Source organism: Haemaphysalis longicornis, unplaced genomic scaffold (genome assembly GCF_048455015.1).
Source record: "Haemaphysalis longicornis isolate Haplotype H1 unplaced genomic scaffold, Haemaphysalis longicornis Haplotype H1 scaffold_10, whole genome shotgun sequence".
NCBI lineage: Eukaryota > Metazoa > Arthropoda > Arachnida > Ixodida > Ixodidae > Haemaphysalis > Haemaphysalis longicornis.
The window spans coordinates 67,734,346-67,805,689 of NW_027526204.1; the positions used below are offsets into that span (position 1 = coordinate 67,734,346).

At 46.5% G+C, this 71,344-nt stretch overlaps 2 protein-coding genes across 2 annotated transcripts; one reads left to right on the plus strand and one right to left on the minus strand.

Moving 5' to 3' along the window:
- Positions 1-456: 456 nt before the first annotated feature.
- On the minus strand, positions 457-24,875 carry LOC144158668 (uncharacterized). The gene is made up of 5 exons (XM_077689701.1): positions 24,600-24,875; positions 19,272-19,410; positions 14,913-15,046; positions 8,737-8,848; positions 457-1,508 (listed from the first exon to the last, which is right to left on the minus strand). The coding sequence occupies exons 1-5, from the start codon at positions 24,679-24,681 to the stop codon at positions 1,004-1,006; spliced, it is 972 nt and encodes a 323-aa protein (XP_077545827.1). The 5' UTR covers positions 24,682-24,875; the 3' UTR covers positions 457-1,003.
- Positions 24,876-29,639: 4,764 nt separating this feature from the next.
- On the plus strand, positions 29,640-31,367 carry LOC144159883 (uncharacterized). Its single transcript, XM_077691540.1, has 3 exons — positions 29,640-29,726; positions 30,208-30,316; positions 30,910-31,367. Exons 1-3 carry the CDS (start codon positions 29,640-29,642, stop codon positions 31,365-31,367), a joined length of 654 nt encoding a protein of 217 aa, XP_077547666.1.
- Positions 31,368-71,344: the final 39,977 nt, after the last annotated feature.

Sequence of the window (71,344 nt, forward strand, 5' to 3'; positions counted from 1 at the left end):
CATACGCTAAACAATGTCAGAACGTCCACACCAGGTACATATCACGGCGACAGAGGTAGTCGCGAAGGACGATTCTGTGAGGTCTTTATAGTTACGTTTTATTAGAGAAGGCCTTTAAAATAAAATGCCGTGCACAGAAACGCTGCAATCCTGGCTGCGCCCTGCAGCATAAACAGGCGGAATCAATAAACTGCGATTAGTAGATGGACCTTTATTAGGTCTATTTTGTTTTAACCTGTTAATAATGGCCATCGTTAATATTCACGAATTTTGTTCCTTTGGTTTTTTACATTACCGTAGGGATTTTCTAGACTATAGGATAAATGTAACTTGTCTAACAAACGAAAGCCCAAGGTTTACTCCTTTCGGGCTGCAGAAACTCTACGTGCCAGCAACAAAAGAATTACACGCTCTGAGCTAAATTTGTGATGCCAAATTTTCCCGTTCGATGCAACATTGGAGGTAAGAATTCCTTTATTCTAAAACACAAAAGTCATTCCTTATTGTTTTAAAGCTTTACACAAAGGTAAAAATTATCGCGGGGAAGTGTCGAGGCCTTCACATGGTAATCTCTAGAACATAATTCGAGAGGTTTGGTTCCCTGTAAAAAACCATTCCAACACATGTTTGGGTTCGGAAGGTAAGAATTAGAAGTAGAAAAAGTGCGTTGCAGCGCAATAAAAACAATATCCAGTGCTTCCCAGGGAATATTTAAACCGAAGTAATGTCCTCAGAGAAACATGCCCTTGGTGAATCGTTTTTATGTTTTACTCAATTAGGTCGGCCGCACGTCCTTACTGGAGCAACAAACCAGCCATTAATACCTTACCGACAAGCAACATTTACACCAGCTCCACCGGGGTTGGTGGGAGATCAGAGAGAGAGATGGAGAGAGTAAACTTCATTTGAAAATAGGGAGACATTGTTCATTCCGTTGTAAAGACGACGAAAGGACGGAAAAACCTGTGTATACCGCCAAATTCCGTAAATCTGACTCATTGAACTATCCTGAAGTACTCATCCACCGAATCAAAGCTAAAGTTGGGATATACAAGACAACCCCCACGGGTGCCACGGAAGGAGGCGCCAAGGAAGGAGGTGCCTCAGAAGGGTGTCCTGTAGAAGACGACCCCTCAGAAGAAGGTGCCCCAGAAGCGGGTAGTGCAGAAGGAGGTACCGCAGAAGGTTGCCCCGCAAAGGGGGGCCTCTGAGTCGAAAGTGCCTCAGAAGCGGGTACCGCAGAAGGGGGTACCGCAGAAGGTTGTCCCGCAGATGCAGACCCCTCAGTCGAAGGTGCCTCTGAAGTAGCTGCCGAAGAAGCACTGGCCACAGGAGACGTTACAGAATGAGGCACATTTGAAGAAATCACTGACGGGTCATAGTCGCACCCCGTGAGCAACGCCACCGCTTCCGTAACTTTTGAGTAGGCTTCTTTCGCCCTTTTATAAGGGGCATAACAATCCGGCTGAAGTGACCCTTCACGGCACACCCATCCCTGTATGGTATACCTGCAAAAAAGCAATAACGGGGAACATATTTCACGCGCTCAATAATATTTCAAAATAAAAAATTGAATTCGCACGAGTCATGGCCAAGTTTCCTCCGTGCCAGGGAAAAACAATTGATTGATTGATTGATTGATTGATTGATTGATTGATTGATTGATTGATTGATTGATCGATTGATTGATTGATTGATTGATTGATTGATTGATTGATTGATTATAGGGTTCAACACGCCAACGCAATGCAGGTGATGAGGCGCGCCGTAGTGGAGGGCTCCAGATTAATTTTGACCACCTGGGGAGGATCGTTACGTGTGTCGAAATCTGGTACACATCGGCGCTTTTTGCTTTTCGCCTGGCCAAATAAATGCGTTTCTTTCTATATGTATACTGCCCAAATATTTAAACCGTACACTGATGAAAAGGTGGAGTTGCAACGGCTTGTGCATAAACATATTTCTAGGAAAATATAAGGATATAACCAAGTTAAAACTTTTGCAGCAGGACAGAACACTTGTATACGCAGAGTAATTTACCAGATAGGCAGATTACTGCCCCATATGATGTTACCAATCTTCAGGACGACCTAACCAAGCTCATTGAGTGGTGCGACGTCGGGCAAAGGCAGGTAAACACCGAAAAGACCAAACATGTGACGTTTTCTATGATTTGCCGAACACCTAAAAACACTTATGTGCTAACCGGTACTGCTATTGTAAATGTAACAACATTGAAATATTGGGTGTATTTTTGCCTTGCGATGTGTAATGGAGAAATCGCATAGAGTACATCGCTAACAATGCTTTTATAAAGTTATGTTTTCTGAAACACCGTTTATTTCTGGCACACAAAGACACCAGATTTTCTGCTTACACTACTTTAAGAAGATCCTCGCTAGAATATGCGTCAACTATCTGGAACTCCCCCCGCCCTCCACTTCCTAGCGAATTGGACTAATTTACTCCAGGCAGTCCATAACAAGGCTGCAAGGTTTATTTGGCATTCATACTGCCGAACACAAACTGTGCCCCTTTCTCCAAAATTCGCTTAATCTACATAATCTGGAACTCCTGCACAAATTGTTTCGTGTTGTTTATTTTTATTCACTATATTATAACCACTCGCAGTTTTCTTCGAAACACATTCTTCTGGGGTATCGCATGTCCTTATGGATGGACCATGCGCACAATAATCCGAAAAATTCAAATCATCCCCCCTTGCCCTGTCAATGAATGACTGGAACTAGTTATCAGGCAGTATTGTATCTGTAAGAGATACATATTTATTTGAGGCCGCTTTACTCAGGTACCTTGAAGCAGAACGTGTTGCATAGTTTTGTCATTTTTAGATGCTTCTTCCCAGAAATATTTGGTCGTGCTGTGTTGTTCGCCTTCTTCACTACTTTTTAGGTGCGGACCACCTTAGCACCGCACAATGTTCGTCCGCGTCCGTGAGCATAGCATTTACAATAGCGAAAAATCCCACAGGTACCGGCAGGGATTCGGCAGGGATTCGAGCCAGGGATTCGAGTTAGTGCCAGTCGTGTTGCCCATTGGGCTACGACCGTTAGTTAGTACCCCAGAGTCAAACGGCTTACTCTCTCGCCTGTAACGGCGCGGGGTACCTCCCGATGTCCGTCCGCGTACATCTGTGCGATATATCCACCTAGCGAAAATCAACCGAAATTCGATTTGAGCCGTGAGTTGCAGTTTTATTTAGGGAATAATCAAGGTGCAACTCACGGCTCAAATCGAATGACGGTCGGGGCGCAAATCGGATGTCACTGGGGGCGCAACTGAGATGCCATTTCGAGTCCCCGTACTCCGCACCCTCGCCATCATCCACGCAGTGGAGATGCTGCGATTTTTTTTACTCTGACTTGCACACATTTATATGTACAAATTTGTATGTACATATTTGTTCCCTTTTTTATGCAATGCAATAGGATTGCATAACCACATACCCCATATGTAGTGCCATGATGGGCCTTTAGGCTACTGAAATAAATAAATACATAAATAAATAAATAATAATTTCTATACGCATGCGGTCATCTTAGTCACACTTGCCGCTGTGTTAATAGGTTTATTCGTGGACAAACAACAAGAAAGAGAATTCACGAGATGAAGAGACGAGCAGTATTAGAGCCTGTCGAGTGGTGCTCTCTGTTTGGGTGGCTCTTTTTTTCCGTTTTTTGGTAATTTTTGTACTTAGATAACATCGTCGGACATTTTCACAGATTTAACTTGGGAGCTGTTTAAGCGTGAGCTTGGTCCGGTGGCGTTAGCTAAAAAATGCAAAAAAAACGTTTCCGCGCGAACCGCCCGGAACGAAAGCCACGTCGACCCTCGCATAATTTTGTGCAGGTGCAAAGGCGGAGCCGGGCCTTGCCTAGCTATGATGTCACTGCACCCACGCGGGGACGTCACGTCACCTTGCCACCTAAACACAGCTCATAGTTACTCCGCGCTAAGCACATAGTTTTGACTCCAGCAAAACGTGGGTCCACCGAAGGAGTATTTAACTCCTGAGGAAGGAGTTCTTCGCTCTTCATTTTTTCTGTCCTGGTTTGTAGCGCTGGTTTTCCTTAAGGAGAACCCCAGCGCGAACGCCGTTGTGCCGCTGCTCTAGAAGTTATGTGACAGCTATCATCCAACCCCAAGTATCGCGCCCAAGCCGCAGAGACTAAACGGCAGCGAACAGCAGAGAGAGAGTGCGCGACCGAGAAAAAGAGCGAGGACCGAGAATGATAGAGAGAAAGTCGTTATTTAGGCCTTTGGTATCAGGTATTGGGTGCGACGGAGGCACAGAGGGCCACCTCGACCAGCGTGTATACTTAAATTTATCTATAAATGTTGGCAGCGACCACCACGGCCCGGGAGGTGGTATGGTATTTGACATGACGCCTTCTGGTTGCGCAACAACTGCTCCCAGAGGTGAGGGGAGACTAGGGAGGTATATGCCTGCGGTGCATTCGCAAAGTTAATGGTAGTGAGTGTCAAGTGCCCCGCAGACTGAACAGGTAGGGGTAGTATGGGTAGTAAAGAGGTATGAATAAGTGTGTATAAATTGTGTTCGGTGTGGGAAAGTTGGTGTTTGTATGAAGCGCGGCATGTGGCCTGCCTCGAGATACTGAGTACCGTGCGTGTTGTGGATTGCATGCGCAATCACCGGAAAAACGGCCCCGCACTTCGAGTAATGGGGAACTTCCAACGTCAAGACCAGAAATCTATGGGTGTCGTGAAGGCGAACTTAGTGAAACCCAGCCAAACCTGCCGCAGCATAGCAAAACTGAAAGAAGCTAGGTCAACTCCTGCTCCGGTGCTTCTTCACTAGTTCAACTACTCCAATGTTTTTTTTTTTTTGTGCGGGGAAGAAAGTTTAAATTCCTTGATGTGTACGCGCATGCATGACAAATTACACTAAAAAAAGCACCAGCTCATATTTCTCTTCACGATTGAGCTTTTCCGATTCTCGGCTCTGTAGCTAATATTACCAGCCAATCTACGCCCACTGCCGGGGAAAGGCATCTCCCATTAATCTCCAATTACCCCGGTACTTTGCTAACTGCGACCAATTTATCCCCGCAAACTTGTCGATCTGATCTGCCCATCTAACTTTCTTCCTCCCTCTGCCACGCTTGCCTTCTGTAGGGATCCACTCTGTTACCCTTAATGATCAACGCTTATCTTGCCTTCACATTACATGCCCTGCCCACGTCCATTTGTTCTTAATTTCGACTAATATGTTCTTAACACGCGTTTTTTTTTACCCACCCCACTTTCTTGTCGCTTAATGTTACACCTATCATTTTCCGTTCCATTGCGATCTGAGACGTCCACAATTTAAGTAATAAGGCTCTAATAAGGCTCTAATACTAAGGCTCTGTAATAACTACGTCTACATTTTTTAGAGTGGTGAGCTGGGAATACTTTCCGTTCACTCGTCGTGTTAGGCAGTGTCGGTTGACACTGACAGTGAATGCCGAGCTCCGAAAAGACATGGACAAGGTCGAGAAGGTGCCGGTCTTGTCCCTTTTGTCTTGTCCCGTCTCGTTACCGTTCATGTATTCTCTGTGCTAATCAGTTACCTTCGGTGTATGGGGTCACTACCTCACGACGTTTTTCAACTTTGGCGTTACCAAGCTTGCTTGTTGTAAAACAAACATCTCTTAGTTCCTCTAAAAGCTTAATATTACCTAGAAGCGTCTCTTCTCATCCGCATCCCGAACGGCGTCTGTCTGCGTGCGTTTAGACTACGCATCCAAATGAAATCATCGTCGGTCGATCTAAAGATGCGAAACTACAGTTTCTGTTTAAAAAAACAATATCCCGGTGAAATGATAATAGTGCAAACCGAGAAACAGCCCCGGCGACGTTCTTGAGCAAACAGAATGAGGGAACGAACGGCTGAAACAGGGAGGGTGGTTGGAACATTTTTGGGGTGTTCTCAAAGCGAAAAATTCCCCCTCTCCTTTAGGTCTGCACCGCTGCTAACATGGCGCCCTCGTTTAACTGAAGGTCACTTGCATCGTTCCGTTCATAGCCACTGGATGCCATATTTAATGATTAGAGCCGAATTGCTTCCACCGTACTAGATTTCACGCGAATACTGCCTTCTAGCCATCCAACCTGCTTTTTGTAAGGGAAGTTCCCGTGAGTCCTCTTACCCACAGCGCTACAGAATAACAAATTGAAGCGAAAAAGTGAGCAAATTTGGCGAATGACTAGGCCAAACATGATTAACCTAAAAAAGTGATTATGCGGAGGTGCGACCTGTAAGGCGTGAATGGTGTTATACATTTACAATGTCACTGCACAGATGTTTTTAACTCAAACTGAATGTTCAGCCAGATCATTTGCCAATTTTTCAGACTATGGCAATTCGGTTGGTCGTTTGGGAGCATTTTGTTGAAGACACCCTATGAGGACTTCTTGAAGTGTCGGTCGCACATAGTTTAGAAATGTGTAAATGGGAATCACAGCTCCTAGAATGCACTCGGAAATTTCTTTCTTGCTATTGTTAGGAAGTAGGTAATTCTTACAATGGCGATTCTCGACGAAGTAAATGACGTGAGATGGAAGAAAGCATTTGCAAAAGCGTGGCAGTTATAGTAACCTTACATTCGTACATTTAGTACCAACCCTTCACAGCTTATTCGTGCAGAATTTTCACTCACTGCGTCTTTTACAGCAGCTCAACACATCTCCTCAACCTTACAAGCTATAACAACGCATTACCCAAAGCATTACAGGTTGCCTTGACGGTTCCTTGGTTTATTGTTTTAAGCTGATGTACATTGCTGGACAAGAACTACCAGTTACTCTGTTAAATTTTTTGAGGCTTTAAAATACATAAAGGTTTTTAAAAATATACATACTAAAGGCAAAGGCCCCAGTACACACATAAGGATGGTGGACCGTATCAGGAAAAACGTACGCCACTGATTCAGTGGTTCCTCAATGACACTGCCAGTGATGTCTCGTCTTCGCATTCAAGCTAATCTGGCGTGACCTCGTGCTAGTTCCGAAAAGTTAGTAAAATCGAATTCAAATTGGTTATAGTGCGCGCATAGAGCAGGCCACCGACTAAGTATCCATTAAAGAGATGTTCACTGCTAAAGGAACTCTGCAACACTTCTGATAAATGGTTTTATTTTTTCCTTCGTGTTTGGAACCACTGCTAAAGCTTTAGTGATCGCTAGCACAGAGCGGCACTGCGTGATTTGCTCGTCGCAGCAGAACTTTCCGGATTGCGTTTCTTCTTTTATTTTGTGCATTCATTTTTCAAGTGGCTCTCGAATGCGTTCATTGCTGCAACTGATCAAAAGTCAGCCAATAGCCGCTACACCGCTGTAATGACATATTTACAGCGGCAAAAGAACGTCAAGACTGGGAACGAGAGACAAATGTTTTGAGCAAGTTTCAAAGTTGTCTGATGGGCACTGAGCAGTAATTTCTGGCTCAGTTACTTTGCGACCCATTAGTCTAAGTACTGGGTGGATTGGGTGACTACGTTCTACAGGAATTCAAGATTCCCAGAAAGGGAGATAAAATGGTGTAAAGCACAGTATATTACTTGAAATGTGGCGAACTATTTCACACACAGGCGCATTTGATTTGCTTTGTTAATTACGAAAACAGCCACGGAAGCCTAACATCAGTGCTGTGACCAGAGCACATGGTTTGAAAAGTAACTGTGTGGGTTACCGGGCGCATACAAAGCGATTGTTCATGGAAAACGCGCAGAAAACATCGCTGTCAGTTCTCGCCCCGCAATGAGCTCCAAATAAAGCATGCAATGTATTGATTAATTGAAACTTGGCTCCACGATTCCTGATATTAATATTGTTTAGCTGGGGCGAGTATATCACGTGCCATTTCAAGATCAGCGAATTGCGACGTTTGGGGTGTTTTAGTGAGTTTTATAAATACAAAACTTTTTCTCATAAAAAAGACTGTCAAAGCGGTCGTAGCTGTTTATATAGAAAGGCGTTTCTAAGCAAGCAGTGTAACCAGAAAAACTGATACTTAAATTACTGTCCCTCCCACAAGAAAACTGATTGAAGCGCGAAAGCTAAAAGTCCATCCTCCGCTGGAAATGAGTCCAGCCGATCGAAGAACCTTTGAAGACCCAACCGCAAACGGAGGAAAACCCATGCGACGATTTTTTGCGCACTAAGCAAACGCATCTATAAATGATCTAAATGTATACCGATACGTAGTTTGTGAGATGATGGTATACTATTGTACTCTTTCTTTGGGGTAGGTGCACGTAGTATCATATCTGGTAACGGATTTTCTTTCTCGCGATTTTTAAGTAACCATTTAGACACAATAGCAGACCTGTTTTACGCACGTGCCGTATCACCAGTGATCTTATCGGAGCTTTTATGTGGAAGAACCGGTCTATGGGGCAAGGCTATAAACGCCATTGGTCCCACTACCAAAGCTTTCGCTCTACAAGGCCAAAAAGAAATATTACGGTCACCCATCTTTCCAGTTTCGTATTGTCATTTTGGTCTTTCTATTGCCGTTGGTTTCTTTTGTTCATACCTAGCAAAAACACCATTCAGGTAGTATTTTAGGTTGCGTCTCATCAAGACGTTACAACATGTCCTATTCACAAGGGATCTGTTAACGGCTTCACATTTTTTACTAAAAAATTTCCGTTTATGTATCCACCATCTTGAACTCACAAGACATAATACTCTTAGCTTTGAAAGCACTCACCTGCAATGCCGACCGTTAGGATTGACAGGAGCCTGCTCAGGCGTTTTCGGAGGTGACGGCTCGCATTCTCTCATCTTTTCATGGTCTTCACAACGCAAGGCTCTTCGAAAATCTGCGAAAAAAACACTTATTGCTCCCGCCTGGCGAGGGAACCACTCAAGTTTGGGATAAACTCGCCTTTGCTGGCGGCACCTCGCGAGACAGCCTAGCGAAAGAGCGAAGCGAGATAGCGAAGTGGTGGTGAGAGAGCTGGCGGCTAGACAGCTGTCGAGAGAGCCAAGGCCTCGCCTTGGCTCTTTCTATAAAGCTACGCTGGTGCAGTAGTCAAAGCTGGTCATGTGGGTAACTCGCTACTTGTATGTGGGTTGGAGATTACGGCTAAGAAAAGGGGTTAGTTGACACTCCCGCACTAGATAGTATAGGGGCAGGATGGTGCCAGTAGGCACAATATGATAGGTGTAGGGGTGGGGCCCCTGACATGGGGTATGGTATTGGAGGAAGAGGGAGGGTGACAAGAGTTTTTACTCATGCAGAGGTAGCAGTTTGCGTTCTAGATAGGAGTAGGTGTGGCGCAGCACATTATTGGCACCTGACCCGGAAGTGGCTGAGCACGCAGGCGCATTTTCGGACATGGGTGGGTTGAGGGCGTTTTGAGCTTGGAAGTCTACTCCCTCTGGGAGGAAAGATTCGGTGATTATAGATGTTGGCAGTGGTGCTTGACGAGATAGAGAGAGAGAGAACTTTTATTGTTGCCCTGTAAGGGGTTGGGAGTAGAAGTGGTGGGAGTCCGCGCCCCTTCCCCCTCAGCCATCAGCCAGGAGTCCCTGGTCTCTGGTGGCGGCTTTAGTCATCCGGACTATTTGGAGCTGGATGTCAGCTTCCGAGCTGAGCAAGGCTGTCTCCCACTGCTCGGCAGTGTTTATTATGAGTGTTCTCTGATACCATTTATGTATTTTAGTGCAGGACCAGATATTGTGTTCTAAATCCGCTCTCTGCTTGCAGTGTTTGCACTTGTAGCCTTGTATGGCTGGGTAGTAATAGCTATGTAAGACTGGGTTTGCGTACGTCCCAATTTGAATCCGTCTCCAAGCTGTGGTCTGCTGCTTGTTGAGGGTTTTGTGCGCTTCCGGGTAGTAAAGTATGCCTTTTCTGTAATGATAAAGTAATTCTTTATAGGTTACAATGCGATCCCTGTCTGCTTTGCGGAGAGTAAGTGGCTCGGTGGTTTTTTTAGGGCTGGCCTGGTCTGCGAGTCCTCGGGCTAGCTCGTGAGTGTTTTCATTTCCGGTTAGACGAGAGTATGCTGGGGCCCAAACTAGTTGAATGTTTTTGATGTTGGTAGTGCCGCTGCTATTGAGTATATTAATCCGGTGTTAGAAATGCGCCCTTTGGCGAAATTCCATATCGCCGTTTTGGAGTCGCTAGCTGTGAACTTTGCCTGTGTCGAGGCGATGACCTGTGTTATGACTTCTTATTCTCCGATTTCTGGTGGGGTGGTAACTACGGTTCCTGAGGTCAGGAGGTGTTCCTATTGATTTACAACGACTACTGTCATGGCTGCCCGATTAGCGTAATCTGCGGCGTCTACATAGATGACCTCGTGAAGATATTAGGAGTGTTTATAGATGGCTTTGGCTCTTTTCCTTCTTCTTTCTTGATTGTTAGTTGGGTGCATGTTACACAATACCGGAGGTACCTAAATTTGTTTCCGGATTTCAGGCTGGGTTTTTTTCTTTGCTACGTGTTGGGCGTCCTATCTCATGTTGAGTTTTCTTAGTGTTCGGACAGGTTGGTTCTAAATCCTATAATATAAATCCCATCATAGTATGGGGCTACAAGTATTTGTCCTCCACATATCTATTCAACCTCTTCATGATAACATGTTCCAACAGTTTGCCCAGGCAGGAGGTGAGTGATATTGGTCTCATACTCTCTAGTTGTAGCTTTTTCCTGGCTTGGGTATTAAGATGATATTGACACTTCTCTATGATTTGGGTGTGCACCCTGTCTCCGACACTTGATTGATTTACTGGGTTTATTGTTCAACACAGTTGCTATCGAGGTTTCTTATGATTTTGTTAATTACGCAGTCATGTCCAGGTGCAGGTCTTGTCTTGAGATAATGTATCGTATCCCCAACTTCTGCTCTTGTGATCTGTTGATCTAACGCTGGGTTATGCAGCCCCTTGTATGGTTTTTGTCTCTCTTTTGTGTCCCTACCGATGTACCTGTGCTTAACTTCATTGATTAGGTTGTCGTCTGTCTTTGGGAATTCTTGGATGCCCTTATTAAGATTTTGTCTCTGGGCAGTCTCCCATTGCTGGGAATCAATGAGATGACAGAAGATGTTCCAGGTTGGCTTTAATCACATTTGCAGACCCATTCTGTTGCATGTGTTGTACCAGTTTTGTCTTCTGCGTTGTTTGGCGTAGTCTTCTATCTTTTTGTTGAGGAGTGCTATTCGTCTCTGTAGACTTCAGTCAAACTTCTACTTGCTCAGCATCTTCTGTAGACTTTGTTTAGCCTCCCACATATTTAGAAATTTGGCATCTACTTCCTGGAGGTCGCCTCTTGAGGAATTGTCCTAGTTGCTTCGCTGTCGTCTTTCTGCAGCTGCTTCACCCACTCCTCTATGATTACTGTCTTTTTACTTCGCCTGTCAACATTTTTTTCGGCGATCCTGACTTCTCTGAATATATCCAATTCTATAATCTTAATCTCTTTCCCTCGTTTGTGTTGGGCGGGCCCTATGCTGACTGTGTTTTTGACGATATAATGGTCACGGAAGGTTAGTTCATTCTTACTGGGCACCGATGTTTTTGGTGAAGGTCAATTCCGGGGTCACGTTTTTACAGGCGCTTTTGCCAATTATTGTAGCGTAACGCGGGTCAGCTGCTAGTGTTAATCCTGCTACTTGTGCTTCCTGCCAAAGATTTCTGCCTTTGGCTGCTTCCTTTTTGTATACCCAGATAGGGTGATGTGCACTGAAGTCCCTAGTTCTAAAGAGACCTTGTTTCTCGGTGATTTCCAATACTTTTCAGAATAGCCGAGATAACTTATGCTTGCTCCTGCTACTGCTACATATATATAGTATAAATAGCCTGATGTCTCTTCTGTTCTTGATGGGAATGATTTCTGTCAAAATATGATCAATCGTATCAAGGCCTGTGTCATGCTGTATGACAGTCGTGTTCCTTTTAATTAAGGTGGTCGCGGTACATTTCTTGTTGTCCTCACTGTTGGTACTGTTTACGGGTCCAAATTCATTGTAACTTGGTAATTTGGAGATGCCACCTGTTTCTTGTGACACCATGACATCTTGCTTGCTCGCATCTTCTTTGGTTAGTGTGTGCTGAGCAAGGTTTTCGCGTTTGCGAAGGAATCCCCTACAGCTCACTACCAAACGATGTATTTCTTGTTAGTCGCCATGTTTAGTTAACGGCGTATTGTCATGCTGGGCTATGGTTCCTTCTGTCACGGGGGCCCCTCATATGGTTTGGTTGTTTTGATCGGGCCGATGTGTCATTCCAATCCTTCTTTGAGCCGTGCGGCTTCTAATGGGGCGAGCCATGCATTGCTGTTGCCAACAAATTTTTCCAGCGTCTCTAGTTAACAACTAAAGTATGTGGGAAGTGAAGTTTGCGGTCTGTCTCCTCTTCCATTACCTGTACGTCAATCCTAACACTTCCTCATCTACGTATATTTCCCGTGATGACTTGTTGTTTCCTTATTTGTGAGTGAACTGGGTTGTGGCCCTTCTTTTTATGGGGGGTGGTGCCCCTTCTTGGCTACCTCCTGTGGTCTGCCTCGACGCCTGAATGTCCGATTGCTGCGTCACTTCCACTTCCATGGCTGTGCTGTGCATACTGGGCGAACCATTTTGTTTCAGTCGTGCGATTTCAGCTTTCAAAGTTGTGTTTAAAAATGCGATCTCCATCACACACAGACTCCTCAAACAGTACGAATTTGGCAATGGAGCTTTGTATATAGGTAGATAAAGCTGTAGCTGAGTAGCATTCGAACCAGGAGCCATCAGATTGCAGGTATGGTGTGCATCTGCAGGACTGCTAAAGCTCAGCGAAACAGACTGTATCATTGGGTACCTATAGAATGCCTTGCGGCCATGTATTCAGGCCTACAAAGATAATTTGGGCATGTTAATTAAATAGGCGAGTAACAAAGTAGGTTGCTACTAAATGTCTTTTTGCTTAGCAATACCAACCTGGCTATGTAGTCGGACGTACTAGAAAGGAAAATAAACAGACGCAAAAGGTAAGCAATCAAGGTAGACTAGTGAATGCGTGGCCACATTTGTCTTTGAAAATTGCGTTAGCGACGTGCACTGCGGCCTACATGAATAATTCGAGCACACTACTAACAGAATAGGAGTAGGTGAAGGAAAAAACACGAGGATGGTGCCAAACGTGACATGTCACGTTTGCCACCGTTTTTTTATATTTTGCGCTAAGCCTCCGTTTCTGAAGGCAACTCAATTTCAATTGCAACACGGGAGCGACGGCGGCAGCGGCTGCGGGAACAGTTGTGCCAGTGCAGCATGAACCCCGAGAGATGAAGAGTGTCAAGGAATCCCCGCTCCCGATCATCATCAGCATCCCCAGTATATCGTACTCACAGAGCAAAAATATGGCTACCCGCCGCGGTGGCTCAGTGGCTAAGGCGTTGCGCTGCTGAGCACGAGGTCGCGGGTTCGATTCCCGGCCGCGGCGGCCGCTTTTCTGATGGAGGCGAAAAGCAAAAACGCCCGTGTGTACGAGATTTCGGCGCACGTTAAAGATCCCCAGGTGGTCAAAATTAATCCGGAGCCCTCCACTACGGCGCGCCTCATCGCCTGCGTTGCGTCGGCGCGTTAAACCCTACAATCAATCAATCAATCAAGAATATGGCTATGGCCCTTGCTCCGTGGCTTTGCAAATTTTGAACTTCTGAATGTGCAAAGCTCCAGTGAGCCCTATGTATTTCAGTTTCTGCACCATTGTGTCGCGGCTCATGATTTGTGACACTTGGTGGTTTTGTTGCTGTTATGGAATGCAGAATTCTAGGCCGGCTATGATATATTTTCATTCCTTGAAGTTTCATTCCTAGCGAAGCGTGCATTGGGTTTGTTTATTTGTCATTTGGTTTTGCCGCCCGGCCACGCCGAGCTGTGTTAGCGGTGTTATCTGTGGGTCAAGGAATGCGCGTGTTCCATTCTTTATTTTTATGCCGCATGTGTGGTTGCCTTTGATAGGAAAAGTACTTTAACTAAGGTCACCAGTCTAGAATAATCTTCTTTGATCTACAGTGTTTTTCTCGTAATTCGATGGTTCGAGAAACCCTCTCGCAGAAAGACAAACGCCCGCAGAGCGGATTCCGGGCTATTCAACTCGCCGGCGCTCGCCTGCGCACGTCACTTTTTTGACTGCTGCTTCGCCGCCTGTGTATTCTTTGAGTTATTAAGGGAGCACAAGTTCGCTCCAATAAACTTGTTTTCCTTGAAGACAACCACGTCATGTTTGGCTTCGTGACACTATGTTTTCATTCCTGGAACCATCTTCTTGCATCTGCATTAGATTCTTACGATCTTTAGCGTTATCAAACGCGTCATTTTTTTTGCTCTCTTCTGCCACTCATGCCCCACCGCTCAGTTTGCGTTCCCTTCCAGCCATTAAAACGGATTAGTCACCCCATACCCAAATTGAGCGCGATCATGCTTCCCAGCTGAATGAACTTTTAGGTTGAAAATAAAAATGAGAGTATTTGAGGGGCACACTCATCTAAATATAAATAAACAGGTACAGAACGTAAAATATTGTGATATTAACCACAGGGCGCGGGCACGCTAACAACTGAACACTCATGTTTACGAAATCCTGGCATCATAAGGCCTTTATAGGTGTTCTGGTAATTTCGCCTTTCCGAATGATTGGACGTGATGACTATTTGGCATCCGCGAATTCCTGTTTTGTCCTGAAAAATTTGATCTTGCATTTGGTTCATTTTGGCATTTTTAAATTGCAACAAACATTTAGTACGAAGTGCCATACGTTGATATTTATTACGTGGATACCTACATAGAACCCTGCAGTACAGTTTTTATTTTGAAAATTTGTTAAAGCTTGCAATAATAATCTTCTGCAAATTCTCCTCCCCAACAGGTGGGCGTAAAAGCTTCTTACCTCTGAAGAGCTCAAAGTCACACACTAAGTCACGCATCAGTTGGTAACCCTTCTCCTGTCGCGTGAGATCCGTTTCCGCTTTTTTCGGGCAGTTTTCATTTGTTTTGTGGCAGAAAGATTTTTCCGTTATTGCGCTGCATAAAAACCATGCAGAACATAATACATTTTGAGTCGAAGTTTTGCCACAAAAATGTATTTATTCAGTGTAAACGTATTTACATCAGAAAAAGTTGCTTCATCATGGTAGCAAGGCTTTAGGCTCTTGGGAAGTGTAGCTTTAATCGTAGATATTTAAAACGTTTTTTACTTTTGTAGAGTTAATTAAAATTTTGTTCTTAGAGTCGGTGTGCATAAAGTAGGTATATGTTAACAGGAAATGTTTATCGACAACTGGGGCTCTTAACGCGCCAGCAAGTTTTGTACCTCGTACAAAAAAAGGGCGATGCAGCACTAAAACTTACACCCTCTTCGTACGTCTTTGAATCACCACTTCTACGTGCTTTTATTCACAAAACTCCTAGATCGGCCTACCGTAATAGTTCATACGCTCATTCCCTGCCTTCGGCTGCTTTTCCCGAGATATACTAAAGTCTAACGTTTATTGGGATACGAGTAGCCCGAATGGAACCGTTAAAAGACATTTCAACCTTTGAGTTCGTTTATTGAGCGCGTAATGGCGGACTGCAAAAACGTTTGCACCAATTTAAATTTCCAACGTTGGTAAACATTGTTTAAACAGAATCCTTCTTGAAGTCGTATTCCATAGCCACCATTGCTCCGAGCCAGGAGTAGAACCCGCTGAGTTATGCAGAGCAGCGCATCGTCTTCAATACTATGCTAACTGGGTATATGTCTACTAACATTTCCCAACTTTTATTCGTTATGACAGCAAAAATAATGCAACTGGATTGAGAACAAATATTACATTTAAATAATGTTGAACAACATCTTTGAGGTTTCGCAGTACGCACCTCATAAGACACGACCTACAACCAAATGCAGAAGGACTGTCAGTTGGGATAGTTGGTGCTGGTTCACGACAAAAACAACGCAAGGACGACGGACTTAGAAATGAAGGGAGATTGGACATGCACTGACGAGGAACTAATTTTTCTAATCCACAAGAAAACAATTTCAGGCGTTTATAATTCCTAATGAGCCAGATACAAAAACCAAAACTAAGTCGCGTAAGCATAAAACTGCAGTGGCAAGAAAAACTCGGCAACTTTCCCTTAAAAAAAGACGTGCAAAGAAAGTAGGTGAGATAACGTCCTTGAAATATGACGCCGATCGCAGTTCGTATCAAAAATGAGCAGCATCCTGCTGTTTTATGTATCAAAATGACCCGAACTCATTTGCCCAATGGCAGATTGCGTTTGCCTTAACTGATCGGACTCTTTCGTGCGTGTATTCAAAAGTTTGTATATTGCTTTTCTGAGCTGGCTTACAGCATTTAGGACATCGGCGAAAGATCTGTAGCAAGACGTAAACGACGAAGTGAACGAAAAAAGAAGGGAACGAAATCAAACTGGCGGATATGAAATTGATTTCAACTCGTTTCGCCCGTTCTTACGGCGTATGTCTGGTTATACTTATTTTTAACTCCGACAATTAACTTTTTAGTACTTAAATAAACAGCCGCCGCTTCCAAGACCTATCAAATACCCCCCCCCCCCGCATGTGAAGGTAGGAATTACTTCTCAAGAATAATATATGAGCAGCCTTCTTATGAAGCGCTTTAGAAATTAATAGCAAAACAATGGAGAGCTTGCTTACTTCGTGAGTGCCTACAGGCGTGCTCAAGAAAGTTATCTACGGAATAATTTAACAAGACCTGCCAATGGTTCTAGGACTCATCTTCTCTTGAAGTATAATTCTGCTGTTCTTGCAGACCTGTTGAATATGATTCGGGCGTTTTCCACCCGCACACTATCTCACAATTCTTCGAAATCCATTTTTCCCAAGTTTCCATAATTCCGCTTCAATTTGAGTGTTTCAATACAATATGAGCAAAATTCAAACTTATCGTCCCAATATTGCTCAAATTTAACGCATCATTACTAATTACTTGGGGCCATAAACATCTCTGACATGTAAAACATATTATATCATAGCTTTGACAACGTTTCATTTAGGTCTGGTAACAAACTTCCGCTTCTTTTTCGAATTCGCTGTAAGTAGATTCAGCGCACTTCGTAAAAAGCGCTACATAAATACACTCAGAAAAAATTACCATTTACATATAGGGCATTCATTTGCGCATACTGAGAGTCAAACAAAATCAGACAGCCCTGGTAGGAAAGTCAACCTCCCTATCAGCGAGCCCCATACATGGCTAAGAAATCCATGTGCTGTTTTTGAGATCTCAAATGCTCACACAACATTGAGGGTGAGCTCTCCTTGTGTTGAAACACCCCACCAGAAACACCACATCAGTGTCATCGAAACAGCGGTGGCATTAGCACTTGCCGCCGTTCGGGGATAGACGCGCCCCTTTATCTAGATTTAGTTTGTTCGTGTGCTCGTGCAGGTGCCTGGTGAGGTATCGGCTGCAGTCTGACCCATAGACACCGAAGCACATAAGGGAAGGCAATAGACAACCCCCAGCCAGCACTGAACAAAGGAGACGCTGTGGTCGTCCTGGCACCTGATCCGCCTGTGGTTCTCCGTGTTGGCGTTTTTCTCAATTGAGGGCAACCACGAGGAAGTTTATTTGTGGCTAAGAGGACAGTAGTAACGTCAAACGTTCCCGCGACTGCCCTTAGTCCATGGGAGTGCTGGTGCTCGTACGGCATTAACGCGTAGTTTTTTCCCCTGGACAATGCCTTGGACAGAATTCTCGACAGAGTACTGCCAGGTTTGCATGAAAACTTGTATCGCTATGTGAATGATTTCCTCATCTTTACACAAAAGCACGGATTTAAAGATATCAGGCACAGAATCTCGGAAGTCTGCGAAAAACGGTTGTGGTTTGTCCTTCACGTCCAATGTTCCGGTTAATGAACAAATTGAGTTCCTGGATATTCAACTCCGTTTTCAAACCAGTCATGTCTGATGTACACATATGCTTCACATATGCAAAAAGGTGTTGGAGTAGAGTTACGGGCCCTCTAAACTATTTAAGAGGGGGATTCTGAAATAGTGCCTGCAATCGGCTCCAAAAGTCCTGCTTCCACACAGCTTGTGAAGGCTTCTTTCTGTAAACGCAGAGGCTTGAGGAGGCGTGTTATCCTGACAGTGAACTGGTAGCCGTAGTTCAGGTCCTAATAAAATCGGTGAAAAAAATGGAGAAGCAGTGGAGAGGGGCCAGAATCAATGTAAACAATAAACGTACGTGGTAATCCCGTATGAGCACCCGAGCTCTCATGTGCTAAGGAAAGTTGCGGGCATGTGTGGCGTTACTACTGTGCTCTTATCCCCAAGTAAGCTTCCTCGTGGTTGCCCCGCAATTGAGAAAAACGCCCTTACGAAGAACCATCGCCTAAGCTGGTTCCAGGGTGACCACCGCGTCTGCTTCGTTCAGTGTCGTCTGGGGGTCGTTTATTGCCTACCCTTATCATGTGCTTCGGTGTGTCTGGGCCAGACGGACCGATGCCTCACCAGGCGCCCTCGCGAGCACAGAAATAAACTAAATCCAGATAAAGGGGTGCGTCTATCCGCAGAGTGTAGCTAGTACAAATGCAACCCCTGTTTCGAACACACTGAGCTGCTGTTTCAACACAAGGACCGGCTCACCTGTGAGGTTGTGCAAGCATTTCACATCGCAAAAAAGAGCATAGGCATTTCCAAGCACTGTATAAGGCTTGCTGACAGTGAGCTTGACTTTCGAACCAGGGCTGTTTTATTATGTGCGCACACGTGCCGCTTGTGTTTTTACCTTTTGCTTGGCTGTCAAAATGCGCAAATGAATGTGCTATTTGTGAATCGTGATTTTTCATGAGTGAATGTATGTTTTTCCTGTGGAACAAAAATTCAGTTTCTAGTGAGCGGATGTCCTGCCGCGCTTCTCTTTAGGTATGTCGTCTTTGCGCTGTTTTTTCATCATCTACAGGTAAGTATTCTCGCCTGTTGTGAGTCTCCGTTAATTTTAACCTTTATACAAGAATAATTTAGCATGTTCTGTAGTTATAATATTCCTACACCGGTGATCTATTGCCTGGAAATTAGGAAGGACTTTAAAATGTGTGTTCCCAAACAAAAACAGAAGAACACAAAAGCCGTGTTAGGGCTACACAAAATGGGTACCCCTTCGATAACTTCCAACGAGGCTGAAACCAAGTGTTCTTCCATTTGTAATCCAAAGTGTCCACACGATACATGAGGACAAGGTGCAACCTTGATATACATGAATTTCCATACTTGCAGGCTATGTGATGGGCTGTGTTGTTGAAATGGCCGTCGTGGTCTGGTCCCAACGCAACGTCCCACAACACATCATCATACAGGACATAGCAGCCGGCCATTGCCATAGGTGTGCAGAATTCTTCGGGGGGCTCATCTAATAAATAGCAAATACACCTATTACGGTCCAAAGCAGAGACACACGCAAGAATTAATCAATCATTGCACTTGTGTTTAGTTCCTAGATCGCCCAATGGGAGCTACCATGCTGCTATGCTCAGCAATATACAGTAATATATAAATTGTAAAGAGTTTCGGGAGCTTTACATCGATCGTATACTATTAATGGCACTAACCTTGCACCCCTGTCAAACGTGCGTACCTAAGTGCACTCCCACTGAGTGCACTCGGCTAAACTGTCATTCCCGCTACCGCGAGAACATACGCTAAGTGCTAATCAGGCTGTTATTTAGATATATTTGCGATAGCCATTGAATACCAGAAAGTGGCATGCCGAAAACGAAAAAGCCTGCCGAAAACAGAACTAACAAACACTTAAGAACCGACAAGTTCAATCCATAGCACTGTGCACTGGCCGCACCAATCTGATTCTCAGTGCCCACAATTTCGATGGCGGCGTGCCACCGCAGCGACAGTTTCCTGTCTAGATAATATTCATTAGAAGCTCTGTGCTTCAGGCAAAATTTTGCGGAGTCCTTACTCCACGACTTTTTTGCTTCCAATTAGGCAGTTCACTCTCCGATCAGGAGAAATCTTCGTCAGAGAAGCCTACGCCAACTCGGCTTACACTTTGGACAACTTCAAATCGACAACTCCCAACAATGTGCAGGACGCACGTGCACGTAATGTGCCATTAGCAGCCCACTTAACGTATTCTATATGACCTCGACATGTTCAGCCGACAAACCCGGGTGGGAGCGGCTGCCTAATTAATTAACACCTAAATACGTTCGATGCCTTCAGCAGAACACCTCCAGTCTGTCACATACAATCCTCAACTTTTCGGGAAAAAACCCACTTGGGCATCAAAAGTTTATTTCTAGTACCGTGAAAGCTCGTAATTAGGATTTATAGCGCGTAAAAATATGTAGGAATTATCCGAATGTCATATTACCGAATTAACGACAGACAACAACCGCACATTTGCGATACTTGTATGGGCGCCTTCACTTCGCAAAGGCGTCTCTGATGCCAGTTTGTCGTTTGGCGGATAGCTGGCCAGAAAGAACACATTTCCGGACGTGCGACAAACCGTGCAGAGCAAGAGTATTGCACGGATATCTGCGAAGATTTCTTGCAGAAGAGTGACAGCATCCTCCGTTTCTAGGCAGTAGTAAACATCTAGGCGCTGCCGGTTGTGTACAGGCAACGATTAACGCTCGCATGCTCCTCATCGCCAGGGTGAAGCAGCGGGTGGACGGAGGACATGGCGTTGCGGCTAAGGGTTCGAGAAGGCGTTGGTTCCAATTAACCGGTGAGCGCGTACGTTTGCGGGGAAATAAGAAGGATTCGCGGCCATAGGGCAGTATACATTTTTGGAGGAAGAGAGAAGCAGCGCCGAATTATCTGATTTTCTGAATAACCAAGGCCGAATAAACTCGGTTTTACTGTAGTATGGTGGCGGATCGTCCAACCTACTTCTAAACTCAAAAGTTTAACTGCGCGAAAGACGTATACAAGAAAGGACACAGACGAGCGCAGTCTGTGTCCTTTCTTGTATACGTCTTCCGCGCACTTAAACTTTTGAATATGAACCCCTCCCAACTCGCCCAGCTGTCTCTCATTCTTCTAAACGACTCTGAAGCACGCCTTTGTGGCTCCCGGCTCACTCATAGTCCTGTCGCAGTGTTAAGGCTTGACCTTGGGCTAGTTGGGTACTCATTTTTAGAAGAAACAGCGAAAAAAAAACCCGCCGCGGTGGTTTACTAGCTAAGGCTTTGCGCTGCTGGGCACGAGGTCGCGGGTTCGATTCCCGGCCGCGGTTGCCGCTTTTCTGTTGGAGGCGAAGAGCAAAAAGGCCCGTGTGTACGAGATTTCGGCGCACGTTAAAGATCCCCACGTGGTCAAAAATTAATCCGGAATGGCGAGCCTCATCGCACTACGGCGAGCGTCATCGCCTGCGTTGCGTCGGCGCGTTAAACCCTACAATCTATCAATCAAGAAATAGCGAAAAAAAACTGTGACGCAGTAGACAGACGAGGACAAGCGCTGATCTTACAATGCCTTACAGCAACCTAACAGTGCACACCAATCTTACACTGCCTTGACAAACTGGTACAAGCGTGTGTGTGGCTCCTATACAGGTGTACACATCGTGACGAATACAAGTGAACACTCTCCGTGGAAAACGTGCGTGTGATCCGCCCCTATGAGTGTACCTATAGCGGACACTCTGATTAGCCACAGTGACACTCTGGGTGTAACGAACAAACTTTACTCGAACCATCTTGCCCTACCCTCACTCCCGTTTCCAAAAACAGGGCTTCTTGGTCTCCTATAAAAAATAAAGTCAGCCACTTCATTTTCTTTGGCGGAGAATATTTTACTTTGACGAGATAACGGACGTTCTGTTGGGAAGCTTTGTCAGTACTAGGCGCTGCGAAACATGACTTCTTTAAATACCTTTTAGGCTACGTTCGTAATAAACATAATATGGATCCTTACAAATTCCGCAGTTTTGCGAGGTAGTCGCCCGTAATTACTGTGATACCGCTGAAATACAGCCGGCACCCTCAAAACCCACGGAAGGGCTTGTAACCCTGGACTGGCGACCGACTCTAATACCTTAGACACTAACTATTCCATCTCCAACGACGATTTCTGCACAAGGGTTAATCACGAGATGCTTTGTTTTGCATCTGGCAATCAAATGATGTCGACCGAGACCTAAACGATAACTGGAAGCCAGTTTTCTACGCTGACAAAGGAAGGATAGTGAACCGCTTCTGGATGGTGGCAGTTAGTGCAGCGAGTTAACACGACGGGTACGACAAGTGGACAGGTCTCGTTAGCACGGTTAAAATCACCAGGGGAGATATTTTTGCGCCGTGACGGCAATCATTGAATAGGAGGAGCGTTTTGCTGATAATATAGTGGTGGAGCTGTCCTCAGCAGATTGTATACACCAAATCGTTACCACTGCCTGTGCCGCGATAGTTTGAGGAAAAGTATGTAATGTTGGAAATAACACCATTTCAATTTATATCCTCGTCGCTGTACACGGCCAAACTTATGCACGAATTGCATAATAATTTGGTTCGTTCATTTGAAGATTGTTAAATGGCGGATTTTTAAGCGATACCTGAGCTGGTTCTCTTACTACTCGCAACCATGGCAACCATCATTATGCATTTTGTGAGGACGGATTATTTTTCGAATAGTTTCCTGAATCTATTTTGCACAAGCCGTTAATTGTCTATTTTATTCTAGTTGCAGGGTTATCTTGTAACCACATTCAGGATCAAAAGATTTGTCCTCCCCTAGGTGACCATTGCACTAACAAAGGTTGTTTGAGGGATGCAAATTTAGTGAAGTTAAAAAGGCTCAACTACACCACCTTCTTCGCTTACCCTGATCTACACACCCTGCAAAAGTGTTTAATGTGAGGTGACTAGTTTTGTGTAGGCGGTAAATAGGATGTTCGGTCTGGCAGTGAAGTGCTCGCGGGCTCTTGCAGTCGTGAGGTAGCTCGTTTCACCCTACTGACGACATTTGGTTACAATTCAGGACATACGAATTGAAAATACAAACATTTTTATTAACCCAGCAAAATACGTAAATATGCTTTGCCAAACATATTCAATTCGCGAGGGTCTCCCATCATCTGCCGTCGTGCGTTCTCGTTCTGTTAACTGACCCTCGCCTCTAGCTTCTGACCAGATTCCACAAAAATGCCAAACGCTTCTGTTTTATTACATAAAAACCGCGCCTCAAAGGGCGTGTCCGCACACCGAGCGAGGAGGACCAAATAACTAAAACACTCTAGCGCGGGGGTTGCCCACAACAACCACAATTTGTAGGGTTTTCAACAAAATTAACCACATGACCAACTCTCTCTATCCTTCTCACTCACAAACTCCTTGGTATTGACTAAAGCACAAGCCTAACAATAATAAAAAAATAAACCAGCTAAAATCAACGCTGAGTGATGACCATCGACCCTCAGGAGACCCGTCTACAGTACTGTCGGTCACGCCGACAGAGATTGCTGCATTTCATCACGGCGCACACATTACAAAAGGAGCTCTCCCTCCCATTGACCTATCCCCGCCAAATCGGCTCCAGCCACCGCCCTGACGATCTGCGCGCACACTTCATAAAATTGAGCAATGCAACATCTTCAGAGATCACGCTGCTTCTAGCTCTGTTGGTTGTTGCTGACCGTTTGAATGACCTCCCAAAGAGAGCAACTCCACCGACCGCAACGCATCCGCGCTTTGCTCGCAGTAATGCGGTAATTAGCCCCGACAACTATCGTTCATTTCAGAAGCTGCGTTGAGCAGTGTAGAGGCTCCATTGTTGTCAACAGTCCACCCACTGACCGTGCAAAACTCACCGCGAAGGGGGCTTTGAAGGTCCATTTTTATCTCCCCTCTGGGCAGGCGAAACCGCAACGCCCCGACGCCTATTCTCGCTTTCTTTCACGGTTAGTGAGGCCCTCAGTGGGTGGACTGTTGAGAACAATGTAGTCTACACAGTGATGCATATAGCTTTAGAAATGAACTATTGAGACATTCCGCCGGTGTGACCTGGCGCCCTCTGCCTCACTCCATCTTGTGCGCCGCGCTCGCAGGAAAAATTACAAGGACTCTTTCAATACTCTAGTAAAAATTATCGGCCCTTCTGCCCGCAAGACAGCAAAGCTGCGGTTCTCCGCCGCTTGTGCGCATAAAAACTCGGCATTGTGGCCTTCCCTGAAAAATGCTGAAAGGGTAAACGTTTTTTTGCAATAACACAAGGAAGACACACTCAATATATAAAACAATAACTGATCTGCCAGTGGCCTTCATTGATTAGCTGAGGTACTTGAACTTACAAGCGCGTCCCCCGTCCAAGCCGTTTTCAAACAGCCGCCACAGGCCTTCCTCGCAAAGTGTTAGAAGAGCAAAGATAGCGCGGGATCAGCGACAGATGCGTACGAGGTGCAAAAACAGATGGCCTCATAGCAGTTTTTTTCTGTATTTCTCTATAAGACCCTACTTTTTAGAATGAGCCTAGCAATGAAACCCAAAAAAAAGCCTGAAGTGGAACATTTTCCAACTGCCCGTTCAGTTAAAGGGTACAAGTAAGGGAAGTGCGCATAAAAGTAGTACAAAGCTTAGTTACCTTCTGCTGACACCTCAATGATTGCCGAGGATAATATTCCAGCTCCAATTACCAGAAATTGCGCGTACACCAAAAGAGTCATGTTGCCTCCACGGACCAACGCCACAATCTGCTGCTCACACCTGCAAACTTCCGTCGCAATGCAGCGTGCCTAATTAATACGCCTGTTGGCGGAGTTCAGCACTGAGTATGACGGTGTGTCTGCGTGACACCATACAGTTCCTTATATCGCGAGCGGCATTCTCGGCCATACCGTTAGCCGGCACTCAACTGATAACTTATATCCAGCCCATATGCTCTCTTGGAAAAACAGCAGCGTTATCGGCAAGGTACGAAAAAGGTCTGCCATGGCCCTTACAACGCCGCGCTGGCAGGAGTTCCGCGATTCGATTGCACACGCATTACTCAAATTTCCCTTGACTCGCACATCGCAAATGCTCGAGACTATCTTCGTAGTGCCGTCGTGCTGCAACAGTGCGCTAGGGGTTTGGAATTTCTTATCTCAGTCTCCAAACTGCCCTTTTTTATCAACATACCTCATTTTTTCCGTCAGAACATTGACGTCACGCGTTGCAATCATGGCCTTTTGGTTCCTAAGTGATAAATGTAACACACACTGTGTGTTCTAATTACAAAAAGCGGAGATCGGTGGGGCGAAAATTTTAGCCCCACGTCTCCTGACCCTGTACGCGTGAACAATGTTTTCAATAAATAACACGAAGCACCATTCACAGAAACAATTAAACACCTCTGTTGTATTCTTATTACAGCGAGCTCCAAAGTATTTCGTCTACACGGCTGTGTTCTCCGCACGTGTGTATTTGAGCGCGGGCATGTGCGGCCGCGCCTGTATGTGCGTGCGTACATGTTCGGGAAGGTCAACAGATATGTAATATAACAGTCAGCACATTCATATTCTGTAGGAGGCACCGAGCACTACGTAATGGAGGTCGCCGAAACAATCTAATTTGGCTCCGGCTTGGTTCCCGTTAAAAATGGGACTGAATCAGCCAATCAGAACTCGCAATATAATACGGTCCTTATATACGAGAAGGCGTCCATTGCCTGAAAGGAGTACCAAGGATACAACTGAGGGCCAAGTTTAGACCCTATCTTTGCAACCCGCCGAAACCCCAGGTGGAATGCGCTCTGAATGCATCGCAAGGCAGTTTTCTCGCTTTCTACTTCAACTCTCCATTGGCAGACTTGGTGGCGTCTTGCGAAAATGTAGAACTTTCAATAATGTTGCTTTTGCTGATACAATATGCATTCAAACTCTCTTACCGGTTTTTTTTTTTTTTGTTTTCCCAGATAACCTACACAAACTACCACAGTGCGGCGAAAAAGCCGTAGCCTATATTGCAGCAACTCATAGCGTGTGTGCAATTTTGCACTGATGCTGGCTTAGGGAAATCTAAGAAGAGACTTCAAATAATGGAACCGATCATATACCTGGCTAAACTAGACGGAACTTTAGCCCGCCATTTCCTTACAGCTGGTTCTGGAATATTCGACGCGGGGTTGTGCGCTCGCGTGGGTCACACGTATGGGTTGGGAATCGCAAAATTCATGTCTTTAACGGGTTTACATTTACAGCGACGCATCAACCTGTACGAGAACCCTTCGGTCTGTCCCTATGTATGTAACTCTATTGAAAACCAAATGAAAAAGAACTGGTGGAAAATTGCTCAAGCACAGAGTCTGTAAAGACCATTTCAAACCACATAAACTGGCTAATACATGTCCGCATTATGCAGCGTAAATCAAAATACAGGAATGTTTGAGGCAAAATGTAAGGACAAAATCAATGCTATCAGTGTTCTTTTTGTTATTAGTTAGGAAGACAGGTTCCATTAGTTTCTACGACAACAAACAAAACGAAGGTGTTTGAAAAGATGGCGAAAAGGGGAAGGGGAGAATTCGGCGCAAACTCTAAACGAAAAGGCTCCCGTACCGGTGTTTCTAGCACAACTCAAAAATGCGCCTCAACGGTCGGCTTAAGGAAGCAACAAACGTGCGAAATTTGGCTTGAGCCGACCGTCTTACCCATCAGCAAGGAAGGACGACAGGCGAGGGGAAAGGCTGATGGTTGGCAGGAGGAGAGAGGAGAAAGTGTCACGTGAAATGGGCTGCAAATCGCCTTTCGAAGACGTTTGCAGCAAGGCAAGCCAATAAATTTAAATTTTTTTAAGCCCATCCTTTTTTAATACATGCGACAATATATTTGCTATGATGTTTGCCCAGATATAATTGGTTATTGTTCAAACCCCGCCTCTAGTAGAATTTTCCAGCGCGCAGCTGCTTAAGCTTGCCGCCAGCCTTCGCTACGACTTCCTCAAATAACTCAACAGTTGCTGCACGAGGTCGCGGGTTCGACTCCCGGCCGAGGCGGCCGCTTTTCTGGTGGAGACGAAAAGCAAACACACACGTGTGTACGAGATTTCGGCGCACGTTAAAAATCCCCAGGTGGTCAAAATTAATCCAGAGCCCTCCACTATGACGCGCCTCATCGCCTGGGTTGCGTCGGATGATATTAAACCCTACAACCAATCAATCAGTTGATGCATACTACCACCAACCGCGATGGCAGCACCACCTTCTCATCTGCCTATAGAAGACGTAGGAACGGTACATATGACGTTCGTTAGACTTGTGGCGACGCAAAGCGGCGCTTCTGTGTGCGGTGCAGAGAGCGCATGCGCCCGCACGAGAAAGTTATCTTCGAGACGAAGGATGATAATAAAAGTTCAGTTGTCGTTTGGGACGCGAGTTGTTCACTTGCGAAGCTCTGCCGAGCAACGCGTCCCAACATTGGTGACCCGGAATACAGACACAGCGACCGGAGTGTCGAACCAGCCGCAATATGGATTCAACGTCCACGACCGACGCCCCTCCGACAGTCTCCTCAGTCGACGGTAAGCTGCCCCCTTTTTGGACTGCGGACCCCGCACTTTGGTTCATACAAGTGGAATCTCAGTTCGCAGCCAGACGAATCACCGCAGACCTTACGAAATACCACTACGTAGTCAGCAGTCTGCCGCCCGCCATAGCCAGTGAAATCAGGGATCTGTTGCTCGCACCACCTGTCGAAAACGCATATGCAACGCTAAAAGAAACCCTTGTTCGCCGAGTTACGCCCTCCGAACCACAACGACTGCAGCAATTGCTTCGCGGCACGGAACTCGGCGACCGTACTCCTAGTCAGCTTTTGCTGCACATGCAACAATTGCTCGGCGAGACATCAACCACGATAGATGGAGCATTGCTCCGAGAACTTTTTTTGCAAAAGTTGCCTTCAGGCGTCCGCATGGTCGTCGCGGCCTCAGAGCACAAGGATTTAACCGCAGCCGCCGAACTTGCTGACAAACTGGTAGCGATGACCCCGCCCACACCCATGGCTGCCGTGCAAGCGCAACAGCCTCTAAACGAACTTCAAGAGATGCGTGAGGAGATTTCTCGACTTGCCGAAAAAGTATCAGCTTTGCACGCAAGCAGGAGGGCGCAAACGATAACCGAGCCTAACACGCCGCTATCGCAAAAGCAGCACGAGCATATCTGCTGGTATCATCGGAGGTTCGGAAGTAGTGCGCGTAAATGTGTCCCACCGTGCGCGCACTCGGGAAACAGCCGCGGCAGGCACTGAGGGCGACCAGTGCTACTACGTTGCCTCCAAGTCGTCCCTCGGTATTCTTCGTTACCGACCGCAACAACGGAGTACGTTTCTTAGTTGACACAGGCGCCGAGGTGAGCGTTATACCGGCGTCACAAGCTGAAAGAAAGAAACCTAGTGCATCGCCCTTGCAAGCTGTCAATAACACGGTGATAACAACATATGGCCATCGTTCACTGTCGCTGAACTTCGGTTTCGGCAGAACGTTTAGCTGGGTGTTCATAGCTGCTGATGTCAAATTCGCCATACTAGGCGCAGACTTTCTCCAGTTCTTCGGTCTGTTGGTCGACGTCCGCAACAAACGGCTTCAAGATCCTGTTTCTCGGGGAGCGGTACAAGGCACGCCGTGTTGGCACCCCCCTATCAGCCCGGCCTTGCTTAGTCCGGCTGGAGAAGCGTACTTCACCGCAATACTACAAGAGTTCCCAGAGCTGACGCGACAGCCACAGGCATTTCCAGAAGTAAAGCACGGCGTCCTGCATCACATCGAAACCACAGGCCCACCGGTCTATGCGCGACCACGGCGCCTGTCACCCGAGAAGCTGCGGTTGGCTCGACAGGCGTTTGCCCACATGATGGAACTCAGGATAGTACGTCCTTCATCCAGCCCATATGCGTCACCTCTTCACATGGTCCCAAAATCAACAGACGGTGATTGGCGCCCTTGCGGGGACTATCGAGCGCTGAATCGGGTAACCGTGCCAGACCGTTACCCAGTCCCGCACATTCATGACATGACCTCCTTCCTGCATGGTGCTACCATTTTCTCTAAAATAGATCTAGTGCGAGCATATCATCAGATACCCGTAGCACCGGAGGATATTCCCAAGACCGCAATAACAACGCCGTTCGGAATGTTCGAGTTCCTACGCATGCCTTTCGGCTTACGCAACGCCGGCCAAACTTTTCAACGGTTCATGGATGGCGTTGTCCGTGGCCTCGACTTTTGCAAGGTATACCTCGATGATCTTCTGATTGCTAGCAGCACTCCTGAAGAGCACGAGCGGCATCTGCGCTACGTACTTCAGCGACTGACAGAGAACGGCATCGTTATCAATACGGCAAAGTGCGTGCTTGGGGTACCGACACTATCATTTTTGGGCCACAGCATTTCAAGTGCCGGAGTACAGCCCCAGAAGGACAAGGTGGAAGCAGTACGGCAGTTTCCACAGCCGAAAAACCTCCGCCAGCTTCGAGAGTTCCTGGGACTCGTGAATTTCTACCGTAGGTTTATCCCGAAATGCGCCAACATCCTTCACCCTCTCCACAGCCTACTTGCGGCATCTGGATCTAAGGCAACTGCCATTCAGTGGAACGACCAATCCACACAAGCATTCCGGATGATTAAGGAAGCTCTCGCAAATGCTACCATGCTCACGTACCCGCAGCCTGGTGTTCCTCAATGCGTCATGGTGGACGCCTCCGATGCAGCGATTGGAGCCGTGTTGCAGCAGAGGGTGAGCGGAGTGGGGCGACCAATTTCCTTCTTCTCCAGAAAACTGAGCCCGTCCGAACGAAGGTACAGCACCTTTGGTAGGGAACTCCTGGCCATATACGCGGCTATCCGGCATTTCCGGCATTATGTGGAAGGACAAGAATTTTTTGTGCTCACGGATCACAAGCCACTCACCTACGCATTGCGCGCGAACTCCGATTCTGGTGCGCACGTGGCACGGGAGCTCCGCCAAATGTCGTACATCGCAGAATTCACGACAGATATACGCCATGTTAGTGGCACGGATAATGCTGCTGCCGACGCTCTTTCGCGCGGTCCAGTGAATGCCATCAGCCTGCCGAGCGGCGTGGACTTCACCACACTTACGACGGCTCAACGCAGTGATGGAGAATTGAAGCGTCTACTGACGTCTTCAACCAGCGCCTTGAAGCTGCAATGGTTGGCAGAACCCACAGGATCCGTATGCTGCGACATGTCTACAGGCAGGGCCCGACCGTTCGTCCCCTCGAACCTCCGTCGCAGCATTTTTGACTTGCTGCACAGCCTGGCGCATCCCGGGATTCGAGCCACGCAACGGCTATGCACAGCGAGGTTCGTGTGGCCAGGAATAAACCGGGATGTCCGACACTGGACACGAGAGTGCCTCGCATGCCAGCGCTCCAAAGTTCAGCGACATACTGTGACCCCCTTGGGATCCTTCCCTCTGCCGGACTGTCGATTTGCCCATGTGCATGTTGACATTTTGGGACCACTGCCGTTGTGTCAGGGGCAAAGCTACTTGCTAACCTGCATCGATCGCTTCACGCGATGGCCGGAGGTCGTGCCCATTCCAGACATGACTGCTGATACCGTCGCTCGCGCATTTATCTTCCACTGGGTGGCCCGCTTCGGAGTGCCGGCAACCGTGACTACGGATCGCGGAACACAGTTTGAGTCCGCCCTATTCGCAAGCGTCACCCGGCTCTTGGGTACTTCCCGCATCAGAACAACTGCCTACCATCCGATAAGCAACGGTATAGTGGAAAGGTTCCATCGTCATCTGAAGACGAGCCTGACGGCTACTGCGAGTCACAGTTGGGTAGAGGCACTGCCGTTTGTTCTGTTGGGCGTTAGGACGGCTCTGAAAGCAGATATTGGATGCTGCTCTGCTGAACTGGTGTACGGAACAACGCTTCGCCTCCCAGGGGAGTTTTTCGCTACCAGTAAGGACGAGAACGTGTACGCGAACGCGGACTACGCCGTGCGACTGCGAGACATCATGAGCAAGCTACGCGCTGTTCCTCCGCGTCCGCCCGCAGCCCGGCCAGTCTACGTGGACCGGGAACTCTCCTCCTGCTCGCACGTGTTTGTGAGGCACGACGCCGTACAGCGTCCACTCCGGCCCCCGTACGACGGGCCTTTCAAGGTGCTGCGACGGGCAGACAAGCACATTACAATCGACAGAGGTGGTCGTCACGACGTGGTTTCTCTAGACCGCGTAAAACCAGCACACGTGGACTCCGACAGCGAAGCACCTGCACCACCTCGAGCTCCATCTTCGCAGGCACCCCCGGCAGACCACGTAGCGCAGCCCCAACAAATCCTCAAACGGTTCACGCGGAGTGGACGGTGGACGAGACCCCCGGTGCGCATGAACTTATGAACCGCAGTGGGTCGTCCGAGTGCGGCCGTTGTGCGCGCACTCACTAGGGGGGGAGTACTGTGGCGACGCAAAGCGGCGCTTCTGTGTGCGGTGCAGAGAGCGCATGCGCCCGCACGAGAAAGTTATCTTCGAGACGAAGGATGATAATAAAAGTTCAGTTGTCGTTTGGGACGCGAGTTGTTCACTTGCGAAGCTCTGCCGAGCAACGCGTCCCAACAGACTCTTTAAGCTGGCATAGTCAGATTTCGTTACGCATGTCATTTGGAGCTCGACGGTCTTTTCGAGGGGTTTTCTGACAAGCGTTCACGGCTGAAAACCGTAGCAGCGTGATTGGTGTCACCTAATCTCGCGCACGGTGTGAACTAACGTTACGGCACTGTGTCCTGTGCATCATTTTTGACGTCTTTCGTGGAAACGTTAGCCTTAAATATTTTCTAAAACTACTTACTGCCCGTTTTCGCAAGCAATAGTGTTTAACTGCACGAAATGAAGCATTCGGGCTGGCAGGAGGCCAAGCGACTAAACCATCTTTACTGCGTATTCATGCGCTTTTGCAATTCGCCCCAATAAATAGCAAATATTCTTCGTTTTCTTAAAAAATACGACATTATTGCTTGCCGAAAGTGCTAAAAAGATACCTTCGTCTCCTTGAAACCCTGCTTTCGTGTGGCTGGGCCAACCATGGTAAAGCATACTTGGTACAACCCATGAACTGTTGACATAACGGTGTAGCTGTAATTTCGAAATTCAATAAACTTCACTGAACAGCATGTTCGCATTCAATCTAACAAAAAAACGTTCGCTAATCACGTCGCTATAAATATGCTTAGTCGTAATCAGCTTCCTCCGTATCCGTGCATGATGACTGTGATAATATTCAACGCTCAGCGTTCCTGCTAGAAATATGGTTACTTTCGGGGCTATCGTCTCGGACAAAAAGCTCTTGGCCGACAAAACTAGAATGAATAATATGTAGATGTAGCCTTACTTCACAAATAAAGCGTTTCGCTACGACGACAAAAATCGTACAATACGGGCATACGGATCAAACGTTTTCTTTTCCCTTTCTGCTGCCCAGGAAGAACACATCACAAAGCCGCTCCTGGGCATCTCGTATGCCGTCTCCTCTGTACAGCTCTTAAATGCTCTACAGCTCTTCAATCACAGCCGCATGTACAACACCATACGTGCAGTTCCTATTACGGTTTACCCAGCCCTGGAATCGTTTGCTAACTTCTTAATTTGTCTTTCACATGTTCAGCATTTTCCTTATTTGTTTGCGAAAAAGCAAGCGTGTGTAGAATTCTTCCACTCCAGTGTATAGCACTTTGCGCGAATTCATAATCGTATAACCCTACGCAACTGCCCTTAAATTATTTTACAGGTTTCATTTATGGTGACGAGCTCTGTAATATCGAACTGTCCTCCCTAAGGGCGCCCAACTTTGCAGTTATCCTCCAGCCTGACCCGGTAAACATGTGTTCCATGTTTGACCACTCTCATTCAGTTCTGCAGATGTAAAACTTGTTTTCAGGTTGATCCCACGTCAGATCAACACCTACATTGAAAGCATTTTTTCAGGGAGAGATACCGCTGACAACTTTTAGGGGTGTGTGCATTGGAACGTCTTGTGACATGTTTGCCACTCTCGTATTATCCCATTTCAATAAACACTCTGCAGCGTCTATGATGGCGGATTTCTTTCGAGACATCCAGTGACCTGAGCCTAAACAAGTGACATGCAAACATTTATAAAGGATACACCATTTTTTTAACTAAAATACGCCTCAGAAACGTCTGGTGAATGACACTGGCCACGCGCAAATGCGTAAACCGAGGCGAGCAAAACGGCAAGCACAGCCGGCTACCAAAGTTTAATCAGAGGGCAGGCTTTGTACTGTTGCGGATCTGGTAGCGTGACCGGTGATGGCGTCCGTTGGTCCGGAGTTGGGTCAAGAATTGGGGCCGAGTAGGGCGAAGAGAGAAACTTCATGTACAGATATAAACACGTCGTTTGACTGAGTTAACAGGGTTCTGCGCTCCTGCGCGCACGAAAATTAATAACCAGGTTGGGTCCGCCCCCATTTCCCCCTTTCTCCCGATTCTTTCAGGAATGCACCAATCACGAAAATCCGTGGCACTGAAATTGACATCACACACTCGCAAAGAGAAGGCACTTACCTCTCGCACAGGTCAGCATTCGGTTGACTCGGCTGGTGCAACCTTCCTAAAGTTGAAGCCCATAAGACCATTTGAGTTTGAAGCCACGGGAGGAAGCCTCGGCCCGGTCGGAGATCCGGCGGGGAGCGCTCGTTGAATAGCCGCGTCTCGGACCCACAACCAATGGGCGAGACCCCGATGCGCGGCTCGCAGCTGAAGATTGTCGCCGAAAGAGCAATACTGCACGCCTTTCTCCATCCCTCCCTGCAACCTTTCGCTCATTGTGACTTGCCTCGGCGGGGGCTCTTGGGTTCCCGTGAAGCCGCGGAAAGCGACTTCTGTCCAACAGCAACGGCATTTGCCCCCGCGTCCTTGCGCACAAAGCCCGGTCGCTCCCCTTCGATACTGGGGGGGGGGGGGGGGGGTTGAGTTGGTTGTTGGTAAGTGATTGGAGGTGGCGGCCAACTATTACACCAGGGTGGCCAGATCCTTCTCTGGTGAGGTAATGCTGATTATGACCTTAAGATGCTTCCTAGCATGGTCGAATCTGTGGAGTGTAGCATGTTAGATATCCGGGCTGATGGTTACTTCCGCAGCAGGCAGCACTTCATACCTGTGTTGAGCCACGAGTGCGAAAAGCGAAACTCAAGGCCTAAGAAAAATGTTTATTGGCGATGATGCGGCCAGCTTCCGAACAGTTCCCTGCCAGATTCTATGCCCGAGCTCCCGTTTCTTTCACTACTGCCTCGTCGTCTTCGTGGTCGGAGGAAGCAGCGGGTCGAGAGATTGAACACCTGCATGGGTTGGGCACAGACAGCCAGGCGAAAAAGAGAGAGACAGCGACAGACGCTTCCTTCGGACGACGGCAGGGATACTGAGTTAGCGTTTGTCGGTTTTGCTTTTTTACGCGCGGTTCTCAAGAAGACGATGGCCTGCTGATGAGACAGGCACGGACATGTGGTCGTTCTAAAAGCAAGCCACTGCATGCTAAAGTGTATAACTACGAAAACAATGGCTAGTTTTACGCTCACTTGGCCAAGAAGGCCGCTGATAGCGCATTAGCGTCCTTCGTCGCCTTTTAATACTACTCTATAGCAAAAAATGAAGGAAGATCACCCTAACGCCTACGACTTGAAGGTAGCAAAGCAGTAAGCAACCTTCTGAATCATCACGAAGGTTTAAGTCTACGATTACAGCCGCTTCGCTTCCTCGCTGCGGCAACGATCCTTACTACATCATTCTTGCTATAGGTGTGAGCATCTCATTTTTTTGAAGGGACAATCATTGTAGATCACCTTGGAGAGACGTACGCTATGACGTGTTTTTCGCGTTTCAAGCATGTTTACGGCGATTACCGTTGCGGCTACGATTACGGCGAACAGTGCAGTTTTTTTGTCCCGACCAAATGTTGGCACGATTGCGGCAGACGTTGGAATTTTATACCCAATCTTTTGCAATCTTTTAAAGGGACACTGAAGTGAATTTGTCAAGCTCGCGGTTTTGCTTGCACTGCGTGACTGGGTAAAATTACCACACTTTTCGTCGTTTATCCGGGTGATAAGTCGGTAATTATTTTATAAAGAAGGAAAGAAGGAAACCTACAATGCGCGGTACGTGGCGGCCGCACCATCTAAACGCTCTGACGACGGGAGGAGATGCACCTTGATTGGACGATGTCCAATGTTAGCATTCAAACAAGTTTCGGTTTCGGTTGTACACAACAACATGCTTGCCATCCGACGTGATCGTTTTACGGGCATTCTCGATATCTCAGTAATCACCGTACCGCACTTCTGCCGTGTTGTCTGCTGTCAAATGCCTAAGGTAATCCTCCCAGGACGGCTTGGAATCGTAGCAATCACTAGCCGAGGCCAACGCAATGGATGAACGCCCTCCGCGGCATTGCAGACGCTCAAATGCCTTGCGCTTTTCCCGAATATTCGCAGCTTGCCTCACTCATGCCTGTATCGTAAAAAGCGTGTTCGCACCAGGGCAAGGGTCTGCTGATTCTGGCCTGTGCCCACTGCCCGCAAGTAGTCGGTGCTTGTGGCAACAGCACGCCAACGAGAACTTGGTAGTGCGTCAGTGTCAGTCTGCGTGCGTTCTGCGAACTGGCTCGTGAAGCAGTGAACGTTACTGCCCAAAAATTGTGAACTCAGTTTAGAAAACGTCGGCCGCAAACTAAAAAATCAACTTAAAAAAAAGCACGCACCCTTGGGAATTCTAACTTGCGATTTGCAAAAAAATAACGCTAGAGCTTTAAACCACTCGGCCACGAGCCAACGCTGCCGAAGTTGGATATATAAGGTATGAAATGTACAGCCAGTTTACACTTTTACTTAGTTTTAGCATTTCAAGTAACTTAGATGACTATTTGTTATAAGCGCTCGTGCAGTAAGCGTCTCCCAAACTTCCACAATACCTCACCTATAGCAATTGCATTTTTTAGAGGAAGAAGAGTTAGCAGATGTGTGGTCGTGCTGCTGAACGCTGTGCTTGTTCACCCAGCGTAAAAAAGTGCTTCCTGCTCCCGCGTTTTGCGCTGTACGGTAGACGTTTCAGTTGATTTTATTTCCTTAGTACCTATATTGACTTTGCTGGCTCTTCTTCCGCCTTCAAGAGACCGACGACGCCGGATGCAGGGCCGAAGACGCCGACCGAAGACGCCGACGACGCCGGATGCAGGGACAAAGCGAGGGAATGAGATGCAGTCGCATCTAAAAGTTAGGCAATCCTGTGCTCTATAAAGTCCCGAAACTTTGGGACCACGAAAAGGGTGAGAAGAGTATTTCCCTGTTGCGTATTTATAAACCGTTTATATATATGGGTGGCCCTTGCTCGGGCAGTCACATCAAGTGGTTGACCTTTTTTTGCGGCCAGTCATTGTCGAGTTACTCACATTTTAGCGATGCTACAGGCGTCGGTGTCCTATTCCTAGCCTGGTATGGGCACGGCGTTTCGGTCGTGCGCTAAACTTTGCGTTTTTCCCCTTCGTAACTTCGTTTCCGATGCTGAAGAATGTCTTCTTTAGCTTTTCCAACTATCTTCGACCCTTGCCTAGCGAATGTTTTTTTTTTCTTCAAATTTAACCCCGCCGGCTGGGCGGGTTAGGCTTGCAGTTATCGCGGTTTGTTTAGATCGAGTTAAAAAGAGTGCTGTTATTATTCGGCCTTTCCTTGTTTCTAAGTGTCCGTCCACTTGTTCAAGTGAACCAGAGAATGGTAGACTGTTTGGCCTTAGGAGCGCATGGAAAAGCATCTTGTTCAAGTGAACCAGAGAATGGTAGACTGTTTGGCCTTAGGAGCGCATGGAAAAGCAACTTGTTCAAGTGAACCAGAGAATGGTAGACTGTTTGGCCTTAGGAGCGCATGGAAAAGCAACTTGTGCAAGTGAACCAGAGAATGGTAGACTGTTTGGCCTTACGAGCGCATGGAAAAGCAACTTGTTCAAGTGAACCAGAGAATGGTAGACTGTTTGGCCTTAGGAGCGCATGGAAAAGCAACTTGTTCAAGTGAACCAGAGAATGGTAGACTGTTTGGCCTTAGGAGCGCATGGAAAAGCAACTTGTTCAAGTAAACCAGAGAATGGTAGACTGTTTGGCCTTAGGAGCGCATGGAAAAGCAACTTGTTCAAGTGAACCAGAGAATGGTAGACTGTTTGGCTTTAGGAGCGCATGGAAAATCAACTTGTTCAAGTGAACCAGAGAATGGTAGACTGTTTGGCCTTACGAGCGCATGGAAAAGCAACTTGTTCAAGTGAACCAGAGAATGGTAGACTGTTTGGCCTTAGGAGCGCATGGAAAAGCAGCTTGTTCAAGTGAACCAGAGAATGGTAGACTGTTTGGCCTTAGGAGCGCATGGAAAAGCAACTTGTTCAAGTGAACCAGAGAATGGTAGACTGTTTGGCCTTAGGAGCGCATGGAAAAGCAACTTGTTCAAGTGAACCAGAGAATGGTAGACTGTTTGGCCTTAGGAGCGCATGGAAAAGCAACTTGTTCGAGTGAACCAGAGAATGGTAGACTGTTTGGCCTTAGGAGCGCATGGAAAAGCAACTTGTTCAAGTGAACCAGAGAATGGTAGACTGTTTGGCCTTAGGAGCGCATGGAAAAGCAACTTGTTCAAGTGAACCAGAGAATGGTAGACTGTTTGGCCTTAGGAGCGCATGGAAAAGCAACTTGTTCAAGTGAACCAGGGAATGGTAGACTGTTTGGCCTTAGGAGCGCATGGAAAAGAAACTTGTTCAAGTGAACCAGAGAATGGTAGACTGTTTGGCTTTAGGAGCGCATGGAAAAGCAACTTGTTCAAGTGAACCAGAGAATGGTAGACTGTTTGGCCTTAGGAGCGCATGGAAAAGCAACTTGTTCAAGTGAACCAGAGAATGGTAGACTGTTTGGCCTTACGAGCGCATGGAAAAGCAACTTGTTCAAGTGAACCAGAGAATGATAGACTGTTTGGCCTTAGGAGCGCATGGAAAAGCAACTTGTTCAAGTGAACCAGAGAATGGTAGACTGTTTGGCCTTACGAGCGCATGGAAAAGCAACTTGTTCAAGTGAACCAGAGAATGGTAGACTGTTTGGCCTTAGGAGCGCATGGAAAAGCAACTTGTTCAAGTGAACCAGAGAATGGTAGACCGTTTGGCCTTAGGAGCGCATGGAAAAGCAACTTGTTCAAGTGAACCAGAGAATGGTAGACCGTTTGGCCTCAGGAGCGCATGGAAAAGCAACTTGTTCAAGTGAACCAGAGAATGGTAGACTGTTTGGCCTTAGGAGCGCATGGAAAAGCAACTTGTTCAAGTGAACCAGAGAATGGTAGACTGTTTGGCCTTAGGAGCGCATGGAAAAGCTACTTGTTCAAGTGAACCAGAGAATGGTAGACTGTTTGGCCTTAGGAGCGCATGGAAAAGCAACTTGTTCAAGTGAACCAGAGAATGGTAGACTGTTTGGCCTTAGGAGCGCAAGGAAAAGCAACTTGTTCAAGTGAACCAGAGAATGGTAGACTGTTTGGCCTTAGGAGCGCATGGAAAAGCCACTTGTTCAAGTGAACCAGAGAATGGTAGACTGTTTGGCCTTAGGAGCGCATGGAAAAGCAACTTGTTCAAGTGAACCAGAGAATGGTAGACTGTTTGGCCTTAGGAGCGCATGGAAAAGCAACTTGTTCAAGTGAACCAGAGAATGGTAGACTGTTTGGCCTTAGGAGCGCATGGAAAAGCAACTTGTTCAAGTGAACCAGAGAATGGTAGACTGTTTGGCCTTAGGAGCGCATGGAAAAGCAACTTGTTCAAGTGAACCAGAGAATGGTAGACTGTTTGGCCTTAGGAGCGCTAGAAAAAGCAACGTGTTCAAATGAACCAGAGAATGGTAGACTGTTTGGCCTTAGGAGCGCATGGAAAAGCAACTTGTTCAAGTGAACCAGAGAATGGTAGACTGTTTGGCCTTAGGAGCGCATGGAAAAGCAACTTGTTCAAGTGAACCAGAGAATGGTAGACTGTTTGGCCGTAGGAGCGCATGGAAAAGCAACTTGTTCAAGTGAACCAGAGAATGGTAGACTGTTTGGCCTTACGAGCGCATGGTAAAACAACTTGTTCAAGTGAACCAGAGAATGATAGACTGTTTGGCCTTAGGAGCGCATGGAAAAGCAACTTGTTCAAGTGAACCAGAGAATGGTAGACTGTTTGGCCTTACGAGCGCATGGAAAAGCAACTTGTTCAAGTGAACCAGAGAATGGTAGACTGTTTGGCCTTAGGAGCGCATGGAAAAGCAACTTGTTCAAGTGAACCAGAGAATGGTAGACTGTTTGGCCTTACGAGCGCATGGAAAAGCAACTTGTTCAAGTGAACCAGAGAATGGTAGACTGTTTGGCCTTAGGAGCGCATGGAAAAGCAACTTGTTCAAGTGAACCAGAGAATGGTAGACTGTTTGGCCTTACGAGCGCATGGAAAAGCAACTTGTTCAAGTGAACCAGAGAATGGTAGACTGTTTGGCCTTAGGAGCGCATGGAAAATCAACTTGTTCAAGTGAACCAGAGAATGGTAGACTGTTTGGCCTTACGAGCGCATGGAAAAGCAACTTGTACAAGTGAACCAGAGAATGGTAGACTGTTTGGCCTTAGGAGAGCCTGGAAAAGCAACTTGTTCAAGTGAACCAGAGAATGGTAGACTGTTTGGCCTTAGGAGCGCATGGAAAAGCAACTTGTTCAAGTGAACCAGAGAATGGTAGACTGTTTGGCCTTAGGAGCGCATGGAAAAGCAACTTGTTCAAGTGAACCAGAGAATGGTAGACTGTTTGGCCTTACGAGCGCATGGAAAAGCAACTTGTTCAAGTGAACCAGAGAATGGTAGACTGTTTGGCCTTAGGAGCGCATGGAAAAGCAACTTGTTCAAGTGAACCAGAGAATGGTAGACTGTTTGGCCTTAGGAGCGCATGGAAAATCAACTTGTTCAAGTGAACCAGAGAATGGTAGACTGTTTGGCCTTACGAGCGCATGGAAAAGCAACTTGTACAAGTGAACCAGAGAATGGTAGACTGTTTGGCCTTAGGAGAGCCTGGAAAAGCAACTTGTTCAAGTGAACCAGAGAATGGTAGACTGTTTGGCCTTAGGAGCGCATGGAAAAGCAACTTGTTCAAGTGAACCAGAGAATGGTAGACTGTTTGGCCTTAGGAGCGCATGGAAAAGCTACTTGTTCAAGTGAACCAGAGAATGGTAGACTGTTTGGCCTTAGGAGCGCATGGAAAAGCAACTTGTTCAAGTGAACCAGAGAATGGTAGACTGTTTGGCCTTAGGAGCGCATGGAAAAGCAACTTGTTCAAGTGAACCAGAGAATGGTAGACTGTTTGGCCTTAGGAGCGCATGGAAAAGCCACTTGTTCAAGTGAACCAGAGAATGGTAGACTGTTTGGCCTTAGGAGCGCATGGAAAAGCAACTTGTTCAAGTGAACCAGAGAATGGTAGACTGTTTGGCCTTAGGAGCGCATGGAAAAGCAACTTGTTCAAGTGAACCAGAGAATGGTAGACTGTTTGGCCTTAGGAGCGCATGGAAAAGCTACTTGTTCAAGTGAACCAGAGAATGGTAGACTGTTTGGCCTTAGGAGCGCATGGAAAAGCAACTTGTTCAAGTGAACCAGAGAATGGTAGACTGTTTGGCCTTAGGAGCGCATGGAAAAGCAACTTGTTCAAGTGAACCAGAGAATGGTAGACTGTTTGGCCTTAGGAGCGCATGGAAAAGCCACTTGTTCAAGTGAACCAGAGAATGGTAGACTGTTTGGCCTTAGGAGCGCATGGAAAAGCAACTTGTTCAAGTGAACCAGAGAATGGTAGACTGTTTGGCCTTAGGAGCGCATGGAAAAGCAACTTGTTCAAGTGAACCAGAGAATGGTAGACTGTTTGGCCTTAGGAGCGCATGGAAAAGCAACTTGTTCAAGTGAACCAGAGAATGGTAGACTGTTTGGCCTTAGGAGCGCATGGAAAAGCAACTTGTTCAAGTGAACCAGAGAATGGTAGACTGTTTGGCCTTAGGAGCGCTAGAAAAAGCAACGTGTTCAAATGAACCAGAGAATGGTAGACTGTTTGGCCTTAGGAGCGCATGGAAAAGCAACTTGTTCAAGTGAACCAGAGAATGGTAGACTGTTTGGCCTTAGGAGCGCATGGAAAAGCAACTTGTTCAAGTGAACCAGAGAATGGTAGACTGTTTGGCCTTAGGAGCGCATGGAAAAGCAACTTGTTCAAGTGAACCAGAGAATGGTAGACTGTTTGGCCTTACGAGCGCATGGAAAAACAACTTGTTCAAGTGAACCAGAGAATGATAGACTGTTTGGCCTTAGGAGCGCATGGAAAAGCAACTTGTTCAAGTGAACCAGAGAATGCTAGACTGTTTGGCCTTACGAGCGCATGGAAAAGCAACTTGTTCAAGTGAACCAGAGAATGGTAGACTGTTTGGCCTTAGGAGCGCATGGAAAAGCAACTTGTTCAAGTGAACCAGAGAATGGTAGACCGTTTGGCCTTAGGAGCGCATGCAAAAGCAACTTGTTCAAGTGAACCAGAGAATGGTAGACCGTTTGGCCTCAGGAGCGCATGGAAAAGAAACTTGTTCAAGTGAACCAGAGAATGGTAGACTGTTTGGCCTTAGGAGCGCATGGAAAAGCAACTTGTTCAAGTGAACCAGAGAATGGTAGACTGTTTGGCCTTAGGAGCGCATGGAAAAGCTACTTGTTCAAGTGAACCAGAGAATGGTAGACTGTTTGGCCTTAGGAGCGCATGGAAAAGCAACTTGTTCAAGTGAACCAGAGAATGGTAGACTGTTTGGCCTTAGGAGCGCATGGAAAAGCAACTTGTTCAAGTGAACCAGAGAATGGTAGACTGTTTGGCCTTAGGAGCGCATGGAAAAGCCACTTGTTCAAGTGAACCAGAGAATGGTAGACTGTTTGGCCTTAGGAGCGCATGGAAAAGCAACTTGTTCAAGTGAACCAGAGAATGGTAGACTGTTTGGCCTTAGGAGCGCATGGAAAAGCAACTTGTTCAAGTGAACCAGAGAATGGTAGACTGTTTGGCCTTAGGAGCGCATGGAAAAGCAACTTGTTCAAGTGAACCAGAGAATGGTAGACTGTTTGGCCTTAGGAGCGCATGGAAAAGCAACTTGTTCAAGTGAACCAGAGAATGGTAGACTGTTTGGCCTTAGGAGCGCTAGAAAAAGCAACGTGTTCAAATGAACCAGAGAATGGTAGACTGTTTGGCCTTAGGAGCGCATGGAAAAGCAACTTGTTCAAGTGAACCAGAGAATGGTAGACTGTTTGGCCTTAGGAGCGCATGGAAAAGCAACTTGTTCAAGTGAACCAGAGAATGGTAGACTGTTTGGCCTTAGGAGCGCATGGAAAAGCAACTTGTTCAAGTGAACCAGAGAATGGTAGACTGTTTGGCCTTAGGAGCGCATGGAAAAACAACTTGTTCAAGTGAACCAGAGAATGATAGACTGTTTGGCCTTAGGAGCGCATGGAAAAGCAACTTGTTCAAGTGAACCAGAGAATGGTAGACTGTTTGGCCTTACGAGCGCATGGAAAAGCAACTTGTTCAAGTGAACCAGAGAATGGTAGACTGTTTGGCCTTAGGAGCGCATGGAAAAGCAACTTGTTCAAGTGAACCAGAGAATGGTAGACTGTTTGGCCTTACGAGCGCATGGAAAAGCAACTTGTTCAAGTGAACCAGAGAATGGTAGACTGTTTGGCCTTACGAGCGCATGGAAAAGCAACTTGTTCAAGTGAACCAGAGAATGGTAGACTGTTTGGCCTTAGGAGCGCATGGAAAAGCAACTTGTTCAAGTGAACCAGAGAATGGTAGACTGTTTGGCCTTAGGAGCGCATGGAAAAGCAACTTGTTCAAGTGAACCAGAGAATGGTAGACTGTTTGGCCTTACGAGCGCATGGAAAAGCAACTTGTTCAAGTGAACCAGAGAATGGTAGACTGTTTGGCCTTAGGAGCGCATGGAAAAGCAACTTGTTCAAGTGAACCAGAGAATGGTAGACTGTTTGGCCTTAGGAGCGCATGGAAAAGCAACTTGTTCAAGTGAACCAGAGAATGGTAGACTGTTTGGCCTTACGAGCGCATGGAAAAGCAACTTGTTCAAGTGAACCAGAGAATGGTAGACTGTTTGGCCTTAGGAGAGCATGGAAAAGCAACTTGTTCAAGTGAACCAGAGAATGGTAGACTGTTTGGCCTTAGGAGCGCATGGAAAAGCAACTTGTTCAAGTGAACCAGAGAGCGGTAGACTGTTTGGCCTTAGGAGCGCATGGAAAAGCAACTTGTTCAAGTGAACCAGAGCATGGTACACTGTTTGGCCTTAGGAGCGCATGGAAAAGCAACTTGTTCAAGGGAACCAGAGAGCGGTAGACTGTTTGGCCTTACGAGCGCATGGAAAAGCAACTTGTTCAAGTGAACCAGAGAATGGTAGACTGTTTGGCCTTACGAGCGCATGGAAAAGCAACTTGTTCAAGTGAACCAGAGAACGGTAGACTGTTTGGCCTTACGAGCGCATGGAAAAGCAACTTGTTCAAGTGAACCAGAGAATGGTAGACTGTTTGGCCTTAGGAGCGCATGGAAAAGCAACTTGTTCAAGTGAACCAGAGAATGGTAGACTGTTTGGCCTTAGGAGCGCATGGAAAAGCAACTTGTTCAAGTGAACCAGAGAATGGTAGACTGTTTGGCCTTAGGAGCGCATGGAAAAGCAACTTGTTCAAGTGAACCAGAGAATGGTAGACTGTTTGGCCTTAGGAGCGCATGGAAAAGCAACTTGTTCAAGTGAACCAGAGAATGGTAGACTGTTTGGCCTTAGGAGCGCTAGAAAAAGCAACGTGTTCAAATGAACCAGAGAATGGTAGACTGTTTGGCCTTAGGAGCGCATGGAAAAGCAACTTGTTCAAGTGAACCAGAGAATGGTAGACTGTTTGGCCTGAGGAGCGCATGGAAAAGCAACTTGTTCAAGTGAACCAGAGAATGGTAGACTGTTTGGCCTTAGGAGCGCATGGAAAAGCAACTTGTTCAAGTGAACCAGAGAATGGTAGACTGTTTGGCCTTACGAGCGCATGGAAAAACAACTTGTTCAAGTGAACCAGAGAATGATAGACTGTTTGGCCTTAGGAGCGCATGGAAAAGCAACTTGTTCAAGTGAACCAGAGAATGGTAGACTGTTTGGCCTTACGAGCGCATGGAAAAGCAACTTGTTCAAGTGAACCAGAGAATGGTAGACTGTTTGGCCTTAGGAGCGCATGGAAAAGCAACTTGTTCAAGTGAACCAGAGAATGGTAGACTGTTTGGCCTTACGAGCGCATGGAAAAGCAACTTGTTCAAGTGAACCAGAGAATGGTAGACTGTTTGGCCTTAGGAGCGCATGGAAAAGCAACTTGTTCAAGTGAACCAGAGAATGGTAGACTGTTTGGCCTTACGAGCGCATGGAAAAGCAACTTGTTCAAGTGAACCAGAGAATGGTAGACTGTTTGGCCTTAGGAGCGCATGGAAAATCAACTTGTTCAAGTGAACCAGAGAATGGTAGACTGTTTGGCCTTACGAGCGCATGGAAAAGCAACTTGTACAAGTGAACCAGAGAATGGTAGACTGTTTGGCCTTAGGAGAGCCTGGAAAAGCAACTTGTTCAAGTGAACCAGAGAATGGTAGACTGTTTGGCCTTAGGAGCGCATGGAAAAGCAACTTGTTCAAGTGAACCAGAGAATGGTAGACTGTTTGGCCTTAGGAGCGCATGGAAAAGCAACTTGTTCAAGTGAACCAGAGAATGGTAGACTGTTTGGCCTTACGAGCGCATGGAAAAGCAACTTGTACAAGTGAACCAGAGAATGGTAGACTGTTTGGCCTTAGGAGAGCATGGAAAAGCAACTTGTTCAAGTGAACCAGAGAACGGTAGACCGTTTGGCCTTAGGAGCGCATGGAAAAGCAACTTGTTCAAGTGAACCAGAGAATGGTAGACCGTTTGGCCTCAGGAGCGCATGGAAAAGCAACTTGTTCAAGTGAACCAGAGAATGGTAGACTGTTTGGCCTTAGGAGCGCATGGAAAAGCAACTTGTTCAAGTGAACCAGAGAATGGTAGACTGTTTGGCCTTAGGAGCGCATGGAAAAGCTACTTGTTCAAGTGAACCAGAGAATGGTAGACTGTTTGGCCTTAGGAGCGCATGGAAAAGCAACTTGTTCAAGTGAACCAGAGAATGGTAGACTGTTTGGCCTTAGGAGCGCATGGAAAAGCAACTTGTTCAAGTGAACCAGAGAATGGTAGACTGTTTGGCCTTAGGAGCGCATGGAAAAGCCACTTGTTCAAGTGAACCAGAGAATGGTAGACTGTTTGGCCTTAGGAGCGCATGGAAAAGCAACTTGTTCAAGTGAACCAGAGAATGGTAGACTGTTTGGCCTTAGGAGCGCATGGAAAAGCAACTTGTTCAAGTGAACCAGAGAATGGTAGACTGTTTGGCCTTAGGAGCGCATGGAAAAGCAACTTGTTCAAGTGAACCAGAGAATGGTAGACTGTTTGGCCTTAGGAGCGCATGGAAAAGCAACTTGTTCAAGTGAACCAGAGAATGGTAGACTGTTTGGCCTTAGGAGCGCTAGAAAAAGCAACGTGTTCAAATGAACCAGAGAATGGTAGACTGTTTGGCCTTAGGAGCGCATGGAAAAGCAACTTGTTCAAGTGAACCAGAGAATGGTAGACTGTTTGGCCTTAGGAGCGCATGGAAAAGCAACTTCTTCAAGTGAACCAGAGAATGGTAGACTGTTTGGCCTTAGGAGCGCATGGAAAAGCAACTTGTTCAAGTGAACCAGAGAATGGTAGATTGTTTGGCCTTACGAGCGCATGGAAAAACAACTTGTTCAAGTGAACCAGAGAATGATAGACTGTTTGGCCTTAGGAGCGCATGGAAAAGCAACTTGTTCAAGTGAACCAGAGAATGGTAGACTGTTTGGCCTTACGAGCGCATGGAAAAGCAACTTGTTCAAGTGAACCAGAGAATGGTAGACTCTTTGGCCTTAGGAGCGCATGGAAAAGCAACTTGTTCAAGTGAACCAGAGAATGGTAGACTGTTTGGCCTTACGAGCGCATGGAAAAGCAACTTGTTCAAGTGAACCAGAGAATGGTAGACTGTTTGGCCTTAGGAGCGCATGGAAAAGCAACTTGTTCAAGTGAACCAGAGAATGGTAGACTGTTTGGCCTTACGAGCGCATGGAAAAGCAACTTGTTCAAGTGAACCAGAGAATGGTAGACTGTTTGGCCTTAGGAGCGCATGGAAAATCAACTTGTTCAAGTGAACCAGAGAATGGTAGACTGTTTGGCCTTACGAGCGCATGGAAAAGCAACTTGTACAAGTGAACCAGAGAATGGTAGACTGTTTGGCCTTAGGAGAGCCTGGAAAAGCAACATGTTCAAGTGAACCAGAGAATGGTAGACTGTTTGGCCTTAGGAGCGCATGGAAAAGCAACTTGTTCAAGTGAACCAGAGAATGGTAGACTGTTTGGCCTTAGGAGCGCATGGAAAAGCAACTTGTTCAAGTGAACCAGAGAATGGTAGACTGTTTGGCCTTACGAGCGCATGGAAAATCAACTTGTTCAAGTGAACCAGAGAATGGTAGACTGTTTGGCCTTAGGAGCGCATGGAAAAGCAACTTGTTCAAGTGAACCAGAGAATGGTAGACTGTTTGGCCTTAGGAGCGCATGGAAAAGCAACTTGTTCAAGTGAACCAGAGAATGGTAGACTGTTTGGCCTTACGAGCGCATGGAAAAGCAACTTGTTCAAGTGAACCAGAGAATGGTAGACTGTTTGGCCTTAGGAGAGCATGGAAAAGCAACTTGTTCAAGTGAACCAGAGAATGGTAGACTGTTTGGCCTTAGGAGCGCATGGAAAAGCAACTTGTTCAAGTGAACCAGAGAGCGGTAGACTGTTTGGCCTTAGGAGCGCATGGAAAAGCAACTTGTTCAAGTGAACCAGAGCATGGTAGACTGTTTGGCCTTAGGAGCGCATGGAAAAGCAACTTGTTCAATGGAACCAGAGAGCGGTAGACTGTTTGGCCTTACGAGCGCATGGAAAAGCAACTTGTTCAAGTGAACCAGAGAATGGTAGACTGTTTGGCCTTACGAGCGCATGGAAAAGCAACTTGTTCAAGTGAACCAGAGAACGGTAGACTGTTTGGCCTTACGAGCGCATGGAAAAGCAACTTGTTCAAGTGAACCAGAGAATGGTAGACTGTTTGGCCTTAGGAGCGCATGGAAAAGCAACTTGTTCAAGTGAACCAGAGAATGGTAGACTGTTTGGCCTTAGGAGCGCATGGAAAAGCAACTTGTTCAAGTGAACCAGAGAATGGTAGACTGTTTGGCCTTAGGAGCGCATGGAAAAGCAACTTGTTCAAGTGAACCAGAGAATGGTAGACTGTTTGGCCTTAGGAGCGCATGGAAAAGCAACTTGTTCAAGTGAACCAGAGAATGGTAGACTGTTTGGCCTTAGGAGCGCTAGAAAAAGCAACGTGTTCAAATGAACCAGAGAATGGTAGACTGTTTGGCCTTAGGAGCGCATGGAAAAGCAACTTGTTCAAGTGAACCAGAGAATGGTAGACTGTTTGGCCTGAGGAGCGCATGGAAAAGCAACTTGTTCAAGTGAACCAGAGAATGGTAGACTGTTTGGCCTTAGGAGCGCATGGAAAAGCAACTTGTTCAAGTGAACCAGAGAATGGTAGACTGTTTGGCCTTACGAGCGCATGGAAAAACAACTTGTTCAAGTGAACCTGAGAATGATAGACTGTTTGGCCTTAGGAGCGCATGGAAAAGCAACTCGTTCAAGTGAACCAGAGAATGGTAGACTGTTTGGCCTTACGAGCGCATGGAAAAGCAACTTGTTCAAGTGAACCAGAGAATGGTAGACTGTTTGGCCTTAGGAGCGCATGGAAAAGCAACTTGTTCAAGTTAACCAGAGAATGGTAGACTGTTTGGCCTTACGAGCGCATGGAAAAGCAACTTGTTCAAGTGAACCAGAGAATGGTAGACTGTTTGGCCTTAGGAGCGCATGGAAAAGCAACTTGTTCAAGTGAACCAGAGAATGGTAGACTGTTTGGCCTTACGAGCGCATGGAAAAGCAACTTGTTCAAGTGAACCAGAGAATGGTAGACTGTTTGGCCTTAGGAGCGCATGGAAAATCAACTTGTTCAAGTGAACCAGAGAATGGTAGACTGTTTGGCCTTACGAGCGCATGGAAAAGCAACTTGTACAAGTGAACCAGAGAATGGTAGACTGTTTGGCCTTAGGAGAGCCTGGAAAAGCAACTTGTTCAACTGAACCAGAGAATGGTAGACTGTTTGGCCTTAGGAGCGCATGGAAAAGCAACTTGTTCAAGTGAACCAGAGAATGGTAGACTGTTTGGCCTTAGGAGCGCATGGAAAAGCAACTTGTTCAAGTGAACCAGAGAATGGTAGACTGTTTGGCCTTACGAGCGCATGGAAAAGCAACTTGTTCAAGTGAACCAGAGAATGGTAGACTGTTTGGCCTTAGGAGCGCATGGAAAAGCAACTTGTGCAAGTGAACCAGAGAATGGTAGACTGTTTGGCCTTACGAGCGCATGGAAAAGCAACTTGTTCAAGTGAACCAGAGAACGGTAGACTGTTTGGCCTTACGAGCGCATGGAAAAGCAACTTGTTCAAGTGAACCAGAGAATGGTAGACTGTTTGGCCTTAGGAGCGCATGGAAAAGCAACTTGTTCAAGTGAACCAGAGAATGGTAGACTGTTTGGCCTTAGGAGCGCATGGAAAAGCAACTTGTTCAAGTTAACCAGAGAACGGTAGACTGTTTGGCCTTACGAGCGCATGGAAAAGAAACTTTTTCAAGTGAACCAGAGAATGGTAGACTGTTTGGCCTTAGGAGCGCATGGAAAAGCAACTTGTTCAAGTGAACCAGAGAATGGTAGACTGTTTGGCCTTACGAGCGCATGGAAAAGCAACTTGTTCAAGTGAACCAGAGAATGGTAGACTGTTTGGCCTTAGGAGCGCATGGAAAAGCAACTTGTGCAAGTGAACCAGAGAATGGTAGACTGTTTGGCCTTACGAGCGCATGGAAAAGCAACTTGTTCAAGTGAACCAGAGAACGGTAGACTGTTTGGCCTTACGAGCGCATGGAAAAGCAACTTGTTCAAGTGAACCAGAGAATGGTAGACTGTTTGGCCTTAGGAGCGCATGGAAAAGCAACTTGTTCAAGTGAACCAGAGAATGGTAGACTGTTTGGCCTTAGGAGCGCATGGAAAAGCAACTTGTTCAAGTGAACCAGAGAACGGTAGACTGTTTGGCCTTACGAGCGCATGGAAAAGAAACTTGTTCAAGTGAACCAGAGAATGGTAGACTGTTTGGCCTTAGGAGCGCATGGAAAAGCAACTTGTTCAAGTGAACCAGAGAATGGTAGACTGTTTGGCCTTAGGAGCGCATGGAAAAGCAACTTGTTCAAGTGAACCAGAGAATGGTAGACTGTTTGGCCTTACGAGCGCATGGAAAAACAACTTGTTCAAGTGAACCAGAGAATGATAGACTGTTTGGCCTTAGGAGCGCATGGAAAAGCAACTTGTTCAAGTGAACCAGAGAATGGTAGACTGTTTGGCCTTACGAGCGCATGGAAAAGCAACTTGTTCAAGTGAACCAGAGAATGGTAGACTGTTTGGCCTTAGGAGCGCATGGAAAAGCAACTTGTTCAAGTGAACCAGAGAATGGTAGACTGTTTGGCCTTACGAGCGCATGGAAAAGCAACTTGTTCAAGTGAACCAGAGAATGGTAGACTGTTTGGCCTTAGGAGCGCATGGAAAAGCAACTTGTTCAAGTGAACCAGAGAATGGTAGACTGTTTGGCCTTACGAGCGCATGGAAAAGCAACTTGTTCAAGTGAACCAGAGAATTGTAGACTGTTTGGCCTTAGGAGCGCATGGAAAATCAACTTGTTCAAGTGAACCAGAGAATGGTAGACTGTTTGGCCTTACGAGCGCATGGAAAAGCAACTTGTACAAGTGAACCAGAGAATGGTAGACTGTTTGGCCTTAGGAGAGCCTGGAAAAGCAACTTGTTCAAGTGAACCAGAGAATGGTAGACTGTTTGGCCTTAGGAGCGCATGGAAAAGCAACTTGTTCAAGTGAACCAGAGAATGGTAGACTGTTTGGCCTTAGGAGCGCATGGAAAAGCAACTTGTTCAAGTGAACCAGAGAATGGTAGACTGTTTGGCCTTACGAGCGCATGGAAAAGCAACTTGTACAAGTGAACCAGAGAATGGTAGACTGTTTGGCCTTAGGAGAGCATGGAAAAGCAACTTGTTCAAGTGAACCAGAGAATGGTAGACTGTTTGGCCTTAGGAGCGCATGGAAAAGCAACTTGTTCAAGTGAACCAGAGAATGGTAGACTGTTTGGCCTTAGGAGCGCATGGAAAAGCAACTTGTTCAAGTGAACCAGAGCATGGTAGACTGTTTGGCCTTAGGAGCGCATGGAAAAGCAACTTGTTCAAGGGAACCAGAGAACGGTAGACTGTTTGGCCTTACGAGCGCATGGAAAAGCAACTTGTTCAAGTGAACCAGAGAATGGTAGACTGTTTGGCCTTAGGAGCGCATGGAAAAGCAACTTGTTCAAGTGAACCAGAGAATGGTAGACTGTTTGGCCTTACGAGCGCATGGAAAAGCAACTTGTTCAAGTGAACCAGAGAATGGTAGACTGTTTGGCCTTAGGAGCGCATGGAAAAGCAACTTGTGCAAGTGAACCAGAGAATGGTAGACTGTTTGGCCTTACGAGCGCATGGAAAAGCAACTTGTTCAAGTGAACCAGAGAACGGTAGACTGTTTGGCCTTACGAGCGCATGGAAAAGCAACTTGTTCAAGTGAACCAGAGAATGGTAGACTGTTTGGCCTTAGGAGCGCATGGAAAAGCAACTTGTTCAAGTGAACCAGAGAATGGTAGACTGTTTGGCCTTAGGAGCGCATGGAAAAGCAACTTGTTCAAGTGAACCAGAGAACGGTAGACTGTTTGGCCTTACGAGCGCATGGAAAAGAAACTTGTTCAAGTGAACCAGAGAATGGTAGACTGTTTGGCCTTAGGAGCGCATGGAAAAGCAACTTGTTCAAGTGAACCAGAGAATGGTAGACTGTTTGGCCTTACGAGCGCATGGAAAAGCAACTTGTTCAAGTGAACCAGAGAATGGTAGACTGTTTGGCCTTAGGAGCGCATGGAAAAGCAACTTGTGCAAGTGAACCAGAGAATGGTAGACTGTTTGGCCTTACGAGCGCATGGAAAAGCAACTTGTTCAAGTGAACCAGAGAACGGTAGACTGTTTGGCCTTACGAGCGCATGGAAAAGCAACTTGTTCAAGTGAACCAGAGAATGGTAGACTGTTTGGCCTTAGGAGCGCATGGAAAAGCAACTTGTTCAAGTGAACCAGAGAATGGTAGACTGTTTGGCCTTAGGAGCGCATGGAAAAGCAACTTGTTCAAGTGAACCAGAGAACGGTAGACTGTTTGGCCTTACGAGCGCATGGAAAAGAAACTTGTTCAAGTGAACCAGAGAATGGTAGACTGTTTCGCCTTAGGAGCGCATGGAAAAGCAACTTGTTCAAGTGAACCAGAGAACGGTAGACTGTTTGGCCTTACGAGCGCATGGAAAAGCAACTTGTTCAAGTGAACCAGAGAATGGTAGACTGTTTGGCTTTACGAGCGCATGGAAAAGCAACTTGTTCAAGTGAACCAGAGAACGGTAGACTGTTTGGCCTTAGGAGCGCATGGAAAAGCAACTTGTTCAAGTGAACCAGAGAATGGTAGACTGTTTGGCCTTAGGAGCGCATGGAAAAGCAACTTGTTCAAGTGAACCAGAGGACGGTAGACTGTTTGGCCTTACGAGCGCATGGAAAAGCAACTAGCGAAGCAGTGCCGGGAAATATGAGCTGGGCGTGGTATGAAGATCCAGAAGCACAGATTAACATATGTTTCGAGAGGAGGTTGAGAGCAATGAATCAACGCAGGTGGACAGGTAAAGTTTTAGGTACCTACGCATGAAAAGCGTGGACACGCAGTGACTCAGGGAGATTAGAAAGGTAATGGTGAAATACGGAAAGAACAGTGGAGAATCCAAGAGAGCCAAGGTATCTAAAAAAGAGGCAAGACAGAATAGAAACGAATACGTGGAGAGAAAGAATTGAAGATAAAACTTCATTAGACATGTAAAGAGCGAAAAAATTAGGCATCGGAAAGGAAAGTGTTTGCGATAATCCCATGCTAGAGCAGGTTGCTCGCGGACTAAGAGATTTGTGGGGAAGTATACACAAAATGATGGGGTATGCGTGGTCTGCGGAAAAGAAACAGAAACTATGCGGCACATAGGGTTCCAATACAAGGGTATCCATCTTGTATTCCAATACAAGGGTATCCATTCGCCTTCCAGCAGCTCTAGGATTTTAGGTAGCACCCAGGGAGTTAATTTCAAGGCTGTCGAAGCGACAAAAAGAAGATTAGAATGCTGGTGGACAAAAAGCTGAGAGGGGAATATTGCCTAGGACATCTACCACCTGTAACGGAAAAAATAAGTATTTCGTGCCTAACACCTTTCTTGTGCCTGCCCTAAGAGCCGCGCTAGTACTTAACGAAGAGTGTAAAACATACGTATATTAGTTTCTTTTTAGATTTTCCTTGAAAAGATGGTGCGTCATCACTCCGCTACAAAAGGGATACCACTATCAATCATCATCATCACTGATTTTCATCAGGAGTAAGAGGACGCGAAGGAACCCGCCGGCGACGTTAACCTGCCGATTCGTTTGCATGAACTGAAGAATTTTTCGTGGCGATGGAACCGCCGTACTCGAGCAATCCCCCGTTGACATTCGAGCGGACACAAGAAAACTGCAGCTGCACTGTTTTAGCAGATTTAACACGAAGAAAAACTGAGTTTAATTTCTCTTCAAGTGTTAACATTTTTGTGCACTTGATGAGGGAAGCGTGGAACAAATGTGCTATCCCTGTCTCCGTATTTCCAGGGGAAGTGAAGTTCGCCGTTTATTGATCATAAAGCACATATCCATCGAAATAAGCAGAAAGGGATTAGACACAATCAAAACTCTCCGGGCGCCACGGAAGAAGCTGCGGACGGCTTGCAGTCGCAGCCCGTGAGCAACGCCGTTGCTTCCCGAACTTTTGCGTACGCTGCTTTCGCTCTACTGAGAGGAACAGAGCACGACGGGTCAAGTGACTCGTCGTGGCAGACCCACTCTTTTATTGTAAACCTGAAAAGAAAAACAGATACAATCAACAGTGCCGATAAATATTGTTTTGGGAGCCAACTTTGCACTTGAGGAAGTTATGGGGAAGAGGTTGTGAAAGACACCAATGCAGGCGTTTTTTATTGTCCATGTTTGTATTGCTCTTCTTTCTGGCACACAGAGGGCAAGAGAACAGCGCCAATTGCTACCGCGTTTCCCAGGAACTTAGAGTCATGCATATACTCAATATCATCAACTGGCCTATTCATAGTTTTTCGTAGGCAGGGCATGGAGGAGCGAAGCAGCCAAAAGACAGATACCACGACTGAATGGCTCAAGGGTGGTTACTTCCGAACCCTCACTAGCGCTCACGTAGTCTCCAAGCCCCGCATTTGTTCCTGCGTCCAGCGTGCTCTCGGTGATGGCGGCAACCCGGAGAAAGAAATGAATGAATCAATTGAATGCGATGGAAGGGAATGGATGACTTTATTATAATAAAGCCAATGAGCCCTGTTGTGCGATATTGGAAAAATGGTACTGGAAGATGGTTCACATGATTCTTTTCACTGCACTGTGAACGTTCATTTAGCGCATTATGTCTGGTTTCGCACATAGAGGCATCATATGCAAAGTTAAAGTAGTGACGAGGACACTCTGATGATCATCCGGGCATTTGAAAGGAGCCTTTCCGGAGCCACAAAGTGTGTGCTTGACGAGTCATCTATGGTTGGTGTGACGATCCGCCATTACACTACTTTATAGAGACGTGTTTTCGACCGAATTCTGTAATTTACTGTAACATTTGCGGGTTGTTTCTGGAATGTTTGACGTGTTCTTCAGAAGTCGTCGCGCGTACTTGCGTTGTTAGGAACTGTCGCAGTCAGTTGATTCAGCTGAACATGCCCAGATGAGGTGTAAACGATTCGGTGTATTGTTGCTGCCGTGGTAGGGGCATCAAGCACTAGCAGGGTGCCTCGACGTTCCCCATTTGGAGATGACGGCCGGAGTGTAAGCCGCGTCAGCGTAGACTTTATTGGCAAAAATGTCTCCGGTTCTAGGCAGGGACTGCAGAGGGTCAAGAAAACCAGGTGGGGAAATGTCGGCAAGCCGTTGCCGGCTGGGGTTCTTAAATCGAGGGTATTTTTGCTGTTAGTCCAGTTCGCATGCGTGTTGTGGGTCAGGTTCCTGGATGGACGCGGTAACCATAGGATGATTTTGTAAACTCTCCCAGGCAGCATTTTAATGCGCCGACTGGTTTCCGTCCGCTCCATGTGCGTAAGCAGGAGTCCAGAACAGGAATATATTGAACCTTTACTTAGTGAGGTCTCGTATTTTGTAAAGAATGTTGGTAGCTGAAATCTTGATTAACAACAATAGGTGCAGTCGTTAGGTCACTCGCCAGGTGTGGGGATCCCTAGTTCGGGATCCCCTGGCTGCGGCTGGGTGCGCCGGCTCTTGACCCCACTTCAAGCTAGAACGTAGGGTCGTTGCTGGTCAACCGCGCCATCCACTGTTGTATGGAGGGGTTGGCGTTTGGTTGCAGGTCCGTTGTTTTTTGGCATTCCCACACCTGGTGGCATAGGGTACGGGGCGCTGGGCAGTAGTTGCAGGCGGCTTGATAGTCTGTTGGATAAATTGCATGAAGAAGGGTACGGTGTAGATATCTGTTCGGTCGAAGTCGCATGAACGTTGTTGCTTCATCCCTTGTGAGTTGGTGGTGTGGGATGGGGAAAATTCGCCGTCTGTGTCCGTAGTCCGCCGAGTGGTCTGTGTAGCGCAAGAAAGGTTGCGGCTCAGGTGTAAGAGGTGGTGACCACCCCGCGAGAAAAACGGCCCGGTGTATATAAGCACACGGGGTGGCATGGGCCGCCTTATTCCGCTCAAGGGATTCCTGTCGTGGCACCCAAACTATATAAACTTCGGGCATGCTCAGTCTTGGTAAAAGAAGGCGAATTGTCGTTGTGGAAATATGACCTTCAAAATAATTTCTGCAAGTTGCCTGAGAGTTGGTGAGTATGGTGATTTTATCTTGCGTAGTGTTGATGGCGTGGGCTATTGCAGCTTCTTCGGCAGTATCAATCGCTGTGGTATTGTCTCTGCAGAAAGTGATTTCTTGTCCCCGTTTATTGACTACAAAGGTTCCGTGGGCAGGCGGGTGCGGATAAGGGAATGCGTCCACATAACATGAATTTGGGTCGTTTTTATATCTGGAGAACATGGCTAGTGCTCGGGCAATTCTTCTGGCCTTGTACTGCGGATGCATATTTCGTGGTATTGGGGCATTCGTATGTGCTGTAGGATTTTTAAAGTTATGCTTCTTCTCTAATATTTAACCGGTAGAGTCGTATAACCCGATTCGTGAAGAGTAGGGCGACCCTTCGTTGTTTTCTTCAAGCGCTCTATCTGAGAGGTGTGATGCGTTTTCTGTAATTCCTCCCAACTGTTAATGTACGCCTAATTGTTATATTATGGATGACAACGTCTTCGTGGCCAGCCCCAGTTAGTCTTGCAGGCTTGGCGAATGTTTATGCATAATGTGGCTTTTTCATTCGTTATAAGTACGAAGAATGGTATTACGGTAGCATGCCAGATTCTTTGAGGCCATATCGACGACGTGCGACGCGCTGTGTGGTATTTCGGGAGTTGTTTTGTGCGGTGCCTTCCATTTAGGGAAGGGTAAAGGAGGCATCAAATTCGGGGTTAGGGGCGCCATTGTACGGTGGGAGACTAAGCGTAGTACGTTGGGTGTTGCCTTTCCACGACTTTTGTAGCTCATGGAGGCGTTCCACATCTGTTCCCGGAAAGTTATAAATTAATGGCTTTGATTGCTAGGCTGTAACTGATTTAGTTTTGTTTCCATGAGTGATCGAAGAAGATGCCATGTTTTACGGGTATCCAGTGTATCCTAGAATTTCGTAATGTTGGCTTGGTATTTTGGTAGAATGTATTTTAGTAGAATGTTGGCTTTGTATTTCACCGTAGTCAGCTACTTGCTCCATTAATTTAGCTATTTTGAGACGTATTTTTCGCTTTGTTTTGTGCTTTTTCCATTGCTAAATTAGCCCATCAGCCTCCCACAGATGTAGGTGGTGAGCATCTACAGCTGTGCAATCTTGCGTGAGGGGCAATTCTTTCGTTGGGTTTTGAGTTATTACTAGCATTCTCTGTGCCCATTCTTCCATTTCTTGAATGGGGCTGCTTGGTGTCAATTCGCGGATTTTCTGCCAATCAGTTATGCGGGCAGTGCCGATCATTTGGGATTCAGTGCGATAGTGCGAAATTCGCCTTTGAATAATGTAATAGTCATTGCCCAGCGTTTCAAAGAGGCATTTTCATGTTGGATCTTTAACTCCTTCTTTTAAAGTAAGATATGGGGTACTATCTCGAGAGGCACTATTCCCGAGTAAGGTCGGAGTGTCTAGGGCATTGCACAAGGGCAAGCTAGTACCTCGTGTGGCATCGTAAATTTGTTGTCCTTATTGTTGTCCCTATAGTAGCCCAAGCTCTTTGTTGCCATTAAATTTTCTTGTTATTACCAAAGCATGACCCCTCATGCGCTGTTTAACCATTTTAAAGAGGCGGTCAATCTCACCTAGCCCACCCGTCGGGGGGCTTTAGATATTTAGAAGGAAGAGTCTATTCCGAGTTTTCTTTGGTGGGAGAAGCTCGATAAAAGTTTAGTTAATAGATGTGGGTAGATAGTGTACTTGCGCTGCTATACTGGCCTGTACGACAATCGCTGTCCTCTTCTGTTGTTCCGAGGTGTAAGTTGTGTAACCTGGTAGATACCGCTTGTCGCTGTCCGTTTCTTGTAGCGCAATGGAGATGGGCGAGTGTCGAGATGCGTTGAAAGAAAACTATGCTTGTTTGCTGTGAGACGAACGACTGTTCCACTGCCAAATAACTGTTGGTGGGTTCACCGGACACTTAGGGACCACCATTATTGCAGGCCTACCATTCATCTCTGAATTTCGCGTCACCCACGCAAAGCTTCGTGTTCATTTTTCTACCTCTCCTGTTTTTCCTATCTCTTCCACCCTACTTCTCTTGTGGCCTTAATTCTCTTCTCATCCCCGCAGGGTACCATGTAGGTGGGTACATGCCGGCAAAACTCTACGGTTTCATCTAATAGAAAGCTCTCTCGCTCTCTCTCTGAAGCCATGGCACTGGTTGATTGGCTTGGCGGGTCGTTGGTAGGGGTTGTCGTTCGGAGCAATCTTCGATTTGCCGAGGCTTTGGTGTTTACTCTTTTTGTAGGATTTCTTTTTCACCGATTCTTCAGCCTGTGGTCGTTGCTCCAACACTGTGATACGGCGTTCGATAGTTTGGCTAAGGGTGTGATCCGATGTTCAATACGGGTCAGGTCAGGTGTGTCAGGAACCTTCAAAGTTGGCTGCACTTTGCTGGAGTGTGTCACTAATTCTGGGGCTTGCTGTGCAGGACGCGCCTCCGCGCTGTGAGGCGGGCTAGTAACTCCTCGATTTTCTCAAAAACTCGTAGGTTTTCGGTGCGAGCCACCTACATATCAAGTTGCTTATTGAGTTGTGCGTTTTCAAGTTGTAGTTGCGGCACGTGAGGGTCATCAATCGGTGCCTGCTCGGGGACGGGTTGGCTAGTAACGGGGGAAAATCTTGCGGTTTCGGTATCCCCGAGGCAACTACGGCAGACCAGTTGGTGAGTTGCATGGGTTGTTGAGGAAATCCGCAGCTGCCCCGCGCGTAGCGCGACGATAGCGAATGGCAGGTTGGAGTTTGTAAGGGTGGCTGGAGAGAAGAAAGCACTCTACATGGGCTAGACGTTCTCGTACATGATGGATAGGTGGCGGAACCTATTGCCATACAACGCAAGGAGGTTTCTTCATTTACTATTTTAGTCATTTTCTTAATCCGAAGAAGGACCTCATCGTCACCTTCAGAATTGAGAACTGCAAGAAATACGGTGTTAATTGAAAAAAAAACTTTAAAAATTTCCCTTAGTTATCAGAAAGATAGTGCTCGAGAATTATACGTTTTTATGTTGAAAAGTTACCGAAGCAGGTGTCCTAACCTTTACAAATCATTAGGCAGAAAATGCCGTTGCGGTCATCGCGCAGTCTTTTTCTTTCAAAAGGTCATTCCCGTAAATCTATCTCTTAAAATCGTAGCCTTTTTTATTTATTACTAACGCAAACACTCTGGGATACTATCCTGAGCCCTCTTCCTCTTAACATACATGCAGTAGATTCGCACGCCATTTCTTATGTATCCCTCACATTCTGGCATTTAATTTCAAGCATGCTAAAGTGAATCGAAATTTCAAGTGAAGCTTTCAATGTAGCGATATCATGACTGAGAAGGCCTGCAGCCAATGTTTATTCTGGCAACCGCATTTAGGTTTTGGTCATCACTCGGCTTGGACTCAGCACTCAGCCCGTATGTTTTTGAGAATGCGTGTGTTTATCATTATATTGTAAGCTAGAACATGGAAGGAAGACCCTGAATAAGCACGTTTTATGAGGATCAAATAAACTGAGTGCAGTTACGTATACCTTCTTTGCTGAGTATTGACATACAGTACCACATATCCAACATATTTTAATTTTGAAACTATAATTTGGTTTGGTTTTCCACCATTTGGATACTATCATTTTTTATTGGACTTTAAAAGGACTCACCGGCACCGCTGACCATTCGGATTGTAGGGAGGCTGTTCATGCTGTGAGGTAGGCATTTTCCTGCATTTTACCAACTTTTTGTCCTCGCAAGTCATCGCTCTTCGAAAATCTGGGAAACGGAAATATGTGCTATTTTCTCCGTTCGACGTAAGCTTTTTTAGACAGCAGGAAGGATTTGCAACGAAATCGCTCACTTGGACTCAAGAGCAGAAGTTTGTTTGAAAAGCAGCAGCTGAATTTCGTTTTTCAAGTGGAAGAGGATGGCGCGCGAAGACCAGGATGGTTCACTGGATACCGAAATTGGTTGTCTACCGTACACTCAACGAAAAGGATTGGAAAGGTTAAAGAAAGAGAACAGCTGAAAAGGGGTGCACAATTTCCTCCAATTAACATGAATACATTCTAAGCACTATCGAACATTTCTTGAGGCACCTAAATCTGCTTCTCTGTTTTCAAGGCGAAAACACCTGGTGATTCATATGGATCACCGTTCACTTCTACGTGGTATTCGCGTATCTTCGTTTGCTTGTTTTCGTCTTTTGGCGGAAATTTCCTCGGCAGGCTGTTTAACTGATACACCGGTTCACCTGCTCTACTCGCTTGCCGTCCCGTTCAGCTGTCATGTGGTACGCACTAGCAGAGTCCTTCAATGTTTTACTGGTCACGAAACTTCGGGGCTCGTTTCATATAGGGACCGCGCGCGCCACTACAGGCGCCACCGCCGCACGAAGGTCATCCAGCCGCCGCGCGTGCGGCGTATTGGCCAGCTCTTTGCGAGCAAACTCTTCCTGCTTTTGGTGTCTGCGCGCTGATTAAGTGTTTGTTTTTTCGTAGTAGTTAGTGATGAATAGTCCAGTCGTTGTGCATATCACCTGCCTTCAATGGGGTTTTATTTTTCGAAGTAAATTAGCGTTGACTTCGGCCTCGAACGGCAACGGCTTCTGTGTGCTCTGGCACAAGCGCTGCGCCGTCGTGTTTACGTATTTCTGCTTCTTTCCGTAAAGCAAAGTTATAATTACCACATATACGGTATCTCTGTAGCCACGGACTGCTGCGGACCTATCGATAATACAATAAAAAAACTGAAACAAACCAAGTACGCGTCGTTCAGACTACGCTTAATGAATCCGTTGATTGCTCTGGAATGCGCAGAACGCTAAAAGAGATATCCCAATAGTATTGTCGTTTCGATGAGCTGTTACATGCTTGAGAACATCTAAAAACGCTGCAGAAACGCGAAGAATCAAAATACGAAGAGATATATGTTGCACCATGTGTCTTTCTGCATCCACGCTTTGCAATACTTGAAAAAACAGGAAGAGAAAAAAGAACAATAAAACTGATTTTATCACACGCAACAAAAAATTTCAATGTTACGAAAGAAGACAAAAGAGCGTGGTCCAGCGTACAAAAATTTATTTTTTTCGCGCTGCGATGTGCAGCACACGGAGAAAACAGAATATTTCCACGTAGCCAAGAACGAAGCAAAGATTTTCTGAACGCAGCGAGCTAGCGATCTCCTGCACTACAAAAAACTAGAATGAAACACAAACGTCGAAGAAGCAGTCCGCAGTGTGACGCGCACAGATGAACGTCGATAAAGCGAGTTGCGCGGCGTTTGCTATGCATGCATTACTCTCGGGACGTTATTCATTTCAGATCCATGGAAATAGGATCGAGAACATTGTCGAAGAAACAAAAAATCAAGTTAGCGACAAGGTGGCACCCTTTCCATATCAAACAATATTGCCTGACGGGACGTACGACAAACAGAGCAAATGGGCACTCCGGTTGAAACGCCAGATAAGAAACCGGAATCGGGCACGCGCGGTTACAAAACAAACAAAACGAACCCTAAGGGATAATTCGCTGAAATATGAAAAGTAAAAGCACAAGGACGTTCCAAAGCTTTTTTACACGCGATCCTGAGCGCAAGGTAATACAAGTTTGCAAACAGGTAATGAAGCACCGCTACAACCTGACTCATACCCAGCTTTCTCGCTCAAAATTCCAACCTCTCAAGAACCTAGCAAAACCACTTTAGGAAAGTGATATTTGGCATAAAGCCAGAAGTCAACGTGAATATGAAAACCCTAAAAGAACTTTCCAGGATTCTGAACACTTTTTGCGTATTTCGCTGTCAAATCTTACTCCCCATGCATTTCTATGGGATAGTTTCCAAGGCTCAGGAACCTAGCCGCGCAACGTGCGTGCCCTGAAACTGTGCACAAAGCAAGTATTCACCCTAAATATTAGCTGTGCAAACTTACTTTCTATTTCGGTAAAAAAATGCAGAGTAATCACTGTTGAAAGGACTGCCATGAGCGGGAAAGATGGACATGGATATGACAAAAATCCGGCTTTAAGTTAGCGTTGTACAATTCTAGTTCCCGATGCTCTCAAAATGGTACATTGCTTTTTCCATTCTCACACAACGTGCATTTCCACACACTGTCGCAAACTTATAATCGAAGCTGAAATCTCCAGTTGTTTGACTTGGAATGGCGCGCCTCCAATTCTCACGTAGCCGCCCGTCGCTCGGTCAACAGAACAAGGAAACATTTTCTGTGGTATCGTTGTACAAGGAACGACGTCCCGGGACGCAAAACATGTTCGGCATCGTCGTTGCACTACTTAAGTGGCATCACGAGAGCGCGATATGCACGTTACATTTTTTTCCCGCACAAAACAAACACAACTCGCCGCGGCTCCGCCGTTCCAGCCAGCGCAACGCCGCCCGAGGAGTGACCTCAGTGAGAGGGTGGCGCCACCACGCGGCGGCCAAACGCAGCATATGAAGCTCTCCCATTGAGTTACGGAGCAATTTCGTGACCAGTAAAGCATTGAAGGACTCTGGCACTAGTCTACAACTTTTACCGGAAGTGTCAAGATTATAGCTGTGTGAATTTTGTCGAGCAGAAACATTCGCCGCTTAAAGCTCCCGATTCCTGCACAATCCCGAAGTGGGTACGTGGCACGAGGAAAGGAGCAACTACTTTTATTCTACCTCATTCTGCGTTGGGGGTAGTGCAGTGGTAGGGCATTTCGGTGGTACTGTGAAGACCCGGATTCAATTAAATGCTATAAGATTAGCTATGCTTTTATTTGCTCTTAGTAGCGGCCACCATTTTCCTGGGCAGACAAAAACCACTACTCATAAAACCACAACTACAGCTTTCGCAGAATGGGCACTTGACTGGCATGCAGATGCAACCATTTCGTACTGCGAAGAAGAAACCAAAACACCTATGCACTTTTTAGGACGAAGCGAACGAGAAGGCAGTTTGTTTTACTGTTTAATTCAGCCTTCCTGCGCTCTGCTGTGCACCCGGAGCCCTTATTCTACTCTGCCGCGTTTACGGTGGTCACAAAGCAGACATCGGTGCACCTTCGACGCTCTGATGGCTTACTGATGCCCGAGACCTCTTGATACGTTTCGTCCACAGAGCTTCTTGCAATAGACACTACAGAGGAATGTGGTGCTGGCGCCTATGCGGATCACATCAAGCTCGTCGGTGTGGTCACGGACCGCCATGAGACCGTACGCTCGCCTTTTTAGTTGCAGAGCACTTTAGGGGCTATCCTTGTCGTTGTAGCTCGCTCGCTAGACCCAAGTAGAGCCATACGGCGTTCCGTCGTCGCGGCGTAACCCAGAGGCTTCGAAAGCCAAGAGGTTTATATAGTCACAAGCGTTCGAAATTCTTGAACCGCTGGGGCTTGTCATAGATCTCCCGGTTGTTCGGCGCAACGAAAACTGTAGCTACATGTGAGGCAAAATATACGTAATTAACCAGCAGAGCCCGCGTTCGCGGCGAAGACCTGATGGATGGCCCATGACGGGTGTGTCTTGCTTGAATAGTGACGAGTAGGGTCACGTAAGAAGGCGCGACTCCAGGCCACGTCGAGGCGCAGCCGGAATCTGGCTCCAGCCAGAAACAAAACTCATTAGGGTTGGTTTTTACGATAGTAAGCGAAACATAGTGGCAGTGCGACGCCGGCACGTCGGGCAGAAAAAGCAGGCGCAAAAAGAACAAAAATCCACCTTGCGCAGTTTGAGGCAGTGGGCGCGCGAGCACTGCAAAGGCGGGAAATTTGAAATGCATTGGGCGGTTGCAGTGAGCGGATAACGGCGCTACATCCCATTATGGCGGATCACTGCTTTGCATTTCCGACAGGTTCCAGATTGAGTGGAACGTCTTTAATATTTGAAGTGCGAATGCACTTTATAAGCGACCCTGAATTCCGGTGACCGCCGTCCGTCCACATAGCAACAGCTACGGGTGCGCGCGCTCCTCGTCTTCCTTGGCAACGGGGGGAGATGGGCCCGCGCTGCCTGGCCGCTGACATGGCACATACCCACGTGGGGGATTGGCCAGGAATCTCCTCGTCTTCCTTGGCGACGGGGGAGATGGGCGCGCGCTGCCTGGCCCCACATACCCACGTGGGGGATTGGCCAGGAATCGGGCGTGAGAAGGGCTAATGCACCCGCTTAAAGGAGTACTGACAAGAAATTTCAAAGCTGAGATCCGCTCTAGCAATCAAGTACAACGACAACACAAATAGGTGTCTGTGCATGGCACATACCCACGTGGGGGATTGGCCAGGAATCGGGCGTGAGAAGGGCTAATGCACCCGCTTAAAGGAGTACTGACACGAAATTTCAAAGCTGAGATCCGCTCTAACAATCAAGTACAACAACAACACAAATAGGTGTCTGTGAATAAATGCATCTTTCTTTCTTTGTAGTTGTGTGTGTGTGTGTGATCTCTCTTTCGCGAACATTACCGAACCGCGCAAATTCAACTCCTGCATTTGCACTTTCAAATTCTTCCCCTCGGAGAAATGCGGGGAACTTTTTTCGTCGTTGGCTTGGATTGAGACATTTTAGAGGCCATAAATTTATATACAGTGCCACAAAAACACAAGAACAATGTGTAATTGTGTACGTATTAAATACAACAGGCTGTTTTAAAGCTAAGGAAATGGAAAGTAAGCAATATTCCCTTTACTCATAATCTGACGGAAGGGTTGTGTCTACTTTCTGCAGGCCAAGCTCGTAGTTGACAATAATCTTAAGTGTGGGAGAAACCTGATTGAATACTCCTATTTTTCCAGTCTTTTAATAAATTTTTTTTTGAAAAGCGCGGAAACGTTTTATGCACATACCTATAAAAAATGGCAGCATCTACACTCCGTAGATGACGGCGAGTACGGGGACTCGAAACGACATTCAAGTTGCGCCCCCAGTCACATCCGATTTGCGCCCCGACCGTCATTCGATTTAGGCCGTGAGTTGCACCTTGATTATTCTATGATGAAACTGCAGCTCACGGCTCTCAATCGAATTTCGCTTGATTTTCGTTTGATGCTGGTGTGCGCACGGATGGACACGGACGGACATTGGGAGGTCCTTAAGTACTCCGCACCGTTACAGGCGAGGACGTAACCCCTTTGACTCTCGATACTAACTCACGGTCGTAGCCCAATGGGTAAGACGACTGACTCTAATTCTGCCTGGTCTACCAGACACGGGCTTGAATCCTGCCGGTGCCTGTGTACTTTTTTCCGATTGTAAATGCTATGCGCACGGACGCCAACGGACACTGTGCGGTCCTAAGGTACTCCGCACCTAAAATATCGCCTTCGCGGCGAAGCGGTGCACATACGGTTGGCTACAACCTTCGTGACGACTGATTATCCGTTAGGTCAGTATTTCAGGGTGCTGTTCACAAATGAACTGCTACTGCGAAAAATAACTAGGAAGCGAAATCTCGTTACCATAAAGTAGCGTAATCAACATTGTCGGTTTCTACGGATGTAAATACGTACCGATGGTCACTCGCCGGTACTAATTCTCCCACCTGCTTAGAATGATTCCCAGCCGTCTTAGCATGAACAAGTGGAGCGAACTTTGAGTTCCTGAGTTCACGAGAAACGCTAAGCGAGTTTCGACCATTTCGGCTACCTCGTGGACATATATGTAATGCGCACTGAAGAAAACAAACCGATTGACATGGCAAGCCAGCAGCACTGATCTGCCCATAAAACCCCAAGCTGACATGGATTCCCAGGCGCAGTTTAGTCTCTAAAATACTCACTAAGAAACTCAATGTGCCTCGCCCCTGCAACTTCCACTTTCTTCGGTTTGCGGTTGGTGGTCAAAATTAACCCGGAGCCCTCCACTGCGGCGCGCCTCATCGCCTGCGTTGCGTCGGCGCGTTAAACCCTACAATCAATCAATCAATCAATCTCCGGTTCGCGGTTGCTCCCCGGTTGCTCCATTTACGGTTGCTCCCCGTGATTTTTTTGTTTTTCCCCGTGATTCGGGTGAACAGCGAACCACAATGACAAAAAAGAACGCGTCTACGCATGCGTCTCACACTCCGTGAACCGGTTTGGCTGCCGGAAGCAACGCTTCTAGATACTGCGTTATCTGGAAGACACCTCAGTTATGCCGCTCCCGATCGCGATCAACCTGGAAGATATCTGGCTGCGTGACGTCGGATGCCGCATTTCTTCGACGCACGTGTGTCTACCACTTTATTCGTGTTTTTATGCATAGCGACCCCACTCCTAGTTCGGAATGTTGTGATTGATTCGCAACGGTTTCTAAAAAAAACCCCTTAACTGTCACATGAAATATCTCTATGGCCGCTCATCACATTTATCTCCCCGCTATTCCGTGTGATGCGAGCTCCATCCGCATTATATACAACACGTTTTTGTAGTTCCAACATGAGTGGTAAATTGTTACATTGCAGAGTTTTTCCGAACGTCTGGATGGAACGATTTCAAATTTTGTCAAGAATTCAGTGATTTTGCGATATATATTTGAGATGTTTTTCAGTCCTCGCTGCTCTTGTAGTGCCCGCAAAAAGGCTTCAGCAATGCGTAAATGTTGGGCTAGTTTGTTCGAACTGTGAAACATGGTTACGTAGCGCGGTAAAGACGGGACAAAAGTAGAGACCCCACAGAACTAGCGCTAGACCTGTGTGGTCTCTACTTTTGTCCCGTATTTACCGCGCTACGTAACTAGGCTTCAGCAAGTACACATTGGTATTTATTACAAGCAAAGACCTGGCGATGCAACAAATGTGCACGAGACCTTTCTATGAATTCATAAGACTGGAACACGATATCTACTTTGAGGAAACCCATTGATTAGGTCAGATGCCCAAGTGACTTCCGAGTACGGGATTCTGAGTTGTTACTAACTGTCATTCCCACGGTGATTTCTAGTTTTGTGTAACTTCCAGCGTAGAATAGAAAACAATTCGTTTTTATGTTTATTCCATCGCTTTTATCATGTCGAAAGCATTCCAACGTTGCTAACGATTTACCTGGTCATATATCACATAGCTGGCCTATTTACAATTAAGCTTTGGTTTATTCTGCCGCGTAATTCGGCTGGTATTGAGCCTGAATGTTATCGTACTTTTTCGGAAGATTGGATGCCACATGCGGAATTAGCGAGATTTTTCCGGCGGTAAAGGGGTTCTTTTCCTGATTTCTTGCTTTGCCGTTTTTTATTCTAAAAAGCATTGTGCTTAAGGTGCCGATCTGAAATTCCTATTAAGTGCATACTTACATAAAATAGTTTGCCCTTGTGGAAATGGGCACTGTTATCGAAGCGGTAAATTTATTGTAAGCGGAAAAGAAACTGTATAAAACGCGTGAAGTGCAAACCTTTTGGAGTCTCTTCTGCTAGACACAAAATGTGAAAGCTTCAACCATACATTTGAAGAATTCCGCGTCACAGATGAAGTCACGCAGCGATTCGTAACCTTTTTCCTGTCGGTTAAGATCCATCCCCGCTTTCTGAGGGCAGTGATCAGCTATTATCTGTCATGGAATTTTCTGTTTCATTTCACTGCAAGAAAACGATGCGGGGCGTATTAAATTTAAACTCAGTGTTTGACAGGAAAAGTATTCGTTTGTTTTAGACGTATTTTTATCAGTAAAAAAATGTCTATTTATATAGACGCAAGGGGTTGGGTACTGAGAAAATCCACATGCGATCCCGGCAGGCATAGAGCAGTGCTTAGGAATAACGTATTTGTAGCGGTACGTTACTTTGCATTACTCCGAGAAGTGTCACCAAAACTAGATATCGCCGAAATTTTGGCGGTCATCAAGTCAGAACTCTCCGCTTTCAAAATTACGCAACAGAGGCCTAAAAACGATGACTTTCATTTAAATCTCACTTGGCTTTTGCCCCGTTTGCTCCCCTTTTGTACCCTATCACTCCGCTGACCCGCCGAGGTGGCTAAGTGGATAAGGCGTGGTGCTGCTGAGCACGAGGACGCGGGGTTTGCTTCCCGGCCGTGGCGGCCGCTTTTCTGATGAAGGCGAAAAGCGAAAATGCCTGTGTGTACGAGATTTCGACGCACGTTAAAGATTCCCAGATGGTCAAAATTAATCCGGAGCTCTCCACTATGGCGCGCCTCATCGCCTACGTTGCGTCGGCGCGTTAAACCCTGTAATCAATCTATATCACTACGCTCATCTTACGCTGGTAGGAAGAGGCATTTTCAAGTCAACAACGGCTTGAGAAGGTACTTTTAGTTCCAAATGAGCCTCGTTTTTGAAAGACAGACCTCTCGATAGTCAGCAGCAGTGTATATGACGTACGTGACGGCGTCAGTAGCTGTGAAGAGTCTGCCGAGGCCTAATTGCCGAAAGACAACGGTAAAATGGCGGAAAGTCTTTACTGGCATCGCCTGTACCACAAACCCAAACAGGGAGCTTCTCGTGCTGACATTACCATTATTTTTCTGCTCACAAGAATCTTGAAAAGCTGCACAGCATGACCAAGCCGAGGAGTTTAATCAATCGGTCATGCCAGAAAGAGCGCAGAACATAATTTGTCGCTTTTCTACAGCGTAATGTCTACCGGATTAGGCTATCTTGCGGCCAGCGTCGTTTGGGACAATCAGGCCGGAGCTTCGACGAACCTCTTCCGGAACACAGCTATGATTTGCGGGCTTACAACGGTAGCTTTCTGCACAACGTGCAGTTGCAGTCCTGCTTTCACGAAGTGCAGCATTTTAACAAGGCACCCTGACCATCTGACGGGCGAAATCATGACCACTAAATTGGCCGCTGATTTGGGCGAACAGAACGTTTCCAAACCATCAGATTCACTGGGACCCAGTAAATATATTGCTTGAATTAGACATTATAAATCCGCATGCCTCCGAAAAACTTTCAATTTCTAAGTCGCTCGTCCGCCCATCTCTACCCCCTTTTCTCTTTGGGATGGTCTTAATCAGCGGTCGTTTTATTTGGTGACTTGTTTATACATCACAATTTGTTTGCTTTTTCTGTTTTAGCTAGTGCAGCTTTTGTAGTTTTTAATTGCGTAGTGACGTCTTCGCGATTGACTGCGGTTGGGTGGATTGGTGTCATGAGTTTCAGAATACATGCGGTTGCCAGTTCTCGTTCAAAATAAACTTTTAGGTTATCGTAGGGCGTGTCTTTCCGTGGTATATTTCTTTTTTTTCTGAAGCGCATTTAAATTCATTTAGGAGTAGCTAAAAACGACAACCATAATTTCTTCCACAGCTGTTGTCAAATGGCATGAATCGCGTCTTAAATGTCTGTTTTATCTAGCCTTTGGCGTCAATTACACGTGTTTAAAGGAGTACTGACACGAAATTTTCGTGTTAGGTTTTTTTCGCTGCTATGCGTGCCTACCAGCCTACTAATCATATAATTACAGATTAGACGGTCGAGCGCAGCGTAAACATTCATTTACGGCGTCGTTTATTCGTACCAGTTTCGGTTTCGACAAAAAAACGACGAGCGGCCGCCATGACAGGATGTATCACGTGACGTCAGCATTCTTGCCGTATCGCTGCCTCTCTGGAAGATCGCGCGAGCGAGCGCACGCGCGCGCCCAGACCGGCTGAGGTCTTCGCCGTCCCCACAGGCCCGGGCAGCATGACGTCAGTCCCAAAACCATGACGTGTACACACGCCCTAGCAGCGCCCGCCAACCACCGCCAGCGCGTCGGCTTCATCACGGGAGCCCCGACGTCGGCAGTTTGGGGAATGTAGCAGATGATGTCATGTCAGTCCGCTCTGGGCTTTCTCGTGGGGGCGAAGATTAAAACGGATTTTAAATATGTTTCGCGGAACGGTTGCTGTTGAAACTTGCTGGGAGATATCTCCTGATAAAAAGGAAGCGTTTTACATAGCTATCTCAGCTTTGAAATTTCGTGTCAGTACTCCTGAACAGATGCTGTTGGTAGATAAAGACAGGATTCATGAATACACAACGCATAAAAAGAGTATTTGGGTGATGGATGTCCGCATACGCCCCTCGGATTTTGATGTTTAAAATACTCTTAGAAGTTTAAGGCCACATCTACGGAATTCTCGCTCAAGATTAGCCCTCGATAGTTGAGCGTTATCAAATTTTAAGCATGCCTACGTCAACACCAGTGGATGTCTTTTGAAGTTTTCTACACTCCACAAAAACGGGCTACGTGACCAAATATCAACGCGAAAGCCGATGCTTCCACCCACCTTTATGTAAGCAGGGCATAATTAAACACAAGTTTCTCGATAACATTTCTCGCATGAAAGAAGTATGACATTCCTAATTTAACCCGTCAAATTGGCCAATAGGATCTTTATATGCCTACAGCTTGTTCCCTTCAGCAGCACAAAAACTCGTCAAACTCTACTAACGTACCAGTAGCAAGGAAATGAACTGTTCTATTCTTGATGTCCAAAATATTTGAACTGCTCAAAATTACACACCTGATTCATTGCTTCCTGCTGGTGCTGTGCGTAAGAATGTATGCCACAATAAATCTTCAACGCGCACCTATATGCAAGGCACCTTGACAGTTTTTTTTCCATACGCCAACTAGAGCCAAACAACAGTGGCCGTAAGGACTACATCATGTGATAACTCAGCCGGCTGCCCAACAGCATGGAGATTATTTTACTGCTTCGGGTGTCTACAAAACTTTTAACTTTTACTTACATTTTTACTAAAAATATTTACTAAAATCACTGTAGTTTAAAGCAGTTGGCGATCTTCCTATGGTTTGCCTCCACGTAGTCCACCTGACATGATTAGAAACAAATCAGGTTCCTTCGTTGTGTCCGGTCAACTTAACGCTTTGACCCAGTGCCAGCATCTCCAGTACTTCTCATAATCATAGCGACAAGTCCCTCCATCGCATTGGGCTGTCCATTCAAAAAAGTTATGGTCCAAAATAATAACAGGTTAGCGAAGGCCGCTTTAGGTCTACATCGTTAACGTTATGCTGAGAGTTGGTGCTTTCTGCCACCGTGATTGTATGCATGTGTTTACATACGCGGCACAGTGCCTTTCCGCATGGTTGACACCCACCTTTGGGTGCCCTCTCAGTTTTGGCGTGTACAAGGTAATCTTTAACATTTTTGGAGCGCATGCATACGATACGAGAAGGGGTGGGGATATATATACATATGAAACTTTATTTGCACCAGTCAAAGGCACAGAGTAACCTCATGCCCCCCCATCAGTCGGCCGGGATCCCTTCGGACACGGCGGCTTCCAAGGCGAGGCCGATGACTTTTCGCTGTGTGCTTGAGGTCAGGCTGAGTAGCAGGACCTCCCAGGATGCAGTATTTCTATGAGGTTTGTTGTGAGATGGACACGTCCACGCCATGTGGGCGAGGTCCGCGACGCAGTTACAGTTCTTGCATCTAGAGTCGTATACTTTGGGGTGCCATTTCGCCCTGGCGCTTACTAAGCCAGGAACGAGGGTGACAGTTAGCGACTCTAAGTCAGCCATTAAAAATTACGACCGAGGCAGGATTTCCAACGCTGCCTGGAAAATTCTCGCAAATGCAGAAGTGACAGCGGAACAGGTAACGCTTATTTGGGCTCCAGCTCATCGGGGTCTCATCGGGAACGAAAAGGCGCATGCGGCCGCCCGAGGTCTTACTTTCCGGACGATCGCAGAGGATGCCCTAGACCCGTTTGTACAACCATCCCCGAGGGTAGAGGAACTGGGAAATTTTCACGAAATTACCCAACATTATAGACTAGCGCGTAAGGTACTTCCTCCGGCTAATCCACAGCTTAGCAGGAAAGAAGAGGTCTACTGGAGGAAATTAAAAACCGGGGTCTTCGCAAACCCTTTATTATACAGCAAATGGCACCCCAAAGTATACGACTCTAGATGAAAGAGGGGTGGGGAAGATTTTCGAAAGACGTTCACTCTGTTGTAGCATGTTCAAGTACTTTTTCAAAATTTTGTTTATATTCGGGGAATTGCTCCCGTTCGTCAGAACTAGGTTGCTTCTACCTTTCTGGTTTAGTTCTTTTTCACGGTGCCGCAACTCTTGGCAATCAAGGTTGGCCGCTTTGCAAATACCGTCTGTGACTATGGGTGGTGGATAATGTTGCTTCGCGAGTACATTTCGCAAGTTTTCTG

What these genes read in the sequence shown, in the direction of transcription:
- LOC144159883 (XM_077691540.1), top strand. Translation starts at nt 29,640, where the DNA reads ATGCTCACGTACCCGCAGCCTGGTGTTCCTCAATGCGTCATGGTGGAC. An exon ending in GAGCCGTGTTGCAGCAGAGG is followed by an intron (nt 29,727 to 30,207) that starts GTGAGCGGAGTG and finishes ACATGTCTACAG; the next exon opens with GCAGGGCCCGACCGTTCGTC. An exon ending in CAACGGCTATGCACAGCGAG is followed by an intron (nt 30,317 to 30,909) that starts GTTCGTGTGGCC and finishes TTCGCCTCCCAG; the next exon opens with GGGAGTTTTTCGCTACCAGT.
- LOC144158668 (XM_077689701.1), bottom strand. Translation starts at nt 24,681, where the DNA reads ATGACTCTTTTGGTGTACGCGCAATTTCTGGTAATTGGAGCTGGAATA. An exon ending in GCCCATCACATAGCCTGCAA is followed by an intron (nt 15,047 to 19,271) that starts GTATGGAAATTC and finishes GTTTTTATGCAG; the next exon opens with CGCAATAACGGAAAAATCTT. An exon ending in TGACTTTGAGCTCTTCAGAG is followed by an intron (nt 8,849 to 14,912) that starts GTAAGAAGCTTT and finishes TTTTTTTCGCAG; the next exon opens with ATTTTCGAAGAGCCTTGCGT.